Consider the following 72,089-nt stretch of genomic DNA (forward strand, 5'->3'; position numbering starts at 1 on the left):
TCTTTCTGAGTTTCTACTTTGGAGTCTGTGTTTTCAGTAGAGTCTCTTTAATGAATGTGTTTTTCCTTTTGATGTCTTAGCAGAGGAATTATGTTGAAAATCTTCCTTCAGGCTGCAGAAAAACATAAAAACACATTTCACTGTTGGCTCAAATATGCAGGTCTTTAATTAAAAGGCTCCTCTGACCTCAGAATAGATCTGTGAATGTTCTCATCTTGTGCTGGAAATCTGTTTTTAAGTTTGGCTGTGAGCCCAAACTCAGGAAATGACTCCCTGTGTGGCTGAACTGTAACTAAAGACTTGTGTTCTTCACAAAAACAAAAACATTCAGTCAACAAATTTAACAAAGAAAACATTTACATTTATAGATTTATTACCTGGCAGCATATTAAAGAAAGCATTTCATCTGAAGACAATCTGAGCATCTAATTGTGTGTAGAAAACTACATCAGAAGATACTGTGCTGTGTTACCTACAATATGATGTATTAACTCTGAAAGATTACCACCACATGTTCATTGTTTGTAGTTTTATTATATTTATATCTATTTATAGTGATTTTTAATTTTAAAAAATAAATAAATAAGAAGTTGCTGCAGAAGCTCAAAAACAGAAGCCAGATGTCAGGACTTGTTGGTAAACACTTGTATATCTTAAAGTATTATAATAAATAAAGTGTTGCTCTGTATTCTGTGTGTTTTATTTGTGTCCTTATAATCTGTCTGCGCTGTCATCTGCAGGGCAGCACACATTTAGCTTCAACTGTCCTTCTTAATCTTAGTTCTTCAAGGTGATGAAAAAAAATACATCATTGTTATATTTAAGTGCAGAGATGGTGCAGATGTGGTCACCAACACTTATACCACACAGAAATATTTGCACTATTTCTAATCATGTGTCTTTATTGAGAAGTAAACTGTCCTGGTTTGACCCACAGTCAGTGAAACTAAAGCCAAAGTCATCTTAACACAAACCTAACACAACCAAACTAACAGTTTTACAGTTTTACCTGCTGAAGTACTTTTCTTGTACTTAAATTCAACTTTGGTTTGATTTACAGATTTATTACATTGTTTGATGAAGAATGATGATGTTGATTTTACTGAAAGGCTCAGCTTCTGCATCACAGACAGACCAAACTCATCCTGGATGGAGCAGTTTAATGTAACTGCAGCGTCCAGCAGACAGATAAATATGAGTGAAGTCAAGGTTTGATTACAAACCATCATGTGTTACAAGTTAAGATTTTGTGGGTAGAAAGAGAGATTATTTTATTTAATTCACACATAGCATGTCCATAAATTTACAGCATGTCCAGAGATTTAAAGACAGCGGCTTTTCAGCGTGAGAAACAAACTTTTCACATTTTCCCATAAAAATGTTTTTCCTTTTACTGTCTCATCACCACAATGATGCTACTTTTGTCTGTTTTCACACACTGCCATGCGTAGTTAATGAAGCAGTGATAATTATTACTATTATTTCAGTACAGGCACGTCACATAAACATGTGTCGTCCACACAGAGGTCAAAGTAAAATTTCCACTGTGCTCTTTGTCTGAATTGCTTGTTAACTCTCTGCTGTGAGCTGATAACATAAAACTACACAACTGCTAAAATGAAGACTTCAGGCTGAAACCACAGGCTGCATTTCCTCCTTTCACGGTGATACAGCCACACACCACAAGGTCTTCAACTAGATAAATATAAGCCTGTGGCAGAATAGACGAGGACCAAAAACACTCTTTCATACACACACACACACACACACACACACACACACACACACAGAGAGAGAGAGAGTTTGCTTTGTTGCTTAGTTACTGACACACTTTGCAGATCATAGTTTTGGCTGTGTTGTTGTGTCCTGTTGGTCCTGCTGGAGTTTTCTTCTTCTGGTTAGTGATATTATAAATTATTCTGGATTTCCTCGTTCATCCTGCAGATGTACTTCAGCTGACTGTCACATGTCTTCTTGTTTCCCACGTGGAGTCTTGATGCAGACAAGCAGACTGACACAGTCCGCAGATACAAAACTGAGTTCATTAATTATAATTCATTTTATGAACATTATGAATTTTAAGAAAATTGATGATGAAATCTGCTGATAAAGAAAAGTTTAAATAATAGTAACAAATAGAAGCAGTTTTTCAGTGTTCACGGGTTTTATAAATTCTTAGTGATCACAAGTAAATGGCCTGCATTTGTATAGCGCTTTACTCAGTCCCTAAGGACCCCAAAGTGCTTTACACTACATTCACCCATTGGCGATGGCAAGCTACATTGTAGCCACAGCTGCCCTGGGGCGCACTGACAGAGGCGAGGCTGCCGGACACTGGCGCCACCGGGCCCTCTGACCACCACCAGTAGGAAAACACGGGGTTAGTATCTTGCCCAAGGATATTTGGCATGCCGTCAGGAGGCAGCTTGGGATCGAACCACCGACCTTCTGATTAGTGGCTGACGTGCTCTGCCACCTGAGCTACAGCCACCCAAGTGTTTATCTGAGTTTCTACTTTGGAGTTTGTATTTTCAATAAAGTCTTTTTAATAAATTTGCTTTTCTGTTTGATTTTTTTATCATTGGAATTATGTTGAAATTCTTCCTTTAGGCTGCAGAAAAACACAAAAACATATTTTACCGTGTGCTCAAATATCCTCATGTAGGTCTATAATTGAATGGCTCCTCTGACCTCAGAATAGATCTGTGAATGTTCTCATCTTGTGCTGGAAATCTGTTTTTAAGTTTTGCTGTAAGCCCAAACTCAGGAAATGACTCACTGTGTGGCTGAACTGTAACTAATGACAAAAAACATTCAGTCAACAAATTTAATATCATTTAAATTGATAGATTTATTACCTCACAGCATATTTAAGAAAAACATTTAATCTGAAGGGAATCGGAGCATCTGATTAAATCATTAATTTTTGTAGAAAATTAAACCAGAAGATACTTTGCTGTGTTACCTACAATATGACTGAATTAACTCTAAAAGATTATCAGCACAAGTTCATTGTTTACAGTTTTATTATAGTTTGTAGTGTTAATAAAATAATCTTTCTAGAAGCTCAAAAACAGAAGCTAGATATCAGGACTTATTGGTAAAGACCTGCATATCTGATAATAATAAAGTAAATATTCCTAAAATGTTGCTTTGTATTCTGTTTGTTCATCCCACAGTGTCATTATAATCTCTCTGTGCTGTCAGCTATCAGGGCCAAAACATGTTGTCATCTGGAGCACAGCAACCATTTGCCTTCAACTTTTCTTCTTCTTGGTTCTGCAGCCTGATGGAAAAAAATCAGATCATTTATTATTTTTAAGTGCAGAGATGATCCTGCAGCTATGTTGTCACCAACACACAGAAATAGTCACACAATATTTTCCACCAGCGGTAGTTACACCCCCAGTAGCACAGGAACAGGGTGGGAGGGAAAGAGAGAGAAAGAGAGCCAGGGACAACACCATCGCCTTAGAAAGGTATAGTAATCATCCACAACTATTTTCAGTTGCGGATGATAAAGGATTCAGAAAGTTTATTCATGCAGTGAATCCTATGTATGCAATTCCAAGCAGGAAAACACTCCCAAAAAATCATCCCAGGTCTATATGACAGAGAATGTGCATCTTCTTTTTGTTTTGCATATTTTATATTATATTATTTATATTTTTATTGTGTTGTGGTTTGCAGTGTTTTTTTTGTTGTTTCACTTTAAATTTGTTTAAAAGGATAAAGCTGAAAATTTAAATGGTTAAAAGTTGAAATGTAAACAGTTGTTTTTTGTATTTTATAATTTATTGATAACATTTTATATGGAGTGAATAAATAAAAGTATATTTACGGTGGCCTGTAGAGAAAAAGCACGTTCAAACTCCAAAACAAGTGCTCCAGGATGCTAGGGGCAGTGTTGAGCTTTTGTTACCAAGTGGCTACACAAGCCAGGAAGTACCAACGACTGGATTTGGTGTGTGGTAGTAACAGGTAAATGAAATTTTTTTTTGTATTATTTGAATATATATGAGTGCTTGTGTATAAATACACAAACAATACACATATGCTTTCAATTGTGTAATTTAAGTGATCTAGGTAGCTCTGTACGTGGTTTGGAATTTATAAGTGTTTTGGAGTTTGTACATATGTGTAAACATATATAAATAAAACCAAGATTTTTTTTACACTAATTACATTACAGTAATTCCTTTTGATCATAATTTTATGTTGTTGTTGATAATAAATTAATTAAAGCAACAAAACAACCTGAAGACCCGGTTGGGAGCCGAAAGAGCCGGTTCTCTAAAAAGAGCTGGAATTCCCATCACTATTTCCCTCTTCTGCAGCAACCGTTTGTTTGATAGCAACAATAAAGAAGTGATGGTTGGGGTGAGTAACTCCTTCTAGTACTGCTCACTTGCAAGGGCGGTGCTTGTTAACATATCATACTCAATCTGCTGCTCAGGGCTCCAAAGGGTTAGTTTACTTGGCTATTGCTGGCTTTTATTTTATTCTCTGTTCACGTGAGCCCACAAATGTAAATGTGTATAATGTTTTAGAAATACCTTTTGGGCCGAATTATTACCCTTAGTTGACTGAGTGGGCTTTGTGTGTTTTGTAAAATAACACAGATTAAGGGGGAAGGAACCCAGGGTGCTGTATCTAAATGCAGGGATACTTATAAAGTGATACACTGTGTTTGGATGTTTCTTATCTGCTTTGCCACAAATAATTATTCAACTTTGAAAAATTCTGATCATCATGATTGAGTTTCATAAAAACGATCGTCCACCCGAGAAAGGTAAGTAGTGACTGAATTTTCAAAATAAGAGTGGGTGCATTGTCCACCAGTAAAAAAAAAAAAGCAAATCTCAGGTTGATAGAAAAGCAGCAAATTAATCATAAACATATTCAGCATGTTTAAGTGCATATTTAATTGGCTTTTTTTTGTTTGTTTGTTTGTTTTTGTCAGTTTTATAATTTTCCTATTAGTAAAGATCTTCTTGGCCCTTTATGATGCACCTAGGTGCCCTTATAGGGCTGTAACTTGTAATTTCAAGTGCCAAAGCAAATCAAGACTTTTTAAAATGACAGATATTTTTCTTGTACTTCCTTCTGAAAAAATGTGAACACTATAGACTTAAAATGAGTTTAACATCCATTTGCTAAAAAATTGTCAGTACTGAGGTAATGTCTTATCGAGTCAGTAGAGGGCACCATAGTGCTGTTGTGGCTCCAACAGACGGCCTGTGCACCTGCAGCACAATAGTTAACAAACCACAACTTCACAGATTTAGCTGCTTAGTTTTCCATATCCTGTGTGCTGCCATCAACATTTCCCCAAGTCTGCTACTTAAAAAAGTAAAAACATTTTTTTAATCTGACTTTATTTAAGTAAAAAAAAAAGAAAGAAAGAAAAGTAAGTAACACGAAGATGACTTTCACTCTTGTTGCAACTCTAATTTAATATCTCTGATTGGTTTGTGTTATTAAATCAAATCTCCACTGAGTGATGAGTCAGCTCTGACACAGTAAATTTTCCGTTGTGTCTGTTCATTGTTCACTATCCTGCAGTTGTTAATAAACCACGTGGTGCTTCATATATAGAACACTTCTGTTCTATATCAGTGTAAACATGGCTTCCCACATGGATCCCACTATGTGACACAATACAAACTATTCTCCACTCTTGGATTTAAGTACCTGATATGTTGATTCTGCACAAGAACAAGGTGTATGGAGGGACAGTGATTTTCTTATTTTCACATCTGTAATGAATTTTGCTGTTTTAATTGCTTAATTTCAAATGGACAGTCTTTATGTGGTTCTGAAACTAAAACAGTGTTGTGCATCATTCTGCTGTTATTGGCTTTGCCATAAATTATAATTTAACTGACACTGAAAAATTCTGATCATCATGATTGAGCTTCAGGAAAGCAATGTTATACCCAATAAAGGAGGGCTGGTGAATAGTGGTTAAAGGTTGGTTTTGATAAGTAAAATGGCCATGTCTCTATTCAGTTTAAAGTCTGACCCATAACTGACTTTATCTAAGTTTTGGCCACCACTGGTCTATATTTTCATTAAAATAATTTGAATAATTTTGTTCTAGCTGATTATAACAAAACTTGAAGTGCAAAAAAACCCCAAACCAGCTATTCCAGATAGAAAGGATCTGGGCTGACACAGTGGTTTATATGAATCTACCTCTCATACATGATACAACGTGATAATATAAATGTGACAATGTGACAGGTTAAGTCAGGGATGTCAAACATAAGGCCCGGGGGCCAGGCTCCAGTCCACCTTACTAGATGGCACTATTGGAAGGAAAATGTGAAGAACAGAAATGTTGAACTTTTAATTGTTTTTTCATGAGTTTTAAAGATTTTCCTACTGACGAAGATTTTCTTGGCCCTTCAAGCTACACCTGAGTAATCAAATAATAGATTTCTGTAATATTACAAAATTTCTTTTTAAAATTTGAAACACAAAGACTAGCACTTCATTTATTTTTTTTAATATAAACTATCTCAGGATTACATGTGTAATTGAAACATTACTTTCACTGGTCCCATCCACATAAACTCAAAGTGGGCTGTATGTGGCCTGTGATGTAAAATGAGTTTGACATGGTTAAAATTAAATAACCAGAACTCAGCTAATGTCTTATTGAGTCAGTAGAAGGCACTCTGGTGCTGTTGATCAAAAAGACCGATTGCAGTAGGCTGGAAACTGCACACGAGCAGCTCAGCAGTAAACAAACCACAGCTTCACAGTTAAGTAAGTCACATGAAGGAGACTTTCACTCATTTTTACAACTCTAACATCTCTGATTGGTTTGTTATTAAATCAAATCTCCACTGAGTGATGGGTCAGCTTTGACACAGTAGACATTTTTCCTTGTGTTTGTTCATTGTTCACTATCGTGCAGTTGTTAATTAACCATGTTGTGCTTCATATATAGGACATTGCTGATGACTGACTGTTTCTGATCATTTGCTGCTGTTTTGGCATCACAGAGCTGGATGTGAGGACGAGGCGCAGTGAGGTGGTGAGGATGGTGTAACATCACATAGCAGGAAGGTGTGTAATTTAACTGACCTCAAACATACTGTCCCACAGTAACACTGGCTATCACAGCTGCTCATCTCTGCAGAAGACATTGGGAGGTTGAGTTTGCTTCACATGTTGATCTTAAGTACTGACACGTTTGTTCTCAAGTTATTAATGACTAGAATTACCTAAAACCAGGTGAATAAAGGGAACGTGTCTCTTTATGGATTAATTTGATTTATAAACATGATCTTCCAGTTCGGAATTCTGTAGATCGCTACTCTGTCTGAATTAAGTTTTTCTTCCTTTATTTTATGATGAACACCATGGAAAATATACAGGTAAATGACACACGATCATTTCTGTTGTTATTTATTCATTTAGTTCATTTGGCAGGGACAAACCTCTAACTATAAATGCATGACATTGTTACAAATGTTTAAGACAAAACAAAAAAGAAAACAAGAAAAATATTCATTTCATTCAAATCCATACAGTACTGATCAGATCATTTTTATATCATTTAGATCTTTAAACAAATACAGTAAAAGTATCTGTAGGTGCCCATAACAGTACTTTCTAATGTAACACTGCTGACTTTAACTCGAGCTATCAGCTTCTAAGATCACATATTTCACACTTTGTTCTCACTGATGCTGAAACAGGAAACATTCAAGGTTTTATAAAAAGAAAGCTTTAAGAATGAATATAAAAACAGCTGAATGTATAGAGCATAGATTTCAAATAGAAATATGCTTTATGCTATAAGAGAGTACTCAGTCTATAGGATATTATTACTTAATATTGTAACTGTACATAAAGCTGAGCATGTCTGATATTTGGGCAGCAGAGGAGCAAGAGTGGCTTCATAAAAAGCTTCTTCTTGGGTTTGCTGCTACAGCTCTCCTCACTGACCTGTAAGACAAGCACAAAAAGACAAAGTGATTTCCAACATGTAAAGATATTATGAGCTGAAGACATTTAATAATGTGAAGAATAAATCAGCCTGCATGGCAGCAGAATTACTGAGAGAGCTTCCTGATGTGACTTCAGAATAAACTGCTGCATCAGCTGCAGGACTTGATTTTCCTGTGAATGAAGAGAAGATCATTGAAAACAATAATATCATTAACCAGGAGGAAACTGGATGTCTCCACTGATGCAAAGATAAAACTAGATTTTATTAACCAAGTAATTAGTACGCATGAAAACCTAAATACAAATATTAATATAAACAGATTTACATTTTAAGAGCAGATAAACATGTTGAACAATATTCAGTGGAGATGATGGCAGACTTTGCTCACCTTTGTTTTTCTTGGCTTTTTCTTTTTTGGGCTGTTTGACCTCAGCATACATCAGACTGTCCTCTAAAAGAGACGTCAGAGCTCAGGACACATTTGTTCAGCACAGATATGATACAAACATGTTGGATACACATGGAATTTAAACTTTTTACAACTACAGGGAAAGAAATCTAAGTAAAAATCATTTGTTGCCTGTGACACTTCAGCTTTGCATGTGTGTGTTTTGTGATTGAGGTCTGGGTCAGAATCTGTGGATGCTGTGATTCAGTAAAGCTGAAACACTGATTAGTAAGTGAATAACTAAACTCCATGTTGACCTATAATTACCTGCAATATAATGATGTGATGACACGTTCAAGTACAAACACTGAATGAGACTGAGGTGACTGTACCTGCATCTCCCGTCTTCACATTAGCATAAACAGCACTCTGCTCTGGTTTATGATGCTTCCCTGTTAAGATGATCGAATCCACAAAAGAAAAACATTTAATACATTTTTTAACTTTTCAAAAACTTTCCAGGCTTTTTTTCTACATTGTATATTTTGTGTACTCACACTTATTTCCAAAGTTTTCCAGTTCAATATTAGAGTAAATGACATCTGGGGGTTTATCTGCTGAAATGTTCATATTTTAGTTACACAATTGTAAACCAATGACATGGTGCCAGTTTCCTTAAATTAAAAGACTGTTTCATCTCTAGCTGCTCTGTGCTTTTCACATGATGTACTGCACCAGTGTTTCAGTGCCTCACACATGAAAACCAACATGACAGATTTTTCAAAGATAAATGAAAAAACAGAAAAACCTTTTACAGAGTTTCATTAGTTGTGTTTAAGTCAACAACAGGACTATCAGATATTTTCAGAGCATGAACCCATCATGGTGTTACTGTTTGTGTTGTTCTGATATGAAACAACAACATTTGTGGATTCTTTCAGTCGAGTTAAAGATACAATCAGGTTGTAAAATCCTGTTTGTTTCTGATCTTTTGTGCATGTAGTCAGTTGGTTATTTGGATGAAACTGAACCTAAGAAATGTTCCTGTTAATGGAGACTGAATGAAGAGTCAATATTAATAATGATAATAAAGATCGGTTTAAGTGCTGACCACTTACTCGAGGTCTCAGTGTCAGTCATTTCCTGTTTTATTCTCCCCTGTTTCTTGTGTCATTCTGTTAACATGTTTTCCATTAGTAACTAAAACACAGTTTTCAGGGTTTTCCATCAGATCCAGTAGTACTATTTTAGTATTTACTCAACCGGAGTTCCAAGTGATCCAAGGTGATCCCAAAATGTGACGTCAATAGAGTACATGCCACCGACTGACTGGTCAGTGGCACCACTCGATGAGTTACGAGAGCTTCTTATTGATAAAAAAAAAAAAAAGCCATTTTTGAAACCCGGCAACCCAGAAATGGCTACACAAGCAACACCGTGGCCCCGAGTCTATAGAAAGCCACAGACCGAGCAGCAGGTATATCATTACCGCGATGTTCACCTTTGTTGTATCATTTGTGACAAATACTAATTAAGTCATGGGGTGCTCGACCACGTCACTATGACGATGGCCACACACATTAGGTGGTACTTGAGCGTGATGGAAAACCAGTCGATCTGAGTAATTACTAATGGCAAAGAGGCTTTAGTTAGTTAGTTAACACCTGTTACTCATCATCTCATTATCATGTGTTTTATAAACTGCCTCAGTTTTCCTTTTCTTTGTCACATCTTTCCTCATAGTTTGTTTTCCTAAGAATTGTAGAAATGTGGTTTCCAACTTTTATTTAAATTTGGATTTGTACTGAGTTTAATTTCTACAATAAAGTCGTCATTTAGTTTAGTAACCCTGAAAGATTCCTAATGTAATATGAATAACAATAAAAATAGAAAAGAGGCTCTTACGCTTGGACTGTCTGCAGCGATACAACAAGAGCAGGAGAATAATAATGAGAGAGACTCCACAAACCAGTCCAACCATCAACCACACAGGAGATGAAGAGCTGTCAGCTCCTGACACAGTTACTGTGACACAAAACAGAAATTAATTATTAATAAATTATAATCTTATAAATAAATGCATTTATAAAATAGAGCCAACTGACTTTGAGACTTAAATCAGACAATCTAACGTTCCTTCTCAGTCATTGGTTTAGAAAACTCCATCAGATGTTTTGATCCTGCTCACCTTTAACTGACATCCAGCTCTGTGCTGACTCTCTTCCTGAGTACTGACACTTGTAGAAACCTTCATCAGACTTTGACACTGCAGAGATCTTCAGCTCCCCTCGGGGATCATTTTGAATAAGTTTGTCATTGTGATAGAAAAACACATTGGAAAGTATTTTTTGTGTTCTCAAACTGCAGCTCAGACTAACAGAAGCTCCCTCAGTCACAGGATGAACAGGACTCACCAGGATAGGACCATTACCATCATCTGTGACACAATCACACACAATTGTTTCAGTCACATCAGCTGCTGCACACTTTGAGAAAAAGCTGACAAACAATAATAAGAACAGATTGTACAAATGTTCATCATGAAGATCTGATCTTGTGTATTTAAAAACTGCTGTATGTGTTTTATTTTTCCCACATGAAATGACTTCACATACAGCAAAGCTGGAACAAATGTTCATGTGACGTTTAAATCATCCAAATCCAAGTAGTAAATGTATAATAACATACTCTGTACAGTGATGTTGACTGCACTGCTGAACTCTCCTGATCCAGACTCACACCAGTACACTGCAGTATCTGACTTTGATGTGTTGATGTCACATGTGGATCCAGTCATTCTCCTACAGACAGAGAGTCGGCCGTCCTCAGAGAACTTCCTCACTCTCCACTCAGTGAAGTTTCCCTCACAGGTCAGTGAGACAGAGTCAGAGGTGAAGTGTTGCACTCTGTCAGGACTCACTGTGAGAGACGCTGCTGCATGAACATCTGGAAACAACATGCAGTGAAGAGACAAAGCTCACAGATGTTAGGATCAACATATCACAGTGGAAATATTCTTTTACTTTAATGTTTAAAGGTCAGTGCTAAAAGACGCAGTGTTCGTATAATTTTCACCTTCAATGCTACCCCCCCCCCCAAAAAAAAAAACCCCATCAATTTACATTTTTTTGCTGTTGCATTACTTGAAAAAAGATAGAATCAAACTGACCTGCAGACCAGACAAACTTTGGTTGACTGTGATCAGTGTGATACTCTGGGTCTCCTCTTCCAGCTCTGCACACATATCCTGCTGTGTGTGTCTGTCCATGAATGATGTAGGAGTCCTGTGCAGTCCCACTGCCATCAGGTAGCAGCTCATAACTGGAGGATTTCTCTGATAGATCAGGAACAGCTTTATACCAGTAGAAGCTCCATCCTGCAGACGGATGTTCAACCTCACAGTTCAGAGTTACTGAGGCTCCAGGACTCAGCCATGATGGAGACACAGTGAGGACAGGACGGGGTTCATCTGTTCAACAAAGATTTTCTCTCAATCTTTCGTCTCTTAACTCTGAATTCAATGTCACTAAAATGTTGACTCACAAATATTTATGATGAACTTTAAGAGTGAGACTATCTAAACATGTCAAATATCTCAACATGTACTAATAAAAACACATTTTTACAAACTGTTTCTATTTCCAGGTTAAATGAACTATGACTCTACTTACTGTCAGAAACTGTCAGTGTGACTGAATCACTCCACTCTGTTGTTTCATGCTGTGAACTTTTCATTCTGCCCTTACAGCGATAGTTTCCACTGTTGGATGATGAAGCAGATCTAATCCTGTATTCACTTTGATTTGGAGCTTTTATCCTGCTGTTTGTTTCCCACTCATAATCCCACTCAGTGTCTCCTCCATGGATCTCACATCTGACAGTGATCGTCTCTCCTCTGTATATCTCAGACCAGTTTGGATACAGAGTCACAACAGGCCTGTTTGAGGCTGTTACTGTTCAAGAAAGTACAATAAAAACACATGAATGTCAAAAATGTTAATGCCTTTTGTTCTTCATCTTCCTCCTTAATCAGGAATTTATCTGACTTCATGTTAAACTGACCAGTTTTCCCAATCCTGACTGACTGGCTGTCCTCTGTGTAGTAAACTGGGTTTCCTCTTCCTCCTCTGCACCTGTAGAGTCCTTCCTGTGAGACACTGATTTGTCCATTTGAGTGGAAAACTGCATCTTGTGTGGTCAGGGCTTCAGAGGATTTCTCATCTCTGTACCAGTAGTATTTCCATCCAGATGATGATGATGGGCTCACAGAGCAGGTCAGGGTCACACTGCCCCCTAATGGAACAGCTGTGTTATCAGCTCTCAGTTTGGCCTTTGGTTTATCTGCAGTTCAGTTTAGAAAAAGAACAAAAGTCAATGACTGAATCAAACCAGTTGAAATAACTTGGTGGAAATATGGAAATAATAAATATCACATAACTTTAATGGTGAAGCTGCAACAAACTGTACAACTATCACACAAACACAACACTAATCTTTCATATTTAATTTGCTGCATTTCTAAGTTAAAAACACACATGAGGAACAATCAGTGGATTTAATGTTTCTTAGTGGATGTGGTGGAGCAGCTGAGACAGATTCAGCATTTGTTCTGCATTTCATCTTTCATGTATTAGAGCTGCACAGCAGAGAAGTTACTCTCATATGTTTTGTTCTCTTCACTGTGAATAAAAAGCTGCTGTTCAGGTTTTTGTTGTTGGAATAAAAACTAAACATTTTACTGACCAACATGAAAGACAGTTATAAAACTGTAAGAAAGAAGAAGTGCTTTTTCCTTATTTAGATACTCTGGATGAAAGATCTTACATGACACAGTCAGTGTGATGATATCACTCCACTCTGAGAAGAAATAGTCCCTTCTGCCCCGGCAGCTGTATCCTCCACTGTCAGACTCAGTAGCTCTGATGATTCTGTATTCATTGGATGTTGGAGGTGTGTTTAACTTGGCTGCTCTCCATTCATACGTCCACTGAGCTCCTTCACCTCCCTGAATCTCACATCTGACAGTGACTGTCTCACCGCTGTATATCTGAGTCCAGGATGGCTGCAGGGTCACAGTGGGCTTACTGGGAACTGTTCACAGAAAAATATCCAGTTAGAGACAAATAGAAACATAAAAATTCTGATGTTTAAAACATGAGAGTAACGTGAGTGAAAAAAATAAACCTCCAACAGGCTACAGGGTTAAACCACACCTCGGGCCAGTCTGACCACTGATAACTGTTTTGATTCTGGCACAAATCCTACTTGGCAAAATAGCTACAAACAGCAAAAAGACAGTGAAAACCAGGCCAGAGGCAGGACGGCTTCATCAGGATGCACTGAGATATTTTCAAACACCCTGACCTGTAGCTGGTTTTTGATAGCATACTGTGCTACATGAAGAACTGTATAGCACAGCTGCACAGTAGCACAGAGGAAATAGCTCCACAGGGTTATACAGGTCACCCAGAGGATAGTCGGCCATCCTTTGCCCTCACTTGAAGAACTGCACAGCTCCCGCAGTCTCAGGAACACGAAGAAAATCCTTCAGGATCCATCTCACCCAGGTCATGCACTGTGTGAACGTCTACCTTCAGGCAGACATTTCAGAGCCAGAAAGACAAGAACTAACAAACTAAGGAACAGCTTTGATCCCTCAGCCATCACCATGCTGAACACTGAACAATCAGATCCAACACAACTCTCATATACAGAGAGTAACACAGAAACAATAGTGTTGTTGTTTGTTATTAAAACAAAATCTGAAACTTTTCACTGCAAGATTTAATTTTTCTTTGGAATTTGAACTTTTGTAGCTAAAACACATTTTTTAAAGGTCTGAATCGTTTTGTTGATGTTTTTTGGAGAACACATTCTCTGTGAGGGTGAGTCCTTAATCTCACAATTATTTACTTAAATCAAGAACAAAACGAAATAAATGTTTCTATTTTCCCACATATCCAAGTAATCTTTTTTTTTTTTTTTTTTAGTTTTGAAATCACATTTTATTATGTATGGTCATGAATAGAGAGAAAGAGCCAGTTACGCAGCTGTATACAGAGTTCAATTGTAATTTTTCTTCTTACAAAAAAAAAAAAAAAAAACCCTTAAAAAAATAGAAGAAAAAAAATTGCACTCAGCTTTACACGATCCTTAGAAAGTAAGCCATCTAAAAATTAACAACAATAGCAACAATAATCATTAGCAGTCAACATAATAGTCTTACCACTGAAAGCAGAGGATGATTATTTAGTCTGAATTCTGTTATACTCCTTGCAAAGGTCCAATGCAGAGTAGCAAGCCAAATTCTCCTTGACATGCTTTTAAATAAATTTTGTCACTTTAGTTTGTTTTTTTCCTAGTGAAAAAAACAAAATGTGTGCAGTGATTTGTGTCCCTTTCATTTCTCAGCCTAAGCTCAAGCTAACAAAACTGGACAAAAAACCCCCCAAAAAACATTTGCATACATTCTAAATAACACCCAATTTAAATCCCTTCTCCCTTAAACCCGGAGTAGCTATAGTAAAGGCCTATTTCTATTATTATTTCATTAATCTCTCTCATTGTTTTTAAGTAAAGTACGATCGGTTTTGACACTAGAAATTGAACTGGCCATGAGACCACTTAGTTACTGTTGAAAAGAAAAGCGGGAGACAAATACAATTCAGACTGCAGAGTAATAAAGACAGAACTGGATGCGAGAGGGGTAATGTATGGGTGGTGAAAGTGCATTTGACATATTCACTCTGGGAACTGTAGGCTGCTGAGCTGGATTTAATATTTAAATGAATGAATGGATGTGGAGGTCTCAGAAAGGTGGGTAGTGGTTGAAGTGGGATCAGATTTCCCTTTCCCTTTGGCTGTCCCCATACACAAGTAATCTTAATGAACAGAAAACTCATCTAAGGGTTAATAAACTCACAGCTATATGACCTCTTAGTCTGGTAGAAATAAAATAATTAAACTCACGAGTTTCTGTAACTGTGACGTCACTGCTGTCCTCTGTGTAGTAAACTGGATCTCCTCTCCCTCCTCTGCAGTGGTACAGACCTCCTTGTGAGACACTAATAACTCTGTTTGCTTCATTTCCTCTCATGAGCTGAGCTTTAGAAGAGACTGAATCACGTCTGAACCAGTCAAACTTCCAGCCAGCAGAGCCCTCCACAGAGCAGCTCAGTGTCACACTGCCCCCTGCTGGTATGACTGAACGTTGTGCTGTCAGTGTGGCTCTGGGTTTACTTGCTGTTGATGTTACAGGAAAGACAAACATCAGACTGTCACTTGCTTCAGGAAAAACTTTATTATATAACAAATAAAGATTTCAACATAAAAACTCAATAGTAATTTAAAAAAATCCAATTTATTTTTATTAATTTATAATTTATGTATTTTTTTAATTCAGTAAGTGCTTAATAGGTCACAACCCTGGATGATGGGTTAAGAAGATGGATGGAGTTCAATAATAGATCTCAGGTTTCTCAGTGTGATCATCACACTTGATGCAAACAGGAACCAACAGTACAAGAAAAAAAGTGTCTTCAAAGCAAATTTGATGAGAATCAACAACTGGCAGCAGCACACATGAGGACAGCACAGGTATCTCAGCTAACTGTTAGCCAGCTAGAGAGCCAGGAGCTAACACTGGATGTATATAACATGATGAAAACTTTATCAGAGTGAATCAAGAATCAGGTGAGACTGTTTTTATGCTCTGTCACCAAACTGTACTCCTAAATGCAGAGACAGGTGAACTATACACTGTTAGCTGATCTGAGGCCAGTTGATTGTGGTCGCTCTTATTATCAGATTTTTTGTTAATCTGTTTTTTATTTAAATGTTTGTTTTAAGGATCATGATCACATAAATATATATGCATAAAGATGCATAACCAGTGCACAGTCAGCAGCATTTATCAGTCATAATTTACACAGATGTTTTTCATACTGTATGCTATCCCCGACCCCAACCAGGGCTGTGATGTGATAACAGAACTCTTCTCTGTTGATGATCAGCCTTTTCTTTTTTCAGCATCTGTATTTTCCATCGTCAGACAGCAGCTCTGCTCATTCTGTATTTATTGATCATGTTTGATCCACAACTTCAAATAAATTATAAAAATAAAATAATTGTGTATAATTCTGAGCTGCAATGGTGGAAACCAGGGCCGCGCAGAGAGGTTTAAAGGGGCGGGTGCTCAAAGTTAAAAAGGGGCACATTGAACCAGGCTGAATAACAACAACACACACTCATCAAGAATCTAATATGGGAAGGGCAGGGGATTGTTGATCTGAGACTGTAGACATTAAAAAGTCCATAGGAGAGATGGTAGCTGATTAAACAAGTATCATGAGATAATAACAAAATGCAAAGATTGGTGACAGCGCTTGGAACCATAAGGACACAAAAAACTGTGAGAAATAATTTAGGCTCTGCCTGTGAATCACTCTTTGCTTCTCTTCTTCCTTCCATCCCATCTTTTCATATATCACTCTCCACTTGCTATCTGAGAACAAGGCACAACTTGCTATTGCAATAAACTATAATCTAATTATCCACACCTAACAACTCTTGCACTTAATCTATAATAAAATGATGACAGAAAAATGTTATAGCCCTGCCTTTAGTAGCCTCACACAGCTCCTACTGTTTCCTCCTCATGTCCTTACCAGGCATGTCTGGACAATGTTATATCATGAGTAATATTTTTTTTTAAAAATCCATCTAAATAAAACACACACATGCACGCACACACAGTGACATTTTAGACCTTCTTCAGAATACTGTATATACTAAGGGAATCATGGTGCTGATCCAGAATCCTTACATTATTATTTATTACTAGAGCTACAATAATAAAGCAATGAGGAGGGGGAAGTAATAAATATGAAATAATGTATTTATGATGATTCCATTTGTTTCACTATCCACTCTGTGCAGGGCAAAGCTTATTACATTTTTAAACTGTAGAGATACAATAATTTTACTGCTGTAAAATCCAAATTTTGTCTTATTTAAAATATAAATCTAATATAATCTGCTTCTTAATGTATGTTCTTTAAAATACAGCTTGCGTTTTTTAATATATTATAATTATAATAATTATTATGTGGACATGCATATTAGATCGTTTTTTAGTGAAATATAATCCCTCCAGAAAGGCAGGAAAAGCCCGGAAACTTACTTTAAAACTAAATATGTTTCTAAATACTTTAGAACTAAATATGTTATAAATACTTTAAAACTAAATATGTTCCCTAAAACGGTGACAGAGCTACAGACCCATGACAGCCTTACACAGGTAGCCAGCAGCTATGACCAGCACTACTTGTGCAGTTAATAAAAGGACAGGTAATGTTTGTCGCGCTGTTGCACACACAGCACGCTCGTTTGTTTCAGTTCGTCAGTTGCAACAAGACATCTTACCAACGTGTACATAATAAGCTAATACTCCTGTGTGCTACACACTACAGTGTACGCTGTACACCTACTTACTGGTTTTGTCGCATCAGTCTGTGTCTCTGAGTTAACTTGTGTTTCTCCTACAGCTCCGGACCGCTAAAAATGCGCGTGCTCTTTGTGAGCTCGTTCCCGGCTCGTAACCAGCGCGTTCTGCCGTCAAGGGCGATCATTGGTTAAATGTGATCATGTGACTGATGCAAGCCAGATCCTTTTATTTAGCAAAACTGTGATCAATAGTTAAATATTATTGCTGAGGGGCACAGACAAGACTCCGCACGCACGCACACACACATAAAAAAAATAAAATAAAAGAATTTTTATTTAAAAAAAAGTTGCCTCAACAAAAGGGCACTTTGGGCACCCATCAGGAAAGGGGCGGGTGCTCAAGCCCCTCTAGCCCCCCCCCCTCTGCACGTACCTGGTGGAAACTACACATGTGCAAGTACTGAAGAAACTGAGATCATCACATCTGTGTTTAATGTTTGTTACGATTTTCTCTGATTTTGTTACTAAACTAAAACAAAGAACAATATGACTCAATGAAATGTGTCCAACTTACATGATACAGTCAGTGTGATGATGTCACTGCAGACTGAAAGACTCATGGTGCAGCAGCTGTATCCTCCACTGTCAGCCTCAGTAGCTCTGCTGATTATGTATTCAGATGCTGATGGTCTGATTAATGTGCCATCTCTCCATACAAACAGCGACTGACTTCCTTCACATCTGACAGTGACTGTCTCACTGCTGTATATCTGAGGCCAGGATGGTTCGAGGATCACGGTGGGCTTATTGGGAACTGTTCACATAAACACATCAAGTTAGAGATTGATGGAAGCATCAAGTCATTTTGAAGCTGAACTGATTTTATTGCTGCTGTTAAGAGTCAAAAGATTTACTGCATCCTGGTGACATTTGGACTTGACAATAATAAGATGTGTTTTTATGAAACAAATTAAAGCAGTTAATTAATATTCTGAGTAAAACCACAGAGTGACTGCACAGACCTGCAGGATTTAACTCACTCACTGTTTATAAACCCATTTAGTATTTTAAATAAAACGATGCACAAACAGAGAAACAGGATGTGATTTAAAATGGTGCATGAAATACAAAATATCAGATTAATATTATACATATTATATCAATGTGAAGAAATGAAAGAAACATTTCTCACCTTCAGCATTAACGTAGAAGAGAGAACCGAGCACTAAAGTAAAGATTAAACATCATCAGGATCAAACTGACAGAAAATCAAACTCAAAATGAACAAAAGTGTTTTTTAAAGATTAATTTTCACATGACACAGTTACTGCTCATCAAAATATTTCTGTGCATAAAACACTATTAATATATGAACTTGTACACAGCAATGAGTCAAGTGCAACAAGCAGCGATGTATCCAACACGATACTCAGACTAAACTGAACCAAGGAACCAGCCAACATTTGTCTGTAACTTTCATAAACATCACAAATATGCTTTGTTCAAACTCTCACATAAACACTTCAAACCAGTGATACACTCTAATTCTCACACATGAGAAACACTTTCATTAATCAGTGCCATTCAAACAATGTCACAAATGTACTTACACAATAATCCCGTCATGCAGAGCAAAGAGTGCCCCATCCTCACATCCAGCCCTGCTGCACTCTGATCCTCAGCTGATCTCAAACACTTTGACTTTACATCAATAATAAAAAGAGAAGCTGCATTTAATACAGATAAGACCAGAGTGTTTCTTCTGACTGTGGCCTCTCTGTGCTTCCTTTCCTTTTATACAAACCTCAAACAGCTCCTGTAGCTTTGACCACAGCAGTTGTGTGACGTGTTCACATTTCCTGTCCACTGCAAACATGCAGGCTTGCTTCTTGTGTTTTCTTCTTACCTCCTGTTGTTTCAGGTCAGGTGACATATTTACCAGCTCATAGTCATGTTTTATTATTATTTATTTTTATTCTTTTATGTGATTTGTGCAGTGTCCTGTGTGGTCATCATAAAGCTGCGATATTTTATCTCGAGTCATCTTATCAGCAAATGTTTCTGAACATCCACAGACTTTTATTGTGCCATACATGAATGCTGTATTCCCAAAATGTGTTGTTTTCACATTTCAGGCCACCACACTCACTCACTCTCCAGGATTATGCACAGACAATGATCTCCAAATATTTATTTGGTTTCATCTGCTTCCAATATCATATCAAATATCACTCATTTAAAGGTGCCAGTGTTCACATTTTGAACAGACAAGTATGATGGTTTGAAAGAGGAGTGAAAGAGGCCGTCTCTACTGTGAATGACCATCATTAACCAGAGGTGGTGCCTTATGGCGTCAGCTGTCAGCCAACTACAATCCTGTTTTGAGATCTCTTCCCAGGCACATCAACCCCCACTAGTATCTTTCTTCAAGTGACCTCAATACATCACATGATGGGGTGAGGCAACCTCTCACAGCATTCTCACCCAAAATCTCCGGTGATAATTTCTGAATAAGCCAGAAGTTTTTTTGTTTTTTTAGTGGAACTAAACTCACATTTACCGCTTGGAAAGTCTGAGCAGACACACATACTGTGACTTAAAACAATGGTAAAACTGTAAACTTTCCTCTGTACTGCCACTCTTTTGTATTTTTGACTCACTAAATAAGTCATACACAGAGCACTGATTAGCTTTGATTCATGAATGTGTTTTTTAAGTACAAAAAGCTCCATAACGGCTCGCACTTTCTTTTTTTTTTTTTTGCCTGTCCCATTTGGATCTTTAGCCATCAGAATTGTTGTCTTAAGGCCAAGAAAGGTTTATTTTACCAAGTGGATCATCATGGCCTTGCCATATTGGTCCATTTGATTGACCTTTATTATAATTATGTATTTATTTTATTTTATTTTCGGTTATTACAGACGGGACAGACATGATTAGGGGATAGGACAGGGAGAAAAAATGAAAGAAAGAGAGGGAGAGAAAGAAAAATAGAGGGGAGAAGAGACGGTGAGAAAGGGGCGAAGAAAGAAAGAAAACAAACAAAACACCTGGATCAACTATGTGGAGAAAAAAACAGAAGAGAAAACAAACAAAAAAGAGCAACATAATAAATACAGCACCATCACAATGAACTAGCTAGCAGTAGATAACAGTAGATACTAAATATTAAACGATATTGTGCAGCACGCAAGATCGACAGCGCACAATGTGCTTTGAGGTAGCAGCCAAGAAAGGTGTAGTTTGTGTCTGTGTACACCTTTGTGCATACCTGTGTGGATCAGAGGTTGTGTGTTCAAAAGGTTTCTCCATGTAACGATCTACTAGGGAGTGTGGGGAGCCATAGTCCCGTCCCTCAGGGCATGAAGCAGGTATGGAGGAGATCCAGGCCCCAGACATCCAGAGGCCCCAAAGTACAAGGACCCAAGGAGGACCACCAAAGGGGGGTAACCGTGCCACCCTCCGGGGAAGAGCTGAGTAGAGTAGAGCCCCAAACAAGAGGTCACCCAGCAGCTACGGAGCAGAGGCCAGAGGGGGTTGCAGTGGCGTGCCCGTGGGCTCTGCCGGCAGCCAGCTGTGCCAGAGAGGACCGAGCCTCAGGCCCAGAGGCCCAGAGGCCAGAGGCCTGAGGGCACCCCACCCCCCGGAAGGGGCTCAGCCGGGCCACAGGCGCCAGGCCCCGCCAATCGGCCACCAGAAGTGAGCCGGTACATACATGAGCGCCCAGCCCCAGTCGACAAGAACCACCAACACACCAACGTCTGAGCCACCAGCAGGGAGTGTGGTGAGGGGAGATAGGCCTCCATACTTTGGAGGGCCTGAGATGAGAGGGAGGCAGCTGAGGATGGGGAGGGAGGAAAGGGAGGGGAAAGCGGCCCCTCCCTGGGGTCAGCTCCCCCGCTTACCCAAGTAGGCACCCCCACACTCTGGAACCCACCAGGGCAAGGGGGCCCAGGCCCATCCGGACTGGGGCCCACAGCAGCAGCACCGCCCAGCCCCACAGAGTCCGGGGCAGCCCACCCGACCCAACCGCAGAGAAAACTGCACCCACCCCATCATCCAATCATCTCCCAAACGACACAAGACAATAGACACCCAGGTTGAGTTCATTCTCTACCTCTCCTATATCTCTCCCCCACCTGCAGAGTGAGCTCCTGTAGAGAGGAGACCTCCTGCAAAGATATAACAGCCTCCTCACCAGTTAGAGAGCCCTCCAGTTGGGCCGATGCACCAGAGGTCCCCTGCACCGGGGCTGAGCCCCCATGCACCCACCCGCCCACAGCTCCGGTGACACAACAACCAGGACCTAAGCCCCCAAGGCCCAGCCAGCACCCCAGACCAGGGCGGAGCACCCCCAGACCCCCAAGCCTCCACGCCCGTCCCAGACCCACCCAAGGGTAGCCAGGCTACCAGGCCAGTAACCAACGTCCGCCAGCACAGACCCTCCCCAGACTCTCGCACCTTTTTTCACAGCGTGGCTCATGTGATGACTCACGTCATTAATTGTGGGTCTATGACCCACTTAAAGTAAAACCCTCACTGAGGTTAAAATACCTGAGACTCTGTTAAGTCTAATTGTTGAATGTTACCATTGTGTTTCTTAAATTTGTACAGTCTTAGTTTAAACAGTAGGATCAAATCCATTCCTTTGATCCTGACCACGTCTCCAACCACTCTGTGCTGGGGGAGGTTTTATTGTAGATACATCCTATCTGAAAGATCTGTTCAGCTTCCTGGGTTTACGACCCTTTGGTCAGCAGGAGGTCAGACACACACACACACACACACACACACACACATTCTTACAGAAGTTCAGACATATACATAAAATGCTTTGTCTTAGAACCAAGGGGGCGTGGCTTTGTTCTGACGTGTTTTGTGTGAACTGTCTCTCAATAAAAGGTAGCAGGAGGAGGTCAGATCTGGGGGTCATTTTCGTGGTGGACACAGACGAGGCCTCCCTTGCGCAAATAATCGATCGATCGACTGTCTTGTTTTCTTCATGATGAATAAGTGTCATGGTTGGCTGTGTGGCAGGCGAGCAGAAGTGGTGGACCCAAAATTGCAGGACTCTTGGAGATGGGAATAAACTGAAAACGCAGCTTTATTGCTGGAGGAATGATTCACGAAATAAAACTTACAAAAACAAAACTCTAAACTGAGGTGCTGGAGGACCGGACATTACAAACACACAGCAAGTTGAGGGTACGACGCGACACTGACACAGAGAAACACAGGGCTTAAATACACAGATGGCAGTAATCAAGGGATGAGAGACAGGAGGGGAACACACCTGGGAGAAATCACAGCTGACGAGACAGGGGAAACGTAAACTGAGCACACTCACATACGACACAGACCTTCACAATAAAACAGGAAACTCAGACACATGGAACCAGACAAGACATTGAACTAAACAGACAGATTTACAAACAGACGGGGTGACACCATAGACAGACAGATACAGACTCAGAGGCAGACCGAATATAACACGTAGAACTCAAACAATAATAACACAGGGGAAACACAGACCCAACAGACTCTCTACTGTTTGCTTTTAGAAATGAAAAAGCCTCTTAGATGAGAGGTGACACGTCTTCAAGAAAGTTAAAGAAGTTTAGTCACTTTCCTTCCAAACCTCTTAGACCACCATGAGCTGAATGACTGTGGTTCATACTGTTGCCTCACAGGAAGAAAGTTGTTGGTTTGAATCCACCAGCTGGGCTGTTTGTGTGAAGTTTGCATCTTCTCCCTCTACCTATCTGACTTCTCCCCAGAGTCCAAAGTCATATATTATTATGTTAACTGGTGATTCCAATGATTGCCTGCAGGTGTGAATGTGAACACGAATGGTTGTCTGTCTCTCCATAACCTGTCTAGGTGATCTTTTACACAATGAAAGCTACTATAGGCTCCGCCCACATTAGATTCCAAAAGGACAGCAGAGCAGTGAAAGCTTTAAGGTGTGGTAACTTTGTGATTGGCTAATCCCCTCCATATGAGAATAAGGTGTACCTCAGTTTCTCACTTCTCATTCTCAATATACAGTCTATAATATTAATAATAGTTAAAGCCTGCAAACACAGCATCTATCCTTATTCTGTCAAACACTTTCTTACAAAGGTTATAATTAAGGTTTGTTGCAGTATCATCTACACATACTCACATACATGTTGATATCCAAGTGTTTTAGATTGTTGAACAGCAGGTGTGTTTCTCTTTCCCTCCACTTTTCTGTGGGAAAGGTAAAATACATTAAGATGTTACTTCATGTTTTTATGTTATTTGCAGCTTATGTTAAGTAAGTGCAAAAGTTTCAGTACATATCAATATGTTATGAGGCTTGAAGACAGGAAGTCTCTGTGATACTGCAGAGTCCAGCAGACAGTTTGGAGTCAAACACTGACGTCATCATCACAGGTGTAGGAACCATTTCTGTAACAGCAGCCAAACAGACACATTAGTATCAGTAGGTTTAGATGATTTACTGGCTCCTCTGCTGGTTACAAAGCTGTGATTATACTTTGGAGTTTTGTGTTATACTGTGAGGAACTGGCCTGTTTGGAAGTTGCAGTAAGAAGAAAAACATGTCTGTATATGATGTTGTGGACAGAGAGAGTGATGGATGATTTTATTTATTTCAGAGATAAATGAACATTTACAGCACGTCCATGCAGAGACTCTTAAAGACATGAGCGTGAGAAACAAGCTTTTCACCGTTTCTCTTGATGCCCACATGCTTTATTTATCCTTTAGTCCAGCATGTGTCATCACCACAATAAAGCTACTTTTAACCTGTTTTCACACATTGTCATACCTGCACATTTCCACTCTGCTGTGTTGACTTTAAAGAAGACAAACGTTAGACTTCAGGCTGAAACCACAGGCTGCATTTCCTCTTTTCTTGGAGGCCCAGACAGAAATTTTGTGGTGTCTGATTTTCAGCAGATAAAAATAAACCTACAACAGTCTTTTCCACACATGCAGTCATCACAGTCTGCTCAGAGAAACAAAGAACAAACAGGGAGGGGGTGACATGCACCACTAGACTCATATGTACTATCATCTACAGGTTGAGGAATCTGCAGTACTCTGAAACTTCCTTAATCCCACCCCAAACCCCTGAATTTTTTTTTAATGAAACTGATAACTCTGTAGGGTGAACAAGGATTGCATAAAAATGTGAGAAACTGAAGCATGTTTTAACACAGTCCCAACAGTGGTGGTCTCACAGGGGCTCGAGCTCTCCATCGGTGGAAGGTACTCAACCAGCCTGGAGGAGGGCCAAGGGATGGGTCCTGTAACCTACCACTAGTTGGTCCTCACAGATGACTCCCCAACAGGTTGGTGCACAGTCCATGAAGGCTCTCGGCTCAGCAGCTGTTAGATCAGTCATTGGTTGTCTCAGACATTTACAGTGAGGTCAATAAGTATTTGATCATCCTGTGATTTTTTTTTCTCTTACTTAGAAGTGATGGAGGGGTCTACAATTTTCAGCATAGGTGCATTTCCACAGTGAGAGACAGAATCTAAAAAGAAAAATCCGGAAATCACATTGTATGATTTTCGAACAATTTATTTGTGAATTACTTTGTCAAATAAGTATTTGATCACTTGCTTATCAGCCAGATTTCTGACCCTCAAAGACCTGTTATTTTGCTTTCAAATAGTCCAGCTACACTCTGCTCATGATTCTAAATAAGTAGCACCTGTTTGAGGTCGTTAGCTGTCATAAAGACACCTGTGCACCCCACAACCAGCCAAGTCTAAGTAGCAACATAGGCAAAACCAAAGAGCTGTCAAAAGACACAAGAGACAAAACGGTAGACCTCGCTGGAAAGGGCTACGGGGCAATTGCTAAGCAGCTTGGTGAAAAAAGAACAACTGTTGGAGCAATTGTCAGGAAATGGAAGAGGCTAACGATGACTGTCAATGTCCGTCAATGCCAAGAATGGTGAAGAATCAGCCCAGAACTACACGGGAGGAGCTGGTCGTTTCCAAGGCTACTATCAGTAATACACTAAGACATCATGGTTTAAAATCTTGCATCGCACAGAAGATTCCCCTGCTTAAGTCAGCCCATGTCCAGGCCTGTCTGAAGTTTGCCAGGGATCATCTGGATGATCCAGAGGAGTCATGGGAGGAAGTCCTGTGGTCAGATGAGCCCAAAGTAGAACTTTTTGGTCTTAACTCCATTCACCGTGTTTGGAGGGAGAAGAATGATGAGTATCATCCCAATAATACCATACGTACAGTGAAGCATGGGGCTGGAAGCATCATGCTCTGGGGGTGTTTTTATGCATAGGGGATGGGACGACTGCACTGTATTAATGAGAGGATGAACGGGCCATGTATTGTGACATATTGGGCAAAAACCTCCTTCCCTCAGTTAGAGCATTAAAGATGGATCGTGGCTGGGTCTCCCAACATGACAATGACCTAAAGCCCACAGCCAGGAAAACCAAGGAGTGGCTCCGTAAGGAGCATATTAAGGTTCTGGAGTGGCCTAGCCAGTCTCCAGACCTAAATCCAATAGAAAATCTTTGGAGGGAGCTGAAACTGTGTTGCTCAGCGACAACCCCGAAACCTGACAGATGTAGAGAAGATCTGTATGGAGGAGTGGGCCAAAATCCCTCCAGTGTGCAAACCTGGTGAGGAACTACAGGAACCGTTTGACCTCTGTAATTGTTAACAAAGGCGTCTGTACCAAATATTAACATTTGTTGACTCAAGTGATCAAATACTTATTTGACACAGTAATTCACAAATAAATAGTTCAAAAATCATACAATGTGATTTCCGGATTTTTCTTTTTAGATTCTGTCTCTCACTGTGTAAATGCACCTATGCTGAAAATTGTAGACCCCTTCATGATTTCTAAGTAAGAGAAAAAAAAATCACAGTGTGATCAAATACTTACTGACCTCACTGTAAATGCTAGAGCTGCAAGCTGTCGTCCTGGCACTCAAGTAAGTTCTCTTGTGTCTGCAGGGGCACCATGTCATTGTCATAACAGACAGGGCAGAAGACAACCTTTTTCTTTTTTTCCAGGGAGTCAACATTTTTCCATCTGTTTGTCTCCCTGCAGAACGATGTCCTTCCCCTTGTGTGTGACAACCTGGCAAACCCTTTTGCCTTCCCTCCATACTCCCTCCTCCAGTCATTCCTTTGCCAGGTCCAGACCAAAGAGGTGGGGTTGGTCCTGGTGGGCCCACTTTGGCCCCACATGGCCTGGTTTCCAACTGTCCCACCACTCAGAAAGGGACACCCTTTTCTGAAGGTCCTCCTGTCCCAGGTGAAGGGGGTCACTGTTCCACCTTTTCCCAGTAGGGCTCAGGCTGGCAGTCTGTTGTTAGGTGTAGCTATGGGTGGACTCAAGAGCAGAAAACACGGAAGTTCGGGGGTTGCAGTGAAGGAAGTTTATTTACAGTGAAAGGCTATATACAGGGAAGGAACGTATTTACAAGACCATCGTGCAGCTCCTTAGGAACGCTTCTGATGAAAGCGTCTGACGAGTAGCAGGTGTGCCAGAGGCTCAGTGAATTGGTGCCCTGCCTACCTGTGCCATAAAAAAGGAGACAAAAAAAAGAAAACAAAACACACAAAAATAATCCGGCTCCACAGTTGACATTATCCTGCAGTTTCTGTAGTCCCTGATCCAGCCTGATCCAGAAGTGAGAACACTACAGGAGTCTTTTACACCACCCACCAGGACTACTAATCCTTCTGCTGGTGGCTGTTGGCCTCCTGGTGTGGTCCACCAGCTGGACCCCCACAGTTGACATGATCCTGCAGTTTCTGCAGTCCCAGCTGGAGGTGATAAATGTGCAGTTACCCTGCGAGGCATGGTGGCAGCAATCAAGGCTGTTCTCTTGGGTCATTTAGCACTTAATGAGGCCGACTCCTCCTTAATTTCCCAGTTTCAGATGGACACCCAGTGACTTACAAGTAGAAGGACTGGAATATTTAACAGTCAGCCAAGCAGACTAATTCATTGCAATAAATAACTCAATTGCGTCCTCTGTTGAATACCAGCTCTAAACACAACCCAGTGTTTATATTGGAGAGGTGTTTTTGCATGAGAAAGGTGGAGAATGACAAGGATCTGACTGTCTGAAGTTACACAAAGATCTGGTTTTGGGGGCAGAGAGAGTGACAGATTCTCTTGAGATTTCTTATTTCAAATATAATTACACTGTTGCAGTGACATGATGTAACCCAGGGACAGTTACCCTAGAAACAGTACAACAGTAAATTATTTCATTTTTCTTTTTAATGAAAAGTATTAACCTATGCCCATAAATGTGAAAGAGAGATCTATATGTGCATGCAGCTAAATTTGTGCAGGTCCACCACGACAAACAGTCACGTGTTAGAGAGCACAGCTCATGCAGTGAGAACCTTGTGCGCTGTCCATGGTGCTGAAATTGTAACATCCATCCATCCATCCATTCGCTTCCGCTTATCCTTTTCAGGGTCGCGGGGGGCGCTGGAGCCTATCCCAGCTGTCATAGGGCGAAAGGCGGGGTACACCCTGGACAGGTCGCCAGTCTGTCGCAGGGCTAACACATAGGGACAGACAACCATTCACACTCGCATTTACTCGCACATTCACACCTAGTGACAATTTGGATTAATCAATTAACCTATCCCCACAAGCTGCATGTCTTTGGACGGTGGGAGGAAGCCAGAGTACCCGGAGAGAACCCACGCAAACACAGGGAGAACATGCAAACTCCACACAGAAAGACCCCGGCCTGATGGTGGAATTGAACTCAGGACCTTCTTGCTGTGCGGCAACAGTGCTAACCACCGTGCCACCGTGCTGCCCTGAAATTGTAACAGTTTAATAAATTTAATATTTCACTATTTCTGGATGTGTGCAATAAGATGTGTGTGCAAGATTTGATATTAATCTGATACCAAGTAAAATACAAGGCCTGTCTCACTGATACTGATATCAGTACCAATACTTTTTAATTATTAACTACATCATCAGATTGCTAATTCTGAATGAAGGAATTTTCATGAACATTAAGTTTTTTCTTTTGTCCTTTGGATTATTAATTAGTTAAAACCTGGGACCGAAATAAAAACAATAATCTAGCACATCTAATTGTATTTTAACTACAGTAATCATACAGTATCCTTTTCACATTTAGCACAACAGGGTAATTATGTTGAATTAAATCTGAGTCATACTATGTTTGGTATATTTGTTTCAATTCCTGTAATTGTTTTCATTTAAATGTTTCAGTTAGATAAATGTATTATATCAAGGTTTTAGCATAAATGACACTTTATGAGTAAGAATTAGCCAGTTCCACTTTGAAAATTAAAATAATATAACTGAAATATTACTATTACCACAGTTATCTACATAGATATTCTCTGCTTACTGCGTTGCTGGATGGTCCTGGTTAGCTGAGCACGTTTGCTTACTTGTTTTACTGGCACTGCTGAGTCAGTGACAGTAAAACATAAAACACAAGAGAGGAGAAGCAAACTGTGGCTGCTCTGTGACACCTGAAAGCAGCAGCATTTACACAGACAGCCAGGTTGCCTCTTTGATGAAACTGCAGCGGTGCACACAGGAGAACAGCAACTGAAGTATCAAGCTCATTACACTCGTATTGATCAACATTGATACAAATGCTGGTATCAAAATTATCAATATTTGAATCAATCTGCACATGATTACTATTTATTTGAGTCCAATAAAACTTTATTAATGAAACTGTATTTTTAAAGTTTGTTAATGTAAATGCTTTGATCACTATGACATCCATCCAGGGCCTGATTATTTTCATGATAGGGTCCAAAGTCAATATCATTCCTCTGTTCTGTCTGTTCTTCAGTCATATCAACATCTTCTCACTCCTTACAATAAATTATAAATGGATTAATGTCTCCCTCTATTGGCCACCAGCTGTAAGCACAGTCCAGTGATTGGACTTGGAAGCTGTGTTCAGAGTTTGACATGGGAAATATGGGACAAGGAGCAGTAAAGTTAACACAGAAGCACTAAATGAGCAGATCATAAATCAACAATCAGGAAAACAGCTGCTCATGAAATTCCCGCTGTGCTCTTTGTCTGAACTCCTTGTTTCCTCTCTGCTGTGTGAAGCTTGATGAGAACATGAATCAATCATAAATCTGCTGAAAGGAAGACTTGTGGCTCAAACCACAGGCTGTGTTTCCTCTTCTCTATGTGGCTCAGTCAGAAATCATGAGCTCCTTTAATTTCAGTGCATAAAAAAGTCATGAAGCAGAAGAGAAAGTTAGAAACTATATTTTAAGTAGTTTAAAAGCGATTTGATTTTATGTGTCACACACAGAGTTATCATGGTCTTGCTGAACATGTGATTGACACTGTCAATATAAATCAGTATTACATGAAAGTACAGGCCGAACCACATCGAGAAAACTGGAAAAACTGCTACACAGTAAAAAGGCTGCTGAGCATCATCAGAGCAGTTGTTACTTCCCATCATGTTGATAGCTTTAGTTCATTTTGGAGGGTTTGAAGCTGTTTTAAATGACAATGAGTGATTTTAAATGAAAGCTGTCTTTCAGTGGATTCATGCACAACACTGAACAGCTGTAACATTGTCAGGGGTTGACATTTGTTCAAACACAAGTAAGAGAAATGAGACACTGTAGACCGACTCTGAGAGTATTAGAAAGCATGCGCACGGGTGTGAATGCCTCTCAGAAGACACACACCCCGAGTGCAGGCTCGGTTGCTTTATTTATAGTGAAAGTAAGTTTACATAGTACTTCCTCTTTCTGTAAGCAGTCGGGGAGAGTTTAGACGTTAACTCAGTGCTTATCTTGACCTCACACCTACTCACATACTAAAATATAACAATACAGAAGTATATCATGCTTATCTGACATCACATATTGAAGTAAGTAATGCATCATGTTCTCTTTAACAATAAGCTTGGTTATGTGAAAATATATGAACACACAAAATATAAGTCACACTTGATTATATTGTATTATAGAGATTTGGTTATATTGTATAATGAAGAAAATCTCTTGACAAACATGTACTCTCAGTCTGACACACAACAACAACAACACACTTTATTTATATCACACTTTTATTAACAAAGTTGCAAAGTGCTTCACAGAAAGACATTTATAATATATTACAAATAAAATAAACAATTAAAAAGATTAAAAAAAAGATCTACAGTACATTAAAGTAAATAAAAATTATTATCTAAGGGGAGAGAAACAAGTGAAACACACTAAACGATTCTTTCTGAAGGAAATATAAACTCAGGCATCAGGATCATTGCTTTGAATTCAAAATCTTCTCCTTTTCACTCAAAGTGACTTCAAGTATTTAAGAGACTTTAAAGAGAAAAAACAGCTAAAGAGCTGCTGTGAAGACTTTAGAGCTGTGGCTGAATTTGGATTTTGTCACAATCTGTGGCTGCAGACTCTGTGGCTCTTTGTAAGGATCCAAATGCAGACAACGAGAGGCAAAATCAAAATTTTAACAAAAAAACGTTTTTCATGGCCAACAAACATGAACCAAATCAGGTTAACCAAAAATAAATAAAGAAAAAAAACTAAGCTGGGAAAGCTAAAACTTAAACTAACAGAAAATGTGGAACACTGGGAATACCTTGAAACACCTTGGAAGGATTGAGAGATGATCAGTGAAGTGGAAACACATTGGAAAACAGCTCTGATGAATTGAATATAACGAGACAGGGAAGCCAAACCAAACACACTGAACACAGGATGAAATGCTGTCAAACTAAAACAGGAAGTACACGAACGCACGAGCTTGATGCAGAAATGGGGATAAACAAACAGAGAGACAAAAGATGAAACACAAGGAGAAGACGAAACACACTGACACAACTAAGACACACGGAGGGCGAGTGAGCAGAGACATGGCATGACTCTCACAAGCGACACAGGGATGAGACAAACACACAAGTGGAACCTCACAGACAACAAACCATAAACTGGAAATCAAGAAAACTCAGAAACATAGAAAGAACTAAACTCCTGTTTAAACTGTATAAACTTAAACCTAGACCATCTTCACACTTTCACAGAGAGACTCACAAAAGCAAAATAGCCTCAGAATCTTTGGTCAACGACCCAGCACCCTGACAGATTGACATTATTGTAGTCAGAGCTCTCCTCTGCGTCACCACGTCGCCCTGTTGAGGTGATCAAATGAAAGCATTTCAAAACAAACACCTTCTGTTCTCTGCTTAAATACATTTATTATCAGTGAGAATAATTACCAATGTACATTTTGCATTTTAAATCTCACATTTTGTGCACTCACTTGTCTTGTTAATGACTTTGAGCTGAATCACAGATGCGACATTGGCAGCAATGAAATAATAATCTTACTGATGTTAATGTTACCTTCCGTGAATCTCTAAATTATTATGTTGGAGGGGTTTGTGTGTCCCATGGATCCCAGGGGCTGTGTTGTTGTTGGAGGAGGGAGGGGGGGGGGGGGGGGGGGCTCCTGGTAGGGTCTCCCATGGCAAATTTTATCCGGTCCCTCACCCAGGACCAGACAAAGAATAATAAAAAAAAAAACCTGAATGAAAGGAACAGTTCACTCTGCCCTTGAAAGGGTTAATGGGGTCCCACTATGAAGCAAGGCCTGGGGAGGGTGCCTAAGAGCAAGCACCTGGTGGCCAGGCATTGGTCCATGGGGCCCAGCTGGGCATAGCCCAAAAAAAGGACATGGGTCCACCCTCCTATAGGCCCACCACTCGCAGTAGATTGGAGTAGATTGGCGCTACGTCCACTGTACCGGTACGTCAAGATGAAGAGAGAACTGACCGTAAATGTGAAGCTCTCAGTTTACATCTCTACCCTCACTTATGGTCACAAGCTCTGGGTTAGTGACCCCAAAGAACGAGATCGTGGATATAAGCAGTGGAATAAGCTTACTTCAAAGTTTGGCTTGCTTCTTCTTTAGAGATAGCGTTAGGTGTTTGGCCATGTGGGAGGGGCTCAGAGTAGAACCACATTTGAGGTGGTTCAGGCATCTGACAAGGATGCCTCATGTGTGATGTTTTTCAGGCATGTCTCACTGTGAGGAGACCCTGGGGCAAAACAAGGACATGCTGAAGAGATTATATCTCTCGGCTGGTGTGGGAAGCCTTGGTGTTCCCCCAGACAAGCTGGAGGATGTGGCCTCTCTGTTTAGGATGCTGCCCCCACGACCTGGTCCCAAGTGTAAGAAAATAGTTGGACGCATGGACTTCAATGTTAAACACAGTTATTATATAATCATCCAGCGTCCACAAGCTCAATATAAATGAAAGTTGATACTTTACCATTTTCAGAGTTTTCAGACCTTCTGATTATCTCATAGCCACAATGATCACCTGCAGGTCAGAGAAAATCAGTCACCTCATGTCTGTGATGCTATTTTAAAAAACAAATATTATTGAAAATAACATTTATATTAAAAGCTGCAGCAGATTTAATAAGTACAGTCTTGTTGCAAACAGCAGCATAATATTATAACTAGATGAAAAACTAACCAGCAAGAAGAGAGGAGTACACTTGTTGCTGATGGTGTTGATTGAAGGCCTGCTCATTAACAGCACCTTTATTAAAAATGTAAAATAAGACTTTTGCTTTTAAATGAACCTCATGATGAATTTGTGTCTTTGAAGGATAAAGAGTTTGTGTTAAGTAAAGGAAAAGGTCTCACTGTTGGTTGTTGTGCAGCGATACAACAAGAGCAGGAGAATAATAATGAGAGAGGCTCCACAAACCAGTCGAACAATGAACCACACAGGAGATGAAGAGCTGTCAGCTCCTGACACAGTTACTGTGACAACAAACAATAAAGTTTAATTATACTTTATAATTCATAAAATCATTTTAGGAAAGTTCTCAGAAAATAAAGCGAGGTGACTTCAAGCCTTAAAACAAAATTCATTTATGAAACTCCATCACATGTTTTGATCCTGCTCACCTTTAACTGACATCCAGCTCTGTGCTGACTCTCTTCCTGAGTACTGACACTTGTAGAAACCTTCATCAGACTTTGACACTGCAGAGATCTTCAGCTCCCCTCGGGGATCATTTTGAAGAAGTTTGTCATTGTGATAGAAAAACACATTGGAAAGTATTTTTTGTGTTCTCAAACTGCAGCTCAGACTAACAGAAGCTCCCTCAGTCACAGGATGAACAGGACTCACCAGGATAGGACCATCACCATCATCTGTGACACAATCACACACAATTGTTTCAGTCACATCAGCTGGTGCACACCTTTAGAAAAAGCTGACAAACAATAATAAGAACAGATTGTACAAATGCTTTTTTTTATCATGAAGATCTGATCTTCTATGTTTAAAAACTACTATTTTTCCCACATGAAATTACTTCACATACAGCAAAGCTGGGACAAATGTTCATGTGACGTCTAAATCATTAACATCCAAGAAGTAAATGTATAATAACATACTCTGTACAGTGATGTTGACTGCACTGCTGAACTCTCCTGATCCAGACTCACACCAGTACACTGCAGTATCTGACTTTGATGTGTTGATGTCACATGTGGATCCAGTCATTCTCCTACAGTCAGAGAGTCGGCCGTCCTCAGAGAACTTCCTCACTCTCCACTCAGGGACGTTTCCCTCACAGGTCAGTGAGACAGAGTCAGAGGTGAAGTGTTGCACTCTGTCAGGACTCACTGTGAGAGACGCTGCTGAATGAACATCTGGAAACAACATGCAGTGAAGACACAAAGCTCACAGATGTTAGGATCAAAATATCACAGTGAAAATATTATTTTGCTTTAATGTTTAAAGGTCAGTGTTAGAAGCAATGTTTGTATAATTTTCACCTTCAATGCTACCCCCCCCCCCCCCCCCCAAAACAACCCCATCAATTTACAGTTTTTTTGCTGTTGCATTACTTGAAAAAAGATAGACAGAATCAAACTGACCTGCAGACCAGACAAACTTTGGTCGACTGTGATCAGTGTGATACTCTGGGTCTCCTCTTCCAGCTCTGCACACATATCCTGCTGTGTGTGTCTGTCCATGAATGATGTAGGAGTCCTGTGCAGTCCCACTGCCATCAGGTAGCAGCTCATAACTGGAGGATTTCTCTGATAGATCAGGAACAGCTTTATACCAGTAGAAGCTCCATCCTGCAGACGGATGTTCAACCTCACAGTTCAGAGTTACTGAGGCTCCAGGACTCAGCCATGATGGAGACACAGTGAGGACAGGACGGGGTTCATCTGTTCAACAAAGATTTTCTCTCAATCTTTCGTCTCTTAACTCTGAATTCAATGTCACTAAAATGTTGACTCACAAATATTTATGATGAACTTTAAGAGTGAGACTATCTAAACATGTCAAATATCTCAACATGTACTAATAAAAACACATTTTTACAAACTGTTTCTGTTTCCAGGTTAAATGAACTATGACTCTACTTACTGTCAGAAACTGTCAGTGTGACTGAATCACTCCACTCTGTTGTTTCATGCTGTGAACTTTTCATTCTGCCCTTACAGCGATAGTTTCCACTGTTGGATGATGAAGCAGATCTAATCCTGTATTCATTTTGATTTGGAGCTTTTATCATGCTGTTTGTTTCCCACTCATAATCCCACTCAGTGTCTCCTCCATGGATCTCACATTTCACAGTGATCGTCTCTCCTCTGTATATCTCAGACCAGTTTGGATACAGAGTCACAACAGGTCTGATTGAGGCTGTATTCAGGAAATGAACAAGTGAATGACAAAAGGGGTCAATTTTCATCAGGTAGTGATTTGGGGTTCATTAACTTTGAACTGACCAGTTTTCCCAATCCTGACTGACTGGCTGTCCTCTGTGTAGTAAACTGGGTTTCCTCTTCCTCCTCTGCACCTGTAGAGTCCTTCCTGTGAGACACTGATTTGTCCATTTGAGTGGAAAACTGCATCTTGTGTGGTCAGGGCTTCAGAGGATTTCTCATCTCTGTACCAGTAGTATTTCCATCCAGATGATGATGATGGCTTCACAGAGCAGGTCAGGGTCACACTGCCCCCTACTGGAACAGCTGTGTTATCAGCTCTCAGTTTGGCCTTTGGTTTATCTGCAGTTCAGTTTAGAAAAAGAACAAAAGTCAATGACTGAATCAAACCAGTTGAAATAACTTGGTGGACATATGGAAATAATAAATATCACATAACTTTAATGGTGAAGCTACAACAAACTGTACAACTATCACACAAACACAACACTAATCTTTCATATTTAATTTGCTGCATTTCTAAGTTAAAAACACACATGAGGAACAATCAGTGGATTTAATGTTTCTTAGTGGATGTGGTGGAGCAGCTGAGACAGATCCAGCATTTGTTCTGCATTTCATCTTTCATGTATTAGAGCTGCACAGCAGAGAAGTTACTCTCATATGTTTTGTTCTCTTCACTGTGAATAAAAAGCTGCTGTTCAGGTTTTTGTTGTTGGAATAAAAACTAAACATTTTACTGACCAACATGAAAGACAGTTATAAAACTGTAAGAAAGAAGAAGTGCTTTTTCCTTATTTAGATACTCTGGATGAAAGATCTTACATGATACAGTCAGTGTGATGATATCACTCCACTCTGAGAAGAAATAGTCCCTTCTGCCCCGGCAGCTGTATCCTCCACTGTCAGACTCAGTAGCTCTGATGATTCTGTATTCATTGGATGTTGGAGGTGTGTTTAACTTGGCTGCTGTCCATTCATACGTCCACTGAGCTCCTTCACCTCCCTGAATCTCACATCTGACAGTGACTGTCTCACCGCTGTATATCTGAGTCCAGGATGGCTGCAGGGTCACAGTGGGCTTACTGGGAACTGTTCACAGAAAAATATCCAGTTAGACACAAATAGAAACATAAAGATAAAAAAAAAAAAGATGGAATAAATTCTTCTATTTGTCAGGAGTTGTCTCTCATTTCAGGGTTATTAAACTCACAGTTGGTGAATGAAATTGTTAGCACAGAACACAAAATGACATCTCTCAGTTTGGCAGAAATAAAATAATTAAACTCACAAGTCTCTGCAACTGTGACATCACTGCTGTCCTCTGTGTAGTAAACTGGGTTTCCTCTTGTTCCTCTGCAGCTGTAGATTCCTCCTTCAGATACTCTGATATCTCTGTTTTGTTGATCTCTGATTTTACCTTCAGCGGTTGTTTGGGTTCGTCTGAACCACTCATATTTCCATCCATCAGAGCTCTGCACAGAGCAGGTCAGTGTCACACTGCCCCCTACTGGTATGATTGTTGTTCCTGCTGTCAGTGTGGCCCTGGGTTTATCTGATGTTATGAAAAAGAAGAGAACAAAATGTACACCTGACACAATATAAATGTATAAAAGGTTTTAAAAAAAATCCTCTTTTTTTAAACCCCCCCCCAATAAAATCTACAAATGTCTTCATTATATTTTATATATTTTTTTCTACAGTTTAAGTCACTTTAAATTTTTCTGATTTCTGTCTCAACATGGTGACAGAGCTGCAGTAATTCAGGTTGTAGATCTTTAAATAAGCACAGTATGACTGTTTGTTCATTCTCAGGCCTGAAGAATTCACACTGAATATAAACTAATGCAGTTCAAGGAAACACACACACACACACACACACACACACACACACACACACACACACACACACACACACACTTAGACAACAGAAACATCGTCACCTTAAATTATATAGATCTTTTGATGTTTCTTTTTTTCATTATTTAAATTAAGTTTCATCCACAGTTATTCTTGTTATACAGTAAAACATGTACATGCTGTAATGACATATTGTCTGAGTATTTTGGTTGTAGTGTGCACTGTGAACAAAGTTAGGTAAAATGCAAGGATCTTTGTTAAAGTTCCAACACATAAGAAATACAATACTTTCAATGAAACATTTATTAAACACACATTTTTATAATTCAGATGTATTTTAACAGAAATCATCACAGTATTACAGTTTTTTACAGCCGCTAGGACACATTTCTCAATACTTAGGTCACTTTTGCAAAACTCTTCACACAATCCTCCTAACTGACCGTCAGCTTGGCAAAGCAGTTCATTTCACATTCAAAATGCACTACAACTACCAAAACACTTCATTCAGGTCTCAAATAACCTCATTCTTCCAGAACACTAGCAAAGGTTGACAGCCGACAAACACACTTTGTCACCCACAAAACAATGACCTAAAAAACACTAACAACATGTAGCATTACACAGTGTTTTCTTGTGTAAAACAAGGACACATCTCGGTTTATAATTTCAATATATGTTACTGGAATGAATCAGACATCATGCAGAATTCGTTACAGTTTTTTCTGATTGCTTAAGCACATTTTTTGTAACTATTGGCTAATTTTGCAAAACTCTTCACACAAATAAGAAAACCTGTCACCCAATAATCAAAACATTGTAGTTCTCTTGCAAAAGCAAACACAGCTAGATTAACTCTTCACACCTTCGTAAAAATGGTGTTTCCGTATCAAACAGTACACACAAGCCATCATCTACTAAGCACACAATGCGCCAACTGCACACTTATGGTATGAATACAAAACAAATCTGGCTTTTGCTTTCTCTGTGCACAAGGTAGGCTATGTCAGTTTGAGCTCATACTTCTGTCATAGATCCATAAGCATAGAGGGATCCAAACTTCAAGTACTGGTGTTTATTCAAACACATCAAAACAAACACAAGTGTTTATTTCCAAGTATAGGATTATTTGCAGTCGCCATAATGACTATATGGGTTACTTGGTCTGCAGTGAACATGCTTCCTCTGCCCCACAGGATCTGGTCATCTAGCAATTCTGTAAAGTAACAATTTCAGTATTTTTACATCAATGGTGTTGGTGTGTTTCTCATTGGCATATGGCAGTGCTACAAATCTTTGTGCGAAGTGACTGTACTCACCGATTCTCATTTCAAGATGTCCTTATGGTACTTGCTACAGTGTAGCGGCTCGAGTTAGGCTGGACCCGTTGGCCAGCTACCCTCAGGGTCATTCCACGGTTGATTACATGGTCCACTATTGTAGCTCTGATGTCATCAGCAATTCTATTTCTTACTCTTCCTACCCTTCCTCTCCCCCCTCCTCATCTTCCTCTCCCCCCTCCTCGTCTTCCTCTTGCTCCTCCTTGTCCTTGTCGTCCTCTTCATCCTACTTCTTCACCTCCACGTCCTCTTCCTCAGCCTCCTCTACTTCTCACTCTTTCTGCTCCCTCCATTGTACTCCGCACACACAGCTTACCTGTATTGTAGTGCTTAGGCTGATTGCAAAGTGAACTAATTATCTAAAAAAGATTTCACATGTGAAAGTGTGCCAGACAGTTGGCAAATTAGTGTTAATGATAGCCATACATGTGTATACTTTTGCTAGGAGTGTGTTGGAAATTTGGTAATTGAGTGTTGTGCAGTGAATTGTGCCTACAGTTTTGCAAAGTGTGTGTTACAAAATTGCAAACTGAGTGCAAAGCAGTTTTTGTGCTTTTAGTTTTGCAAACTCAGTGAGTGGTTTTGCTATAAGTCTGAATAGTTTTAGAGATTGTGCTACAGGAATCACAGTTAGGGTTTGAGCATTCAGAAAAAACTGTAATATTTGTTTATGTATTTTTTATTTTTTTGCACTAAGTAATCCCAAAGTACAAGAATTTGTATACACACCATCCACTGATACACATACAATAGTAATGCTAATCTACTCGGTCTTCTCCATTTGGCCACATGTTCTCATCCACATCACATCTTATGTCATCTAGGGCAACACACCTAGGAAAGAATCTTCTGGCATGCCAGAATTGAAGGAGTTGAAAAATTGAAGGAGTAACACCTGTGTAGATGTTCATCTACAATGAGAATAAGCTGTGGCTGGTTAAACTGCATTTTTAGATTTAAAATATGTTTCAATAAAATATTGTTGTTGAATTTTGCTGTCTTTTCAAGTTTTGCATTGTGTTATTGTTTTGGCCATAAGTTTAACAGTTTTGAAAACAGTATGTAAGCACATGCAAAATGTCCTGTACGTACAAATATTTTTGGCAGTTGTTGTGTCTGAGTGAGAAGATGATTCATGAAATTTGAGAGATGTAGTCATTGAATGCATTTTGTGCCAAAACAATGATAACTGATCCTCAGTTTAGCCCACATAGACTTCTGTTGTGCTCACTGTGTGAGGAGTTTTGCAAACGTGACCTAAGTATTGAGAAATGTGTCCTAGCGTCTGTAAAAAACTGTAATCACTGAGGACTTACCTAATACAGTTATAAAGACAGTATTACTGTTCTTTGTATAATGTGACTCCTTCCAGCTACCAGAGCACTGATATTCACCACTTTGATCTGCAGAGCTAATTTTGAATGTGTAGACTTTGTATTCACTGTAGGGGACATACTCTCGACCATCCTTCTTGATTTCGTAATACCAGTCAGTGTCTCTTCCTTCATTCATGTCACACTTGAAGGTAACAAACTCTCCAATGAAAAAACTGGACGAGCTGGGTTCAATAGTTAGCACAGCATCTAGAATCCAACACAAACAATCAGACAACAGACAATCTGAAACACTTTATGCTCAAGGCAGAATGTTGATTGATTATTAATACTTTATTTATGTAGAGTCATACAGGTTGAGAATAATATTTGCTAAATAAAAAGGAAGAAATAGAAAAAGTGAAAACTGTTCAGTCACCTTGAGCGTGTCCACTGCAGACGAGCGTACAGAGCACTACAATAAAGACAGAAACTTCAGACATTATCAAACTAAAGACACTCAAATCATGTGAGTGTTTTGTTGATGTTAGATTTGAAATGTAACATAAATAAAACACTGTTGGTAATGATGTGTCTCATTTCTTGATCATTAGTGAGTTAATGACCTTCTTAATTGACAATCCCACTAGGGTTTAAAGTGCAGTCGCTTTCTTACCAAGCTCCTTAAAACACTTGGAGATTTACATCTACTATGATCTGAGTCAGTGCACTAAAATAGAATCCAGTCTACAAACAAACATGGTGATAACAAAACATTAGTGTCCTAATAACGGTACAGTCCATCCTCTTTGGGCAACAGGTGAACGACTGGCTTCCAACAGGGAAATGAGCTCCCCAGTATTTCCTTTATGTATTTGACTTTTCAGTACTTATCTCAAAATGTATTTTTGAGATCAATGACATCTCAAAAATTGATGTCATTGACAAATTGTAATAGGTCACTTCTCTCAACAAGAATTTCTCTAGAAGGTGATATATAATATAAAGTGGAAATAATTTACATGTCTTCAACAGCAAACACCATTAAGCTGAAGTTAAACCTGCCTACTGGGAGTTTAAAAAAAGATCTCTATTTATGGCTGGACGAGCTCTAATCTTCCTTTAGGACGCAAGTTTCATTTAGTAAGGAGTAGGATCAGTGTAGTACTCTTTTATACCTTGACTAAGGAAGCAGTTTACTGTTAGTCTGCATTAAAAGGCTATTTAAATCTAGCACTGGCTTTAATCACTGCCGTTATATGTTTAATCAGTGTCTACTATGATTGGTTACATTTTATATTAGGATGTCAAAAGCATCAAATTATCACTGATGGAGAAACAAACCTTTCTTAGATAAACTAAACCAGCTCCACTCTGATCTGAGTCAGTGCACTAAAATCTAATCCAGTCTACAAACAACCACGTTGGTAACAAACATGAGTCCTCTGATCACATGACCTGAAATGGTCAAATGACTGATGCTCTGTTCTTCTTACTAAAACATGTTTATGGATCAGTATGAATCAAACAATAGGAGTCAGTGATGTACTCACAGAATAGGCCCAGCTCACAGAGCAAAGTGGCTCCCATCCTCACATCCAGCAGTGACACGTCTGAAAACTTCTACAACTTTCTGTAAAGAGAGAGAGTGAAGCAGCAGCACAGCAGATACCAAAGAGCTGTGAAGGAAACAAAGAGGTTTTAAACTTCTCTCTGCTTCCTTCCTTTTACACAGAAATAGCAGCTTAACAAGGTGTGATCATGATTGTCAGATTTTTATGAAAAGGCCTTTAACACACAGACTAAACTGACCAATAACAGACAGACATTAAGTTTCATTACACATATGTGAGCTGACTGAGGGTTAAAGAGGAAATAAGGAAAACAAAAGTCCAAGACTTGTTTTAAGTGTGAAAAACAATTATTTTATTTTAAATGGATCCAGTCTAAAGTTTCAGAGCCTCAGAAATCAACAGCAGCACTGAGACTGGACTCAATGATAAAATAGTTAACGGGAATAAAAATGTTTAATTTACTGCTCTGTGTGCTACATCATCAGATTAATGAGTCTCTACAGCATTCATATCTTGTCCTTTTTTACAACAGTGTTACATTTTAATGTTTTAAGTTTGATATTATTTAAAGATTTTTAGTCACTATTTAATAATATCTCTGCAGCAGGTGGCACTATGTGTCCCTCCAAACTATCAAAGCTCAGCTGATTCACAGAAGCAGGATTCAGCTTCGAGAGCAGAGTCCTGCAAATGTGTCGACTGTGTAGACTTTTCATTGGGACAAAGAGGGGGAGGGACTTTCACCCACCCAACACATGCTTTCATGCATCCTCTAAGGTCCTGACTGCACGCTGTTTGAAGTTGATGATGTCAGCGTCTGCTGAATGTTCATTGGTTGGCAAGTGTAGCGAAATACAGCAGGAAAGGAAGAAGCACAAAAAACACTTCAAAGGTCAACAATGCACACATGCGAGAGCGTAAATCTGGCGTGCGATGGCTCCTTTATGCATCAAATTGTGCCTCAGGAAGCCAAGACAACACTATGGATATCAACATTGATGCAAATGAGTATCTTCATTCTGTTTTAGTAATGATTAACAACACAGTGTAGATATCTAACCCTACTCTAGACTCTAGTCTCTATGATAATAACACTACTCTGATATTTTCTATCTCTGACATTTCACTGCAGATGTTTGAATTTCTAAAATCTGATTGTCTTTTCTTAGCATTAAAAAGTAAAAATAAAAGTCTAATTATTTATTGAGCATCAAAGAGGAGAGAAAAATAACCATGTCTCAGCATCAGCATTAACGTAGAAGAGAGTAATGAAGTAAAGATCAAACATCATTAGGATCAAACTGACAGAAAATCAAACAAAACAAACTAAATTAGGACATTAGTTTTAAGAGTTTAAGAGTATTTTTCTATCTCTGTGCATAAAAAGTACGTTTGACACATGAGAAAACATTTTTAAACTTATAGTTATTAAAGTTTAATTTAAAATTTATTAATATGTGACCTTAAAGACAACAACAATGAGTCAAGTGCAACAAGCAGCGATGTATCCAACATGATACTCCAGACTAAACTGAACCAAGGAACCAGCCAACATTTGTCTGTAACTATCATAAACATCACAAACATGCTTTGTTCAAACTCTCAGATAAACACTTCAAACCAGTGATACACTCTAATTCTCACACATGAGAAACACTTTCATTAATCAGTGCCATTCAAACAATGTCACAAATGTACTTACACAATAACCCCGTCATGCAGAGCAAAGAGTGCCCCATCCTCACATCCAGCCCTGCTGCACTCTGATCCTCAGCTGATCTCAAACACTTTGACTTTACATCAATAATAAAAAGAGAAGCTGCATTTAATACAGATAAGACCAGAGTGTTTCTTCTGACTGTGGCCTCTCTGTGCTTCCTTTCCTTTTATACAAACCTCAAACAGCTCCTGTAGCTTTGACCACAGCAGTTGTGTGACGTGTTCACATTTCCTGTCCACTGCAAACATGCAGGCTTGCTTCTTGTGTTTGCTTCTTACCTTCTGTTGTTTCAGGTCAGGTGACATATTTTACCAGCTCATAATTATGTTTTATTCTCAGAGACGTTTATGTGATTTGTGCAGTGTGTTGTCATGACATATGCAGCAAGGTGTTGGACCTCTACACTTCATAAACGCACTAAATAACACAGAAGATCTCTGTGTCCCTCGCACTGCATCCAGTTATGTAATTTTTTCTTCATCTCCCATTTCTGCTTCCATGTTTGTTTCTTCCCTGATCTGAGTCTCAGGTCTGTGTTTCTTAGTCTGCATGTTTCCTGTTTTATTTTGACAGTATCACGTTCTGTGTTTAGTTTTGCTTCCAGCTGTGTTTCCACTTCCCTCGTCACCCTTGTGTGATGTGAGTTTTCATTCGTTCATTGGCAGGTCATCTTTTCACCATGAGCCATGTTTCTGTTCATCACGAGTCACGTCTCAGGTATTCATGTCATTCATGTTGGTGACGTTTAAGTTTCATGTTCACTGTGTCTAGTGTTAATTCTGTCCAGTTTAGTTTGCTGTTAACATCGTCCTAGTTTCCTTGCGTTCTTCATTTATATTGTTGGTCCAACCTAAAGTAAACGTCTCAGTTTTTGTTCATTCCTGTCTCGAACATCTGCTCTTACTCTTACACCACGCACCGGCCACCTGACAAAAAACTTTACACTGTTGTGTATTTTTAACTCCTTGAATGAGCCATGATTATGTTTGAACACTGATTAGTCACAACAACAAGCATCATACTGCACTACTATCATACCTGCATTGCTCTAACTTGCCAAGAACCAACACAAATCCTGTGTTTCCTGTCTTTTTCTGCAACTCGGGAGTGACGCCACGCCCGATTTCCAACATCCAAGTTTGGAGGTATCTGGAACGCAGCACAATGACCCACTTTTCACACCTTGTCTCATGTCATGACACACATTATTAATTATGTGTGTCATGACATGAGATTCATGACCCTCATAAGGGACAACTCCCACTATGGTTGTCTGTCTGGGTTCTCTCCAGGTACTCTGGCTTCCTCCCACAGTCCAAAGTCATATATTATTATGTTAACTGGTGATTCAGGTTGTTGCCTGCAGGTGTGAATGTGAACATGAATGGTTGTCTGTCTCTCTATAACCTGTCTAGGTTATCTTTCACACTATGACAGCTACTATAGGCTCCACCCACAGTGAGTCCAAAAGGACAAAACAGTGAATACGTTGTGATTGGCTAGTCCCTCCACATGAGCATGTAGTGTGCCTCAGTTTGTCACTCAGGCTATTGTATTAATCATAGTAAAAGCATGAAAACTCAGCCACCATCCTTCATTCTTTCAAACACTTTCTTGCAAAGTTTATGATTAAGGTTTGTTGCAGTATCATCTACACACACTCACCAACATGTTCATATTCAAGTGTTTTAGATTCTTTAACAGCAGGTGTGTTTTTTTCATCCCACCACTTTTCTTTTAGAAAGATAAAATACATTAAAATGTAACTTCCTGTTTTTAGCTTATTTTCAGGTTATATGTAAAAGTTAAGTGCAGAAGTTTCAGTACTTATCAATATTTTAATATTGTAATGCTTCAAGATATGAAAACTAAAAATATCTAAAAACGTGTGGACTCTGTGATACTTCAGAGTCCAGCAGACAGTTTGGAGTCAAACACTGACGTCATCATCACAGGTGTAGGAACCATTTCTGTAACAGCAGCCAAACAGACACATTAGTATCAGTAGGTTTAGATGATTTACTGGCTCCTCTGCTGGTTACAAAGCAGTGATTATACTTTGGAGTTTTGTGTTATACTGTGAGGAACTGGCCTGTTTGGAAGTTGCAGTAAGAAGAAAAACATGTCTGTATATGATGTTGTGGACAGAGAGAGTGATGGATGATTTTATTTATTTCAGAGATAAATGAACATTTACAGCACGTCCATGCAGAGACTCTTAAAGACATGAGCGTGAGAAACAAGCTTTTCACCGTTTCTCTTGATGCCCACATGCTTTATTTATTCTTTAGTCCAGCATGTGTCATCACCACAATAAAGCTACTTTTAACCTGCTTTCACACATTGTCATATCTGCACATTTCCACTCTGCTGTGTTGACTTTAAAGAAACAAACCACAGGCTGCATTTCCTCTTATAAGAGTATCTGACTTTCAGCAGATAAAAATAAACCTGTTGGAGAAAAGACTTAACCAACAACTATCTCTTACACACGTAGGCATCACAGTCTGTTCAGAGGAACAAAGATGTTATTCTGTATTGTCTTATATATGGTTTAATCTTGTATTTTTACTGCTCATTGCTTCTTAAATAAAACAGATCACTGTATATATTTTCAGGTCACGCAAAAGTTTTGCATTTATCAAAAAAAATCTACATTTTTCTCCACCTGGAGGCAAAAACAAAGACAATGTATGGTGTCCAAACCACCAAGTTAACCAGCAGATTAGGAGGAGGAAGCAGAGGGGCGGGGATCAGGAAGGTCAGGTGGTTATCAGCAGAATAGGAAAGAGCAAAAGAATTAAGTGTGGTGTTTATTTTTCCATTATAAAAAGATTTGTCCACAAGAAAAAATGTCCACACAACATAAGATAATATCACACATGTTGTGTCACAATATTAGAAATTATGAATCACTTTCAGCCAATTATCAAGAAACGTTTCACCCTTCACAACAACAGAACCAGAATAATAATATAAATCTACAAACAACAAATCTCTGAGTTCATGTTGTTTCTGACTCAGTCGATGTCACAGCTGCTCATTGATCCTGTTCTGTTGCTTCAGGTTTTCCATGTTTGCATGTTGTCAGCTGATCTCAGAACAGCAAACATGACACTGAATATTAATGGTGTGTGAGTGTGTGGTTTAGGGCCTCCATCCTGTGATAATAACTAGGTGTTGAGGTGAGAACTCACTGAAATCAATTTATTTCACATACAGTTAGCAAAATGCAAAATGTATGCACATAGTGTTATATATATCCACACAACACATGACAGGCACTGTGGGTTCAAGAGCACTGGGCATGTTCAGCAAATAACCACAGATGCATGATGGGATATGATTTAATTTTGTGTAAACTTCTGAACAAGAAACGAGCTGATATGTTTGAGGTGGGCAGCTGACTGTAGTTTGTAGCTGCTGAGCTCAGTTCAAAAGAGTTAATGGGAAGGAAACACAGAGGCTCCAGTAATGATCACCCCACTGCCTCCTACTGACCATTCTTGTTATTACACCATTTTAAGAAAAAGTTGCCATATTAATGTTCATTTGTGAGCCCTGAATTTCTCACAGACACACTCGCCTTCATTTTATACTCATGGCCACCTTTTAATGTCACAGAGGGGTCGATGCTTTCTCTTGATGAATCAAACTGCTGTGAAGAGGTACAAACAAACTGCACAGTGATGTTGGTGCTCACACAGTCCAATCATAACCATTCTGTAAGGATTCACTGATACTCTGTCAAAATGTGACACTCTGTCCTCCATCACTTAATAGACTCTTAATAGACTCTTAATAGACTCTGGACTTCCAGACCAGCAGGTTTAGGGAAGTCGTTTATGGGGTCACATCTTGACACCCCCCCACCACCACACACATACTTACACAACGCACAGACAAGGTGCTCTTTGTTTGTATGCATACGTCATATGTTAATGAACCTATGCATACTCATGTAACCTCAATACAGAGCAGTATTACGGGGGGAGCGGACGAGAGCGACTGGGGTCAAGCAAAGTAACGGCGTTTGTCCAGTTCTCTCCCGTGCACGAGAAACATAAAGAACTTTGCCTGCTTGGTGTTCAATGCTTTTCGCTGTGTGGTTGAATTGTCTTGACCATTCCAGCGAATAGGTTTATGCTACAAACCTATCAACCTGAAACACTTTTTATGCCTTCAACTAAGGAAATACTTTATATTTATATTTGACCATTACAGCATGTAGTTGTCAAGTTATTTACTGAACAAAACATTTTTCTCTTCTCTCCACTTTTCTGGGGCTCAGATACAAATCATGAGTCATTTTCAGATGATTAATAAACAACATATTGCAGTTAGAAATGACATTTTAATACACATGTAAGCATCACAGTTTACTTAGAGGAACAAAGAAGTGTTGTGTGATATTATTTCGTAGAAAATGTTGCATTTTTAAAAGCACCACAATTATTTGATGCACATTAAACTGTAAGCATCATAAAAGACACAAACATCACCTACAGAAAACTCTCTGGTGTGCAACTGCTCTAATAAAACACTCTTCAGATGAGTTTGTTGCTGCTGATGTGACCAAACAGTGTGAACAGTGACACATGATGGAAGTGCTGCGATGAAATGTAAGAGGACCACATGAAGACTGCAAAAGTAGCACAAGTCACAGAAAAACATGAAACACATTTATCCATTTCTGTAACAATGTCTCCAGTTTAGGGTCACAGAGGGACAGTGGACACTGGGAGGAAGCTGGAGTTCATGGAGGAAACACACACAGATGCAAACTCCACACAGAATCACCTCCACCTGTGATTCAATTAAGTTAGTAAAAAGGCTGCTGAGCATAACGTCAGAGCAGTTGTTACTTCTCATTATGTTGATAACTTTAGTTCATGTTGGAGGGTTTGAAGCTGTTTGAAATGACAATGAGTGTCTTTAAATAAAAGCTCTCTTTCAGTGGATTCACAACACTGAACAGCTGTAACATGTACTCTCAGTCTGACACACAACAACACACTTTATTTAAATCACATTTTTATTAGCAAAGTTACAAAGTGCTTCTCAGAAAGACTTTATAATATATATTACAAATAAAAGAAACAGTTAAAAAAAAGCAGACCTACAGAACATTAAAGTCCATTAAAATTATTTTCTAATGGGAGAGAAACAAGCAAAACACACCGAGTGATTCTTTCTGAAGACAATATAAAATCAGGCTATCAGGATCATTGCTTTGAATTCAAAATCTTCTCTTTTTCACTCAAAGTGGTTTCAAGTATTTAATGTATGTTTGCATATCTGTCAGTAACTCACTGCTCCTATTTCCCTTATCCCTAGCAAACTACAAAGAAATGAAGGGTGACTCAAGACTTTTGCACAGTATTGCATAGCTGAATACTGTCGAAAAACAAACAGGACATGACGTACACCTCTGATCTTCAGTGGTTACCATTGTGAGTATTTAACAAAGAAAGAAAAAAAAAACACTGACCACTTTTAAACCATTTGGAGGAAGACACGTGGTGAGCGATGTTGGTTTCATGGTTTCTGCCACTGAAAGATACTTAACTAACACTGGCATATTATTTTTTACCACATTATATGAGCTGTATCGTTATTTGGTCTTTATCAATATCAACATCAAATTTAGATCTATAGCACATTTATTTAAAAGAAATAAAGTTGACCAAAGTGCTTTACAAATAATTAAGAACAAGAGAAAACAATAGAAAAACAAATACAGATAAATGAGATGAGGTCTTTATGTATGTTAAACGGTTGCCTTTGGTAAAGAAGAGTTTTGTAGTTTGTGACATCAGAAAATGTTGTAATTGTTCCAATGTTGTTTCAGTGATGTAATTGTGATTGCTTATGTAACCCCTGGTCAGCTTCTCTTTCCAGCGCTGTGTGAATAAAACTCTCTGGACTCGAAGTGGGTAGAGCTCAGGCGTGATTTATTCCCCTGCAATAACATGGGACATGAATAACCATGGGTTTCAGCAACAGGATTCCGCCCAAACACAGCGAAAGCTTCATTGCTACTAACTATAGGCTTATGATCGTATAGTGGAACTCTTAGTTTTCCCAAATAAATAAAAACAAATATTGATTGAAAAATAAAATGGCAACAATACTTATCACGGAAAATAAAATAGAAACATTACTGCGTTGTGGTTTAGATAACAAAAGAAAAATTAATTCACTTAAATGCACATTCATGTAAATATAAATAAACCAAAGCCAAAATTCCCTTTTACGTACAATAGTAAATGGAACAATGCTGCCATCTACTGGGCAAACTTAATAAGCAATATGTCTTAAACAGAATTAGCCTGCAGCTCAACCATATACATGTTTCAAAGTACACATACCTGCAATAACATGGGACATGAATAACCATGGGTTTCAGCAACAGGATTCCGCCCAAACTATTGAGAGAAGTTTCAAAATTATTAGACACGACAGCCTCCTCTAGCTGTTAGCCGCTAGCTCCACGTGTCCATTTTTCTTACCGTCTAATCTATTAACTGCAAAACACGGTCATAAACCTGAAATCTACTCAAATACTACCGTATGGGCAGTTCATGCAGTTAGTGCACTGTCATATTAGCTTCAATGAGGATTTTCAAATATGTTTTAAACTCATGCTCTGTGAGAGCGGACGGAGAGGAACTTACCACAGCGAAAGCTTCATTGCTACTAACGATAGGCTTAGGGGGTAGCCCGTTTACCAGTAGCAGACTTCCGCTGCGGATTTTCAAAATAAAAGTTCCAAAATAAACCCATGGTTGCGATCCCAAGTTTAACAGGAATTTAACAACAACAAAACCATATCCATTCTTTTACATCGTTACATACACCCCCCTTAAATTCTGTTAAACTCCAAACCAGTTCAAGGGAGTATCAAGGGCCAGAAACAAAAGAACTATGAACAGCAGGTGCTTCGGGGTAAAATCGATACACTAATATTACAGTTTTTCTCGATTGCTTAAACACTATAACCAGGCCTCTAAACTAAAATTTCAAAACCGTAACGCTACTGTTCAAAAAGCTCACCCATTTCCCTGAACTATAAACACTATTCCCTGCTTTGACACATGACTCAAATTTGGTGAACTGTTACTGCAAAACTCTACACACAAATCCCTACATTTTACAGTGCTTACACCATGTAGTCATTTAGAAAGCACTAGCATGCAATAATGTTAACTTAAGTCAGCATAGCTTGAGCTCAATTAGCACACAATTAACCAGGTGGAAACACTAGGAGTCAAAATTTAGCACACACCAATCAGAACCTGCGATAGATAGATAAAAGGGCCAAAGTCAGCTCATTCAGGTTTGAAACAATGGATCCAAAGAGATGCAAAGGAAGAGGACGTGGTGGAGAAAGAGGACGTGGTGAAGGAGGTGGAGAACGACGGCGACAAGGAAGGGGAAGAGCAAGGGCAAGAAGACAGTCAGTCTCGGATGAAATTCGAGCCACTTTAGTTGACCATGTCCTTGTCCATGGGATGACTATGAGGGAGGCTGGGCAACGAGTACAACCAAATTTGAGTCGCTTCACTGTTGCCTCCATCATCAGAACCTTCAGGGAGGAAAACAGGTAGGTGTACTTGCAGTAAGACTGCTTTGTACAGTAACGTTTAAGTTACTGAACTTATGTGTCTTGAGTTTCAGTATGTTTCCATTATTTGCCTGTAAAATGAATGTGTGACAGTTACAGTAATGAGTGCTTCTATTTTTGTAGGACACAGAGACGACCACCTGGTGGAGGCAGGTTAAGGCTTTTGTCGGAGGAGCAAGAGAGGGAACTTGTAAACATGGTAATTGCAAATAATGTAATCCGCCTGCAAGAGATTCAAAGGAGAGTGATTGAGGATGATCATCTTTTTCGAGGCATAAATGCCATCAGCCTCTCCACAATTGACCGAAAGAATCAATTCCGGATGAAACAGGCATACCGAGTCCCTTTCGAACGAAACTCTGACAGAGTGAAAAACCAACGTGTGGAATATGTTCAGGTATGAGTTTTGATACTGTATAAAGTATTGTGTACCATCACAGCATGGCAGTTTATGCTGCCATTTCAGCACTCCTGAACTGTGGTTCAGGGTACCGATTGACTCTACTGTGTTATGTGTTTTGCAGAGAATCTTTGAGATTGAAGGACGGCCTGTTCCCCATGAAATAATCTTTGTGGATGAGGCAGGTTTTAACCTGACCAAAAGAAGGAAAAGGGGAGGAACATAATTGGCCATCGGGCTATTGTAAATGTCCCTGGTCAGCGTGGGGGGAATGTCACTATGTGCGCAGCCATCAGCCAACGAGGGGTACTCCACCGCCATGGCGTACTAGGACCCTATAACACTATGCTTCTCCTTGCTTTTCTTGATGGTTTAAGACAACATATGTTCCAGCTGGACTACAGGGAACCAGCACAGCCAGAGCAGCCTCACTACGTTGTTGTGTGGGATAACGTCAGCTTCCATCGCGCTGCTCTGGTTCGTGACTGGTTTACCAATAACCCAAGGTTTTCTAATATCTTTCTGCCTGCATACTCTCCCTTTCTAAACCCGATAGAGGAGTTATTTTCGGCATGGCGGTGGAAAGTGTATGGCCGAGAACCTTATGTCCGTGTTCACCTCCTTCAGGCCATGGAAGAGGCCTGCCTAGACATATCAGTAGATGCATGCCAGGGGTGGATCAGGCATGCAAGAGGATTTTACCCCCGCTGCCTGGCTGGGGCCAATATAGCCTGTGATGTGGATGAGATTCTCTGGCCTGACCCAGACCAAAGACAAGATGCTGAGGTGGGATAATGTTTCTGGTGTGTGTTGTACTGTATAGTACATGAATGACAATGTGCCACTGTACATACATTGGTTGCGTCTTTAGTGTTTATCATGTGACAAGGGTTTTGAAGGGGAGAACCATAAGCAACCTATTTGTTTTGGAACTATTGTTTTGAATTAATTGTACCAGTGTGCAAAACTCTGTTGTAGTGTGTGTGTTTTTGAGGGCTTGTGTTTGATGTCTGAGGGCAAAGTTTGGTTTTTCAGCAGGAGTGAATAGTTTTGGGTGTAGAGCTTCATTTTGACCTGGAAATAGGATGTTTCGGAAATTGAGTGAGATGTTATGGATTTGTGTTTACTGTTGTGAGGATATGAGGCGTAGTTTCAAGAAATGTGTTTTAGCAATCGAGAAAAACTGTAATCATTGTCGATACAGAATCCTTTTATATAAAAGTGTCGAGACATTGGGTGGTACCAAGCCCAATACCTTCAACAGACTAGAGAAGATGCCATCTACACCTCCTTAACATCACATATAAGAGCACCCGAAATAATACTCCAAATCACATCCTGGACCACACAAAAAAATAAGTCGAAAGATACATGAAACCAAGTCAATTCCCTTAGAGCTAAAACATACCAGTCAGAAATGCAAAAACTGACCCTGAAACAGAAGAAGTTTCCTCAACTTTCTGCGCTGCCATCTCACAAATCAGTCTCTTGGGAGGCCTAACACTTCTCCCATACCTAGTGATAGCTAGCCCATCCATGCCCGCCTGAATAGTCTGAGGCTGTGTGCAAATAGCAAGATCTAAGTCAACATCAGCCATGGGAACCACAGGAGCCACGGCAACAGGTTCAGAGCCTTGACGGAGAGCAGCATCACTGATCACGGGAGCAGGCAAGGGGAATTCACTAATGGAGTTTTCAAACACTTCAGCATTAACTTCAGGGGGTGGGTCCTCCGCTGCGATAGAGCCACTGCTGGGGTCCACAACGCAGAGAGAATGGTGTCCCACGTCGAGGGAACCTTCAACTTCCACCGGCTCATTAGCGAGACCCTGTATCTCTGGCGTTTTCAGCAGCCAGTCCAGTGTCCTGTCATGATGATCCATCTGTGTTGACCTCACAGACCCTTGGTCATCTCCACTGTTCGGGTTCCCTCCGTCCAAGTCAGCACGGGAGGCCAGACTCCCTTCCACACCTAAGCCCAGGAAGTTAACAGGGAGAAGGAGGTTCCTGTGTACAACTCTTTCCTTGCCTGTGTGGCTCTCTCTTATCCTGTACACATTGATCCCAGACCTAACTGACACAACATCATAAGGCGTGGGATCCCACTTGTCGGCTAACTTTCTTTTTCCCCTTTCACCACGATTGGCCAACAACACTCTATCACCTACAGCCAGAGGTGAGCCTTTGACTTTGCGGTTGTAGAGTCTGGCATGGCGCGCTTGCTCGTGAAAAGCGTGGTTCTGGGCAATCTGTGAGGCATCAAACAGGTCTTTCCGCAACCGTGAGACAAACTCATGGTGGCTGATCACATCATCATTTTGCAGCACATGTTGGAACATCATGTCAACAGGGAGGCGTGGGACTCGCCCAAACATGACATAAAAGGGGGCCAAACCAGTCGTCTCATGCACTGTGCAATTGTAGCAGAACGTGAGAGTGCGTAACATCTGAGGCCACCTAGCCTTGGCTGTAGAAGGGAGAGTCCTCAGCATATTCCCAAGTGTCCTGTTGAACCGTTCAGTGACCCCATTGCCCATAGGATGATATGGCGTAGTATGCGATTTCTGCACACCTGCCATCTCTAAGAGGTCCTTCAACAGTCTGCTCTCAAAGTTTGATCCCTGATCCGAATGAATCCTCTTGGGAAAGCCATAAACACAAAAGAAATCATCCCACAACCTGCGTGCGACATGTTTTGCAGACTGGTTTCGGCAGGGGAAGGCATGTGCCATCTTGGAGAAATGATCGGTTACGACCAGGACATCCACTTTCTTATTATCGCTGAGCTCAGCAGTCCAAAAGTCTATGCACACTAGCTCCATCGGCTCTGACGTCTGGATGTTCTCTAGTGGTGCACAGGCATGAGGTTCAGGTGTTTTTCCAACCACACATCTCTCACACTGTCGAACATGGTTGGTTATGTCTCTCTCCATCCCGACCCAGAAAAACCTCTCACGGGCGAGGGAAAGTGTTCGTGCCTGGCCCTGATGGCCTGCATTATCATGAAGGCTGAGGAGGACTTGAACCTTCAGGCTATCAGGAACAACAAACTGAAAAATCTTTCTACTCAAGCGGTGATGCCTTATCACCCTGTACAGGATGCCGTTCTGTACTTTAAGCTTCTTCCACTGCCTGAGAAGTCCACCAACACCACCTGGTTCTGAAGCTGCTTCTCGCCTCGTAGCCTTCCTTTTTCTTCGCACATAGAAAAGGACTCTGTTTATTGCCTGATCTTGTTGCTGAAGGCTCGAGAGCTGGCTTTGGGGAAGAGGAACGACCGGGTCCACCTCAGGGAGCTGTGATAAAGGTGGGTTGACATTGGTCAAACCATGGTCACACTGCGCACTCAGCACAGCTGACACCTCATCAGCATCGATCGAACCCCTCTCGCTCTGAAGGTCGCACTCAGAAACCGAGTCTGGTGAGTCTGGCTCTGTGTCTTGAACAATGTGGCAGTTGTTAGTCAGCCGAAAAGCATCCTGCACAGTACCTCTCACAACCCCGTTGACCTCATCTAGCAGGGCAACATAAGGTTCTTTCAGCAAACGATGACCAATACATGACTCGACAAATGGTTCACGGCTCAAAGCATCAGCAACTGTATTTCTAACCCCTGGCACATACTTTAGATCAAAAACATATGCCGCGAGCTTCGCCACCCATCTCTGCTCACAAGCATCTAAACGTGGCTTTGTCAAGATGTAGGACAAGGGGTTATTGTCTGTCCAAGCAGTGAAGTGCCTTCCTTTCAGCCAGTGGCTGAACTTGTCACACACGGCCCATTTAAGCGCCAAGAACTCTAGTCTGTGCGCTGGGTAGTTCATCTGAGACCGTGACAATGTCTTGCTGGCAAAGGCAACAGGTCGAGCCACTGTCTCGCCAGGAGAAACCTGTGAGAGTACTGCCCCGATGCCATCAAAGGAGGCATCAACCGCCAGAGATGGTTTGGCAGAGGGTTGCTTCCTGAGCTTCTTTCCTTTCCTCCCATGGGGAATTGCCTGTCGTCCCGAAAGTAACCTAAACAAGGGCTTGGCCTTCGCAGAACAATCAGGGATGAAATGTTGGTAATAGAGGATCATTCCTAAGAAGGACCGGATCTTCTTCTGGGAGGGAGTCACACCATCGCTCTCCATAAGCTGTTCTTCCCTGATGTTGGTAATGGTGTTAACCTTGTCCGGATCAGTTCTCACACCATCCGCACAAATGACATGTCCAAGAAATCTAACTGACCTCTTAAGAAGATGGCATTTCTTAGGGGCCAGCTTAAGGTTGTGACTCCTCAACCGAGAGAAGACCATCTCAAGACGCTGAAGGGCAGTTGCCTCGTCAGGCGCAAACACCATCAAGTCGTCCAAGTAACAAAGCAAGCTGCTGAAATTCTCGTCACCAAAGATCGACATCATCATTCTCATGAATGTCGCCGGACTGTTCGACAGGCCCTGAGGCATCCGGTTGTACTCATGGAGACCAAAGGGCGAGGAGAATGCTGTGTATTTCTTGTGAGGCTCGTAGAGAGGCACATTGTAAAATCCAGAGGTCAAATCCATTGTTGAAAAGAGAACATTTCCACTGAGAGCAGCCAGGGCGTCGGCTTGGTGTGGCAGCGGGTGCGCGTCTTTAACAGTCTTTGCATTGAGCCATCTGAAATCAGTGCAAATGCGCAGGCTGCCATCCTTCTTCCACACCAAGACCAGCGGCGATGCATACTCACTGTTCGACTTCCGGATTATGTCCCTTTCTTCCATCTCATTCAGAGCAGTTCTTAGCTTCTCATACTGACTCGGCGGTACTCTGCGATAAGGCAAACGAAAAGGCTTCTCATCCACAAGGTGTATTTTGTGGACAAAATCGGTAGCTTCTCCACAGTCCATTTTATCCTTAGAAAAGATAGACTCATACTTTTCCACAAGCTGCAGAAGCTGATCTTTCCATCTGTCAGACACCTCACAACTGTCTAAGTCCAAGTCTTGTAGTCCTAGTCTGTGCAAGAGTTCCTTCCTTTGTTCAACAGACCTTATGGGAACAGAACCCTGTTCAAAAGAGTGGCTGTTAGACATGATCTTTTCAGGGGGAGACAGCTCTTCAACTGCGACACAGGGGTAGACATCAGCGATTTTACAGTTCTTCCTCAGAATCACACGCTTGTTGCTGGGGTTAATCACCTTGAGAGGAACCCATTTGTCACCCCACAATGATGAGACGGAGCGGCCAACCAGGATGTCTCTGGGTCTACACCGTGACTGTGTAGGCTCAACAATAACAGTGCAGCCTGCTGATAGAGGTGAAGAGGGAGGTAATTTACCCCACACAAGGTGTTCCTGAAGGGGTTCCAGCGTAACACGCTGTCTCAACTTCACTGTGCCAATCTTATCAGGCACCGCCCCTCCTCGCCAACGCTCAACATTGGAAAGCATGGATAAAAACTGTCTACAGTCATCATTGGTGACATCACCTGAAATAGATACAAGCCTCCAATACTCATCCGTATTCTTCATTACATGAATCAACGACTTAATAGTGTTACTGCCAATAATCATGTCGTCACTTTGGCCTGGAATAACCAGCGTGGGGATGAGCAGCTTGAAACCATAAAGAGTCACTTCCAAATCACAAACTGCTTTAGGTTGGAACTGGTGGCCCCCAGCACCAACAACAACAATGTCATTAGCTGGTTCGAGCTTCAGATCAGGGCAGGACTGTAAAAGCCGCGTAGCAGTAGCCTCACTAATAGAGCACGACATAGAGCCACTGTCGATCATGGCTCTCAGTGAAACTCCGCCCACAGTCCCCACAGTCGTATAAAACAAACTGTCAGATTTCTTAATTCTTTGCGTCATTTGGAAGACAACTGTCGTACCAGGTGGCGAAGTGGTGCACAGAGATTCATACATGGATCCCAGGTCATCGCTGTCGCAAGTGGGAGAGTCACTCAGATGATCCACACTTTCCTCCCTCAAATGTGGATCAACTAGTTTTCCGACCGTCGAGGGGCAGAAGACGACAAGGATCCAGGACAGGCACGCCTGGTGTGGTCAGGTGAGTGGCACAGAAAACAGAGTTTGTGATCTCGGCAGTGCATGAAAGCTGTGTGCGACATATCATGACAGACGGAGCAGGGCTTATCATGTAGGCCCTCAATCCTGGAACGTCTGGAGTTAGGCCGTGTGGTCAAACCAGGCTGAAAGGATCTTTGCAGAAGAACCTTCTCAAGCATGCCTATGAGCCGCTCCAAAGCAGCTGAATCTGTCGACTGTGGCTGAATGTGCTTCTCTGTTGGCTGGACAGGCAACGCTGTTGATATCTGCTGCGTATTCACTGCAACTCTCTCGGCCGTCGTGCTGCTTGAGTTCAACGTTCCTCCAGAGTGGGACTCACACAGGATTTCCTGGACCTCATTGGCTGTCCATTTATCAATTGTCTTTGATCTAAAGATCATGGCAAGCTCAGGGGAGGGACAGTTTTTGATGAACATTCGGGTGACCTCAGTGCTGGGGCTACCCAATGCCTGTCCTCGTTCCTTCAGGCGCTCAACAGCAAGATCAACAGCATGGTGCAGCCTAAGCCAGTAATCGAATGCACTTTCGCCTTTCTCTGGGAGAGTGGTGTAGAAGTCTGCCAGTGGAAGAGGTGAGCACTGAGCAGAGTCAAAGTGTCTCCTCAGGATTCCAAAAATAGCCTCAGGATCACGTGTGACATCTACGACACTGTTTCTAATGCCAACCTGGACCACATCCTTAGCCTTGCCTCTCAAATGAACAAGAATCTCCTCAGCCTGTTCTTCGGGTCTCAGACTCCCCAGCTTTATAAAGGCTCTCATCAGATCCTCCCACTCTCTCACAGAAATGAGATCAGAACCATCCCCTCTGAAGCATGGTGGGTCCTTAAGCTTCCTGTGGGACACAAATTGCACCGGCGCAGCATCAACAGCAGATGTAGATGACACAGCATGGAAAGGTGTGGCCGTAGGTGCAGGTAAGGGGGTACTAGCAGACGGGCTGAGCTGGGTTAAGATACTCTGCGCTACTCTCTGACCAACCAGTTGGATCACATCCCCCATCTGACTCACAATCTCCGTGGCAATAGTATCTGGGTTAGGAGAAGGTGAACTGTTGTTCTGAGACGTGTGTGACACATGGCTAGGGGGAGGGACAACAACCCCTTCACTGGACTGGGGCCCTGGGATCCCCTGACTATCCCCCCTAACAAAACCACGCCCACTAACAGGAGTGTCATAACGCAAACGCAAAGGGGAACATAACAACCCCCTACCCCTACCAACAACATTAGGAGTACTCGATCCCTCCTCTGTGATGTCCATCACAACAACTAGAATAAAACAAAAATGCTATATATGCTCCTTTTTAAAAAAAATGTGTCAGAAAGAACAACAATGAATCACAAACGTGCAGCGCTGAAACTGGCCCACGTTGCTGAGAGGAGTCCACCGTCCAAACACTCGATTGACGGCTCACGGCACCAATGTAACCCCTGGTCAGCTTCTCTTTCCAGCGCTGTGTGAATAAAACTCTCTGGACTCGAAGTGGGTAGAGCTCAGGCGTGATTTATTCCCCTGCAATAACATGGGACATGAATAACCATGGGTTTCAGCAACAGGATTCCGCCCAAACACAGCGAAAGCTTCATTGCTACTAACTATAGGCTTATGATCGTATAGTGGAACTCTTAGTTTTCCCAAATAAATAAAAACAAATATTGATTGAAAAATAAAATGGCAACAATACTTATCACGGAAAATAAAATAGAACCATTACTGCGTTGTGGTTTAGATAACAAAAGAAAAATTAATTCACTTAAATGCACATTCATGTAAATATAAATAAACCAAAGCCAAAATTCCCTTTTACGTACAATAGTAAATGGAACAATGCTGCCATCTACTGGGCAAACTTAATAAGCAATATGTCTTAAACAGAATTAGCCTGCAGCTCAACCATATACATGTTTCAAAGTACACATACCTGCAATAACATGGGACATGAATAACCATGGGTTTCAGCAACAGGATTCCGCCCAAACTATTGAGAGAAGTTTCAAAATTATTAGACACGACAGCCTCCTCTAGCTGTTAGCCGCTAGCTCCACGTGTCCATTTTTCTTACCGTCTAATCTATTAACTGCAAAACACGGTCATAAACCTGAAATCTACTCAAATACTACCGTATGGGCAGTTCATGCAGTTAGTGCACTGTCATATTAGCTTCAATGAGGATTTTCAAATATGTTTTAAACTCATGCTCTGTGAGAGCGGACGGAGAGGAACTTACCACAGCGAAAGCTTCATTGCTACTAACGATAGGCTTAGGGGGTAGCCCGTTTACCAGTAGCAGACTTCCGCTGCGGATTTTCAAAATAAAAGTTCCAAAATAAACCCATGGTTGCGATCCCAAGTTTAACAGGAATTTAACAACAACAAAACCATATCCATTCTTTTACATCGTTACACTTACACTTATCGTGATCTTTGATTTGAGACACCTTGATAAGAGACAATGCTTCTAAAAGTGTCTGAATGGAGACTCAGTGTAAGCACATGCTTCACCATGTAAGAGATATTCCTCTAAAGTCTATTAGGGTGCATGCAAAATGGTATAGAACAGATGAAATTGCTTCACCACTCTAGTTGTGGCACCTTCCTTTATTATGATAAACATATTTAAATATTCATTAGTGCACCAAATGCATCACTGGAAATTGTTTTCCAATCTGTATCTCGTGATAGATGTTAAACAAGAGTACTAAGCTGTTTTGTTTGTTGGACATTTAATAATGTAAATGTACGGTATATAAGTGGGTTTTTATTGTTGTCACAAATCCCTTTGAAATGAGTGCTAAAGACTTGGTGCTAAAGGAGAGAGCGATGGTCTTTTCACATCAACACCCAATATACACAATATTGTATTGCCAGCCACCTGTCATAATGAGAAATTGGTACTTTGTAGATTCATCACAACTAACTCTGCAAAACAAATTACTTAAGAAAATAAAAGATGCATAATGGTTATAGCACATCCAAAGGAGTCTTTGTTACAGTATTTTTTATCTCTTTTCTTCTGTTTTGTTTTCAAAATTATACAGTCAAGCACTGATGAAACACTGTGAAGCTTAGAGCATGCCACAGCTGCGAATAAACATTTCTGCTGTGCTGGCAGCAGGCCACCCGAGACAGATTTGGTACAATGTAGACTTTCTTTAGATACAATAGAATGATTTGAACAGAGAAAATAAAGAAGCAGGATTATAATATGTACATGCACAAACAGTCCAAATCAAGAGTGATTCAAGCACTTGTCTCAATTTCTGTCTGTCCCTTGTATCGTTTTGTGTATGTTTATATCACACATGAGAGGCAGGTGGAAGCCATACATATGATTGCTAACAACAACCAGAACCATGTCTGCAGATGCACTGACAAGATCCAAACCAATCTTTTTAATGTGCAAAAAAATGAATATTACTTTGAATGAAATAAATACATAAAATACCCTTGAGTGCATGAGACTGGACTCAACAGATCGGCCTCCTTGAACTACTGTAGAAAACGGTCAGATGATTGTTGTTCATCTGAAGTGACAGACTGCATTCACTGAACAGATGCTGCCCTGGGTTATTACAGGGGACTGTAACACTGTCCTTGCTTTACAGAGCATCTGAAGAATCCACAGCTCTGTATGAGATGTCTTTCTGTTTACATGTGTTAACAAAGCCTGCTAAACGCAAGTAAATCTTCAATAACCCGGGCTCTGTTCTGCACAATGAAAATCAGAACATCTAATCTTTAACTTAATGGATATACCTGGCCAGAAGGAGGGCTTAGTGCCTACCGGTTGAGGAAAATTACACTTGGAATCCAAGAAATAACTAAAAGATAAAAAAGATACCAAAGCAATCAGGCAGAGATTTGATCCGGCCTCATACCATATAGACATTTGGCGTGAATGAGGCTTAATTGCTTACCAAAGATGCGAAAATCGCTCTTAATCTGTGTCCCAGAAACTGTTCCCAAAAGGTCTTTATCTTTATAATCATTCCATGATCTGAACTTGACCACTAATGTAAGTCTGCCCCTTGCATATAAAACAACTGCATCTTTTGGAATACTTGCTAAATATATATTGGGCTGTTTTTTGTTTTGTTTTTAATGCAGAAAACAGGACATTTAAGGAAAATATTGTGAAGATTGGCGTGAAGATTTTTACTGTTTTCTTCAGCAGAGGCTTGAAGGAGCCATGAAGTGTTTTCTTCAGCATTTCCAAAATAACAGAAAGACTTTTCTTCTTTTCTCTCAATACAACATTGCACAACGAAATTTGTGACTCACTCAACCATGTGTCCTCCATCCCCAGCAATGACACTGTTTCAGCTTAAGTCTGCAGGCAGGCGAGAGTAACACATTCCCTCTGCCAGACTCAGATACGAAAAACACTACACACACTGCAGGCAGCAGCATTAATTATAAAATAATACATGAAGTGTTGTGCCTTTGCAAAGATGTAGAAACACCAATGTGCAACATTTCAACACAAGTATAAAAAAGGCATTATTATATAAAACCATTATAATTTTTACTGTCACGTTATCGTCAGCAACATCACCTTCGTTAACTTTCCCAGCAGTTACCTTGTTTTGGAGTTGGAGTTCCACATTGTAAAAAGAAGTCTCTTATGAAGACCCCTCTCACTGACAACACTGAAAACAAAGAAAGGAAACTAGGTCAAGTACTTTCTAAATTGAGACAGTGTGTTTATGCAGACAAATGGTGGAAAGGTAATGTTGAGACACAATTTACACATCAGTCTTTTAAATATTTCAACTTGAGCCAAAAATGTGCCGCTTATCCTGGGGCCTGTTCTTGCTTCAACACAGCAAAGAGACAAACGGGAAAAGGAGAGCGAGCGGATTGAACGGAAAAAAAGAAATCGGGGGGTCCACTGTGACTTCAGATGCACTCCTGATTAGTGTGTGTGTTGCTAGCTGCCTTCTGAAAATGTCTATACAGTTGCTGTTAGGCAATATAGCCTTGACGTTATATTACAATAATTTTTCAAGAAACTCTGCATTAGTGATATTTCTGACAATAAAGATAAAAAACTGTACATTTTACCAGTGATTGCAGCTGGCAGGCAGCAGTATTTATTAGTGCAACAAAAATGAAAGGGCATTTTTCATTCTTCTTTCCCAATGAGGTTGTGCCATTGATGATAGACTGCCTAATTCAAAATGTGAATCGACTGCCACAAGGTGCCAGAAGCTTCAGCATTGTAGTGCAAAAGTAGATACACAGCAAAGTCAAATGTAAGCACAAAAGTAGCCTAGGCTGTATTTTCCCTGGAAATCTTAAGTGAAATTATAAAATACCTGCTTATGTCTCTGTTTAAGAAACACTAAAAATTAGGTTCACGTTGCAACTCGTTATGAGCTGCACAATATTTTCATATAATAAAACACATTTTTCTGCCTGCCGAGTTTGACTTTTTTAACCAGTTGCTTGATGCTCTTCTTTCCCACAGGGAAAGAAGAGCATCAAGAGTAGTAATTTCCATCCACCGTTTGCTCTTCACATGTCATGCAACTAGCAAGCGCTCCAGTGATGCTTCACTGAGTCATTTGTTTAATTTTGGATCACACATCACCAGCTGCTAGCATTTCTTCTTTGTGTATCTCCACTGCACAATGGTGTGAATTTGCCTCGCGTGGTTTCCACCTCTAGTGGCAACAGTTTCCTTGCATATTTTGCAAAGCACTGCGCTTTGTTACAGGTCCCTTTTTAGCTGTGGTCACGGGGGTGCTGACTGCTTTGGCTCTCAGACATGTCTTGGGTTGTCTAGCTGTTGTGCATCCGATAGAGTAAGCATTAGTGCTGTGCAACACTGCATATTTTGCTCGATTTCACTGATTCCAATACTTTCAACCTATAATAGAAGTTCATGTAGGGGCAAGCAGTTTCTCATGATCTGTACATTCGGAACACCTTTTAATGACCAGCAACTCACCGTGATTTTTACATCCACAATACTAAGTTTCTTCCTTTTATTTCTCAGGTTTTCTTATGTTCTTAAATTCTGTCATCTTGTCTTAAGTTTTTATCTCATTTGATTATTTTATATGTAAAGCAGCCCAACCTTACAACAGTTTATTATATCTCATATGTATCTTGACGTGTTGCTCAACACAAGTTTCAAAACAGTATTTTGTTTCCCTTTTTTCTCATGTGCTCTTAATAAAAAGCAAGAGAAAGTCCACCTCTGAAAACTGGGAAAACTTTTCAAACCAGCAAAATAAGTCCCAACAGTCCCAACATTTTTAAATACATTGGTAATTACAAATGCTGTTTACTTAGGGTTATGCATTAAAAATATGTATTTAAAAAGTAATGGGTTGTCATTAGGCAATTAGGTTTATCCATTAAACACTACTTGATTAATCCCAAAAAGTTTATTCTGTTCATCTGGATTTAGTGTTTTCAGTGGGAGAAACGTTTGGAAATAAGAGAATCAGCTTTTGGGGATTTCCTTACCAGGATGACTGAGCACTCATCACGAAACTACTTGATTAACTTTTACAAAAAATATTACGTCTGTCACATATTTTAAATGTTTTTTGTGTTTGTTGCCATGGTGACACCGCAAAAAATACCGGCTCCTGACATACAGTCAGTGTTGGGACTAATGCGTTATTAAGTAACGCGTTACAGTAACTACGTTATTATTGTGGTAACGAGCACGGTAACTAGTTATTATGCCAAAACCAGGAACGCGTTACTCGTTACTGGGATTTAGAAAGGCTCACTAATGTTACTGAATCCACAGATTCAGTAACATTAGCAAGAGGTGGAGGCCAGCAGGTGGATGTAATTTTTTTATTTGTCCACTGGGTGGCGCCCTTGCTTCACATTTGACCTCTGCTGGAAAACAGCGGGCTGCTTGGACAGACCTGCCGGAAATGACGCCTCTTTTCCGGCGTGCAGCAGCGGCTTCGCCCGCTGATCGGGCGGACCATTTTTCGGTCCCTAGGACCATGAGAGGGTGCATTTTTTTTTTAGTCAACAGGAAATGACGTATTTGTTGTCACGTGGTACCGGAAGTGTGCGCTGGAAAAAGGAGTCCGACGCAACATGCCCCGATCATCGTCGCGAGTTAACCCGGGAGAATGCACTCATTTCGGCCTCGACGAGCAGCATTTGCCGCCTGGAGACCATTTTCTGGTTCTGGAAAAAAAAAAAAAAGGCGATCGAAATGACTCTTGGTGCCAATCTTTAGTCCATCTAAAGGCCTAATTATAATAACAATCAAATATTACTTCAAATGTTTTTTTGGGAAAATATTTAGTTTTTTAGTTTTTTTTTTTAGTTTTTTTGTAATTTAAAGGGTTAAAACAACGAAAATATAATTAAAACTTTATATGAATATTTCAGGGAGAAGTAGTTTTAAAAGACTGACCAATTTAAAGTGAAAAAAAAAATTTATATTTAATATTTTTATTGCACTTTTTGGGCGTGGTCGATAGTGTGCATTTTATGAAATGCGCTCCTGGAAAAAAAATAAAAGGCGATCGAAATGACTCTTGGTGCCAATCTTTAGTCCATCTAAAGGCCTAATTCTAATAACAATCAAATATTACTTCAAATGTTTTTTTGTTTTTTGGGGCTAAAAAAACAGGGCGTTCATGTAATAAAACTGGGATTTAAAGGGTTAAAACAACGAAAATATAATTAAAACTTTATGTGAATATTTCAGGCAGAAGTAGTCTTAAAAGACTGACTCATTTAAAGTGGTAAAAAATATTAGTATATAACATTTTTATTGCACTTTTTGGGGCGGGACCTTTTTTGGTCCCCAGGGTGATCAACGTAAGTTTTTTAAAGGATGACACAAGGGTTAAATAGGGCTTAAATACATACATGAGGTGATCAGGGGAAGTGGAGACACATGGGGGAACAGCTGACTGACATAAACCTAATGACAGGACCAGGAGAGGAAAGCTAAATACAATGAACAAAGAACACATGACACTGTCAGAATAAAACAGGAAACACTAAAACTAGACATGACAACACAAACTTAACAAACCTAATGCGTGATGAATAATACAAGAACCCAAAATGTAGAAAACAAGAGGAACAATAAACAATAACTGCCCAAACTAAAGACAGATAGGAAATGACACAAAAACTAATCACATAACAAAATGAGACAAATACAAACATGAACTCAGAGCGCTGGGTCAGAGACCCAGCCTGTGACACCTGGCTCTCATTCAGCACGTCTCTCGCCTCCAAAACTGTCAATAAGTACAAATACCACATAATACATTTTAATGACTTCCTGGTCACATTAATAAAGAACATCAATGCTCTGTTCATGTTCCAAAAATGTACAAAAAAAAGGTTTGTTCACATTTAGCACGTGTGTGCGTGTGCTTCTGTACCACAGGGTAGAAAATATAAAAGCATATGTACCAGGCAAGCTCTTTTTGTCACGGTCCTGGGTCTCCTGACCCAGCGTTTTTAGTTCTTTGTGGTTTTTGTATTATTGTACTTATGTGTGTGATTTATTCTATGGTTTCTAGTTTCGATCCCTTGCCCTTCATGTTTCTCTGTGTCCCCTCTGTTCTGTGTAAGTCTGTGTCTGCATGTTTGAGTTCCCCTCTGTGTCCCCTCTGTTCTTAGAGTCCTCTGCCTTATGGTTTATGTCTCTGTGTTTCTTAGTTGCTGTCTCCACTGTGTCAAGTTCGCGTCTCTGTGTGATCCCATACGGTAAAAAAATATATTTTGAAATATATTTCAAAATATATTTCAAAATATACAAAAATTGGCCAAAAAATATATGCGCTAAAATACATTTCAAAATATATTTATATATTTTGAAATGTATTTTAGCGCATATATTTTTTGGCCAATTTTTGTATATTTTGAAATGTATTTCAAAATATATTTTTTGAAATACATTTCAAAATATATTTATATATTTTGAAATGTATTTTAGCGCATATATTTTTTGGCCAATTTTTGTATATTTTGAAATATATTTCAAAATATAATTGAAAATTAATTAAAAATCTTTCAAAAATATATTTTACCCTTCATATATTTCAGTCGAAGAAAACACATTCACATGTAACAACTGAAAATCTTTATTTGATATCTAAAACAAACACAGCATATAAATCAAGCTAGGAACATACATTATACAACTTTATTTTCATAACATTCTTAAAAATTGTAAAATTTTTAAAAAATAAAAATTATATATATATATATATATATATATATATATATACACACACACACACACACACACACACACACACACACACACACACACACATATATATATACATACATTTTACTATACAAAATGCAACTGCAACAAACACTTATAAGTAACGATACTGTGAATTTGATGTGAACTGCTATTAACACAATAAAAATGTGATCACTCAAAGATGTTTACTGATCAATAACAAGCAGAGGAATACACACACACACACATATATATATATATATAGATATATATATGTGGGTGTGTACGAACATAAAACATATTTAAAATGTAACTTTTTTTTTCTTTTCCAACAGTCTGAGTTCCCCCAGCTTTGAATTGACTGCAATCCCCAAAGCCCCTCTGGATACATTGGGGAACCTCTTCCTTACCGCCACTGTAACAAACAAAAGTCACAGTTCTAGTACTTTTATCAGAGTTAAAATAAAAACATGATTTAAATTAGCTAGCTTCATTTAGCAAACAGATATTTCCGTTTATAGAGATACAGATATATTTTCCACATAATTTTACCTTTTTTTTCCCCCTCGATGTAAAGTCTATCCAGTTCACATTACAGTAATACTAACACCCCTTTTGGTCATCTATCCTTACTCTCCATCATTCAATCTGTTGACCTTCTTTGTCTGAGTCCAACCACTTCAATGCTTCATCACCTATCTGTGCAATTTTTATTGTTGCAAAGTGAGTTACTTGTGCAGTATGCAATTTTAGATACACAGTCTTCACTTACTATATATGGCTGTCATGGTTTCTTTATCAAGGGCAGTTCTTCGCTCTGCGCCGATGTCTGTTTTGCTGTGTCCTCCTATAAAAAGCATTAACATTTGAGTGTCTGGCTAGTTAAATTTCCAAAAATCTGATCTTTGTTCATCTAAACATTTGAACTACAATATTATGCTTTTTGGTAAAGAAACTGGTGACAGAGAAGTAGGCTTTTTAAAGTACTATTAGCTAACCATTTGAACTGACTTTCAAAGCTGATTACCTTTTAAATTGCTGTGGATCAAAACCTCCAGTGGGAAGGCGGCCATTAGAAGAACACGCACCATTGAACCTGAAAATAACAAAAACAAACAAAAAACAGAACAATATATAGATACTGTTTATATAGGGTAATAAATCTCTTCTGAAGCAATATAGTTCATTTTGGGTGAAAAACAAAACATTCCTCTAAAATATATATACTGACATCAGCAATCAACATCATGATTGTAATTATTTCCTTTTTAGTACATCTACTGCTGTTTGCATGTGTCAAGCACTACGACTGTATCTATGCATATAAATTCACCATATATATCCAGCAAAAATGTTTTGTTATAGTCAAAAGGAAAACAAACAAAGGCATTCAATCAGAGGTGAGAAATTAATTGGGAATATGAATTATAGGTGAACTATTCTTTACCTACTAGCAATCAAGCTTCTTTAACCAAGAAGCTTGAAATATTTGAATGTAAAATAAAATAAATAAATAAATAATAATAAAAATAACATGATGTAATTAAAATGCACAACTTACATTAAGGAAATCTGCATTTGTATCCACAGGCTAAAAGTAAAACAGTAAATGTGTTAGTGATAGTACAGGTATTTTAAAAAAAAAAAAAAAAAAAAAGAGGCAGTAACTGTGACGCTTCTAGTGGGATGCTAAATGCAGAGATTTATATTTACAGTATAATACTGCATGTACGGGTAACTGTGTTGTGAACTGTAACTGAATATTAGAGAATCTCAGAGAAATTAAATGTATTTATTTTTTGAATTTATCAATCATAAAACCGTCTGTTTTGAAGGCCTGTTACGATAGCGACTTTTTGTTGGTCGGTATATTGCCCCATAAACAATTGCGACAAGTTATGTCATTGTCATTTTAAGACCATTTTATGTCTTTGAATGTATAATCATAATATAACACCATAATAATGCAAGATCTACACACTTTCAATTGACAAACCAACATCTAATTCTTAAAGTATTTAGATCATTGAAATTAGGAATCAAAATATTAGATACCTTAAAAACTTGAATAAATAGTAAATTTTCTAACAAATAGAAAACAATGTTATTTAATGTTATTGTTATGTTATCATTATATTTTATTTTTGTAAATATAATGGCGGATAAATTACATCATCAACAATTATTGAGGTCATGTACATGTATTGTGTGTTAAGTCGATATATCGATTATTGTGATAGGCCTACTGTTTTGGTATCATAACGAGCTTGTCAAACATGCATGACCACTAAACAATGTCTAAGCAGTAGTATTGGTCTGAATGACAACAAACATAACTAGTGTTTTGGAAAATCTGTTAGAAAACAGTTATTTCAATAATTATGATTAGCATGTGACACAGACACCGCATAAAAAACTACAACAACAAATACTTACTTTAGGAGGATGGGGGAGGGCAGCATGAGGTTGAGACTTTGACATCTGTAAAAAACAAATTCATGTATTACAAACAAGTCACTTAAAAATACATTAATGTGGCAGACTGTTCCCTGTTCAGATGCAGTGTATAAGTACAATCAGGGCTGTCACAACAATGGGGTGGGGCCAAGTGGCTGCAACCCTAGGTACAATGTGCAGGTATATATAATTACATATAATATATGTGAATAAAGCAAGAATCTGTTTAGGTTAGTCACTGTGCTGACTGATGCTTGCTAGGTTTATATGATTGCAAACTGCACAAAAACAACAACAGCAACAACATTAATGACAATGAATGTAAATCTCACATTAGGAAGATCTGCATTCGATTTCATGGGCTGAAATAAATAGGCAGAAACATTACTGCTAAAAAAATAAAAAACAAAAACTCTAAAAAGCCTAAAAATGACTTAAAAAGCAAGGAAATGTGGAACATTGTAATTAGCGAACATTAATAAAGCATAACTGTTCTTTGTTTCTAACCTTGGTAAGTACTCTGTAGCCAGAAGGAGAGGTAGGATTTCTGTGAAAGCCAAATTAAATGTGAATAGGCTTTGATAGTTATTGAGAAGGCAGAATAATAAGAAAAGGCAAAAGTACGTCACAATATAATTAATTAAGTTACATATTTTGATTACCAAATTATGGAAGCGTGGAGCTGCCACCCAGGCAAAAGAAAAATAGAGCTGTATCACGTTATGACGTGAAATGTTTATTGTTCTAACATTATGCTTTTCATGTTTGTATAATATAATATCACGTTATTATAATATACATAATTGTCACGTTCGCACAATATTGTACGGACGTGATAATTATGTACATTTTTCGTACAATGTTGTTCAAACATGTTGTTCAAACATGATAGTATATTGTTAGAACGATAAACTTTTAACGTTATAACGTGATATACTTATATTTCTCTTTTGCCTGGGTGGCAGCTCTACGCTTCCGTTCCAAATACACGAGAATAAAGTAATATTATATGGGAAAAGGCACCTGCTAGCTTGATGATGGAGGCTTCTTAGACTGGCCACCCGCCTTGGCTTCTTGTCGCCACTCCACGAAATAAAGGTCCGTTTCCTCCATGCCGGCTAATTATTCATCCTCATTAAAATCTCGTATATGTTCAGTTGGCAGAATTGAGAATTTTACATCTTCCAACCACTTAATTAACGCGAACATAATCGGCTTGTTTCTTCCCGTCTCCTGTATCCGGCCGTTCCTCTCGCTGTCAGATTTCGCGCCTCAGAGACGTCGTTATTTTTCAAAAAAAAAAAAGAAGAAAGAAAGAAAGAAAGAAACAGCAACAACTACTAAAGAGAGTTTTTGCACGTTCATTGCACATTTGTGGGAATGTTTAAATATTTAATTTTTATTAATTACTTTTCATTATATCTTTATTTTTTAAACCACCGTGGCAGTGCGCATGCGCATACACTCCTGCACGCAAAGGGCTTTGGAGTTGACGTAATGTCGCAATGCATTGTGGGAGCGCAGCACCATCTTGGCAGGTCACGAATCAAAACAAGATTGCTACGAACCATTCTGAAACGTAGCTCAAAAGAAAATGACGGTATAGAGACAGATTCTGTCCAGATGCAAAGAGACGGTACTTGATTGTTGAAATGTGGACCCGTATGAAATATAGCCGTGGAGTAGAAACCCTGAAGACCAAACCGCTATTGACTTAGCATGATCTACTCTCATACCTTGTCTGTGGAGTCAGAGCATACACGGCGCACCAATTTCGCAATTATAAATCTCTGGAGGCGCACATCCAATTCACCAAGGACTGGGTACAAGATTTGGCTATTTTTAAGCCTCCACGTTGTGAGTACGCCGTCATTCAAGCAAAGGTAAGTCAGCTTGAGTACTGCGAGTAAAATGCGTTTGATTCCCCCCAGCATTCAAATTAGTGCTAGCAAAAATTCATTCGTGAGGGGGAAATTACAGTGAGAACATGTAGAGGCTCTGTTAGAGGGATAACATAGTGAGTTCAGTGCATTGATGTGACATTGTCCTGAAGGATTTAGTTATTCTTTATGGTTAAAGAAATTGCCCTAATTAATTCATATTTATTATAAATAATCCTAATTACACATCTTGCTTCCTTGTTTGTGTCCTGTGTCACTAAAAATACATTCTGTTTTAGTTTTATACATTGATTAATGACCTGCAGAATCTCCTTGTCATATTAGGTGTCCATAGTTGTCACTTAAAGTCGAACTTTATGTTTTCTCCCTCTTGAAAGTGATTACATCCTTGCATTACATACTTTAGGTTCATTTTTTGCTGATAGGTTTCTAAAAAGAAACAGGCAGATTTAGAATATAACATGCAGCGTTCTATAGATGGATACATACAAACACTTTATTTGTTACATTTATGATAAATGGATTTGAAAGTAAATAAAACACATTTGTGTCGGACTTGGCTTATTAAAGTTCTTGTCTTTAAATGAACTTTGTCTGTGTGTGTGTTTCAGGTCCTGCACTCTTAAAGACTGAATTGCAGCATTGCAGCCACAGGTCATTGTGAGCATCACAGGGAAGGTTGAAGCCGCCCACTGCAGCTGTATGGCTAGAGTCGTGGAGACTTGCAGCCATGTCACTGCTCTTCTGTTTAATGTAGAAGCAACAGTGAGGATCTGTGGCACAAGGACTGTTACAGATGAACCTGCATACTGGGTTTTGCTGGGTAATATGACCAAGATACAGCCAGAGGTTGGCCATAAGATAGACTTCTCCTCTTCAGCTGCCCAAAAAAAAGGTTCTTGATCAAAACATAAACAGACCATTCGTTGTGACAGGTAAAAGAAGCCATCCTCAAAAAAGAAAGGTTCCACCTGCTACTGTGGAGGAGTTGGATCAACTGATGGGACAATATTTTTCCAAGCATAGTTCTGTTCTGAATAACCCATAATGTTTTAATTTAGGGGGCCATGTA

General features: G+C 39.6%; 2 protein-coding genes and 5 long non-coding RNA genes across 9 annotated transcripts; all 7 read right to left on the minus strand.

Moving 5' to 3' along the window:
- Positions 1–10,125: 10,125 nt before the first annotated feature.
- On the minus strand, positions 10,126–15,561 carry LOC113017902 (immunoglobulin superfamily member 1-like). The gene is made up of 8 exons (XM_026161003.1): positions 15,324–15,561; positions 13,179–13,445; positions 12,417–12,695; positions 12,026–12,307; positions 11,524–11,823; positions 11,043–11,300; positions 10,543–10,791; positions 10,126–10,379 (listed from the first exon to the last, which is right to left on the minus strand). Exons 1-8 carry the CDS (start codon positions 15,448–15,450, stop codon positions 10,195–10,197), a joined length of 1,947 nt encoding a protein of 648 aa, XP_026016788.1. The 5' UTR covers positions 15,451–15,561; the 3' UTR covers positions 10,126–10,194.
- Positions 15,562–18,496: 2,935 nt separating this feature from the next.
- On the minus strand, positions 18,497–23,546 carry LOC113017903 (uncharacterized). Its single transcript, XR_003271618.1, has 3 exons — positions 23,487–23,546; positions 18,991–19,023; positions 18,497–18,612 (listed from the first exon to the last, which is right to left on the minus strand). It is a non-coding gene; the product is annotated as an uncharacterized LOC113017903 (long non-coding RNA).
- Positions 23,547–31,728: 8,182 nt separating this feature from the next.
- LOC113017904 (uncharacterized) lies at positions 31,729–33,365 on the minus strand. Its single transcript, XR_003271619.1, has 3 exons — positions 33,344–33,365; positions 33,134–33,184; positions 31,729–31,990 (listed from the first exon to the last, which is right to left on the minus strand). It is a non-coding gene; the product is annotated as an uncharacterized LOC113017904 (long non-coding RNA).
- Positions 33,366–35,258: 1,893 nt separating this feature from the next.
- LOC113017892 (high affinity immunoglobulin gamma Fc receptor I-like) lies at positions 35,259–40,277 on the minus strand. The gene is made up of 4 exons (XM_026161001.1): positions 40,142–40,277; positions 36,391–36,657; positions 35,629–35,907; positions 35,259–35,542 (listed from the first exon to the last, which is right to left on the minus strand). Exons 1-4 carry the CDS (start codon positions 40,275–40,277, stop codon positions 35,259–35,261), a joined length of 966 nt encoding a protein of 321 aa, XP_026016786.1.
- An 8,862-nt stretch (positions 40,278–49,139) lies between these two features.
- LOC113017900 (uncharacterized) lies at positions 49,140–59,855 on the minus strand. Of its 3 annotated transcripts, none has more exons than XR_003271616.1 (5): positions 59,685–59,855; positions 59,379–59,435; positions 58,803–58,969; positions 49,744–49,800; positions 49,145–49,334 (listed from the first exon to the last, which is right to left on the minus strand). It is a non-coding gene; the product is annotated as an uncharacterized LOC113017900 (long non-coding RNA). The 3 variants fall into 3 exon arrangements; XR_003271615.1 differs by having other exon boundaries at positions 59,520–59,855; XR_003271614.1 differs by lacking the exons at positions 59,379–59,435; positions 59,685–59,855 and having other exon boundaries at positions 49,140–49,334; positions 58,803–59,372.
- A 7,085-nt stretch (positions 59,856–66,940) lies between these two features.
- Positions 66,941–69,422, minus strand: LOC113017897 (uncharacterized). Its single transcript, XR_003271612.1, has 5 exons — positions 69,096–69,422; positions 68,221–68,250; positions 67,687–67,755; positions 67,432–67,506; positions 66,941–67,074 (listed from the first exon to the last, which is right to left on the minus strand). It is a non-coding gene; the product is annotated as an uncharacterized LOC113017897 (long non-coding RNA).
- A 13-nt stretch (positions 69,423–69,435) lies between these two features.
- LOC113017898 (uncharacterized) lies at positions 69,436–70,396 on the minus strand. The gene is made up of 3 exons (XR_003271613.1): positions 70,140–70,396; positions 69,624–69,663; positions 69,436–69,478 (listed from the first exon to the last, which is right to left on the minus strand). It is a non-coding gene; the product is annotated as an uncharacterized LOC113017898 (long non-coding RNA).
- Positions 70,397–72,089: the final 1,693 nt, after the last annotated feature.

Source organism: Astatotilapia calliptera, unplaced genomic scaffold (genome assembly GCF_900246225.1).
Source record: "Astatotilapia calliptera unplaced genomic scaffold, fAstCal1.2 U_scaffold_26, whole genome shotgun sequence".
Lineage (NCBI taxonomy): Eukaryota > Metazoa > Chordata > Actinopteri > Cichliformes > Cichlidae > Astatotilapia > Astatotilapia calliptera.

Excerpts from the sequence above, each read along its gene's own strand:
- LOC113017892 (XM_026161001.1), bottom strand. The coding sequence starts at position 40,277 with ATGAATGAAGGAAGAGACACTGACTGGTATTACGAAATCAAGAAGGAT. Across the intron at positions 35,908-36,390 it reads CATCACACTGACTGTATCAT|ATAAACCAAAGGCCAAACTG; the intron begins GTAAGATCTTTC and ends ACTGAACTGCAG. Across the intron at positions 35,543-35,628 it reads AGTCAGGATTGGGAAAACTG|CCTCAATCAGACCTGTTGTG; the intron begins GTCAGTTCAAAG and ends TCCTGAATACAG.
- LOC113017902 (XM_026161003.1), bottom strand. The coding sequence starts at position 15,450 with ATGAGAGGAAATGAAGCAAACAGAGTTATTAGTGTCTCACAAGGAGGT. Across the intron at positions 11,824-12,025 it reads CACACTGACAGTTTCTGACA|ATGAACCCCGTCCTGTCCTC; the intron begins GTAAGTAGAGTC and ends TTTGTTGAACAG. Across the intron at positions 11,301-11,523 it reads AAAGTTTGTCTGGTCTGCAG|ATGTTCATGCAGCAGCGTCT; the intron begins GTCAGTTTGATT and ends TGTTGTTTCCAG.